Below are 66,320 nucleotides of genomic sequence, written 5' to 3'. Positions count from 1 at the left end.
TCATATGACGTATCGGACTGTAATTGGGCCATGCATCCTTACCTCCCTCCGCTGCTAGCTGTGATTGGTTTAAAGTAATATGACGTGTCCACCCGCGGGAGGGAGGGAGGAAAGACGACGCTTGACCTAGCCGCGGCAGTTTCATTCCTCCAGGCCACACCGTGTATACGTGATTCCATTGTTCTGTAAAATGGCTTCCGCCGGACCACCGCCCCCAGAGAGAAACCTTTCCTTACCTGGACCCAGCCGCCCTAAGCCAAAGAAGAGACGACGTTTCTTAAGCTACGAAATTAAGTATAAGATCATACAAGAGTTGGAGAAAGGAACAAGACAGGTTGATCTTGCACGCCAGCAGCCAAGATAAAGGAGCACATGAACATCACAAAGTCTACAGGTGCTTCTATGATCAAGTATTGCCACAACCAGGTGCTTCTCAAGACAGAAAAATTACTTGTGAGCTACTTGGTGCGTCAGGCGCGACGGAACATGGCGGTGGACACGCACTCAGTTAAGGAGTACGCACGTGAACTGTATGCTGCAGTGTCACGAAAGATGGGAATTACAGAGCCCAAACCCTTTAATGCTTCCTCTGGGTGGTTACAGAGGTTTAAGAAGAGAAACAAGATCACCAATATCAACATTGGTGGTGAAGAAGCTAGTGCTGACCGTGTTGCGGCTAGGGAATTTCCTCCGTTTTTACGTGAGATTATGGAGGAAGGACAGTACACCGACGACCAGGTGTTTAACATGGACGAATCTGGTCTTTTTTGGAAAAAACTACCTTCCAAGACCTTCATTGTGAAGAATGCCAGCAAGTGTCAGGGCCGGAAGTTGCAAAAGGAGCGCATCACCGTCCTGTTTACCACCAATGCCTCCGGTACCTGTAAGCTCAAGTTATCGGTGATCCACACAGCACGTAAGCCGCACGCCTACAAGAGCATGGACATGACCAAGCTAAATGTCCACTGGCTGACCACACGTAAAGCGTGGATGTTCTCTACACTGTCCCTCTCCTGGTTTGATGACTGTTTCGTTCCCGGTGTGAAGAAATTCTGTGAGCAACAGAATGTGCCATTCAAGATTTTGTTGCTGCTGGACAACGCACCAGGACACTCGCCCCTACTGTTAGATCGTCACCCCAACGTAAAAGTGGTCTTCCTTCCTCCCAACACTACGTCTATATTACAGCCCATGGACCAAGAGTTAATCTGTAATGTAAAAGCTGCATTCTCTACTAAAAAATTCAAGCTCCTGAACGACTACACCAACACCAAGGAAGAGTTGCGTAACCTGAGTGACACCAACACCGATAGCAAGAGCGAAGACGACGAGGATCAACAGTTGGCAGAGCAAGAAGTACTTTTAAAACAATTCTGGAGAACATTCAACGTCAAGAAAGCTGTGGACTTCTTGGTGGAGGCATGGGATCAGCTGTCTGTAGCAACTGTTCGTCACGCATGGAGACATGTGTTGCAAGGCATTCCGGGCGTTAGGCAGAGTAAATCTGTGACTGGTGAGGTTCAGACTGTTGCAGTAGCAGTGTACCTTGCCAGAGAAGCTGCGCAGACTGTTACAGCTGCAGGCTTCTCCGAGACCACCAACGACGACATCCTGGAGGTGATAAGGGATCCTGATGTGAATACCGACGACATGGTAGATGATGATGACGTCAGTGAAGAGGCAGGTGGTGCGTCATCCCAAGAAGAACGCCGCTTATCCCATAGTAATGTTAGGGGTGTCATCGAGTGTATCGAGAAAGCCAAGCTCCTCCTTTCCGACGACCCTGACGCAAACAGGTATGAAATCTTCACTACCCAGCTGTTGCAGACTATGGAGCCCTACATCAAGGTTTATCATGACAACATAAACACCAGCAATCAGCAAAGCATAACAGAGTTCTTCGCCCGCAACCCACCACAGCCAGCCCAAGCCAGTGATAGTGACAGAGGTAGAGACAGTGATGATGACTTTGAGGGATTTGTCAGGGAGGCACTAGTAAGTGTGGATGACACCGATGAAGACTCACCTGAGGGCCAGTAGCCTGCCCTCTGCCTCGGAACCAGCCTCCATTCCCCTACGCCAACCCATCTCTTCTACTAACGTAGAGGAAGAGGATAAAAGTAAGTGTTAACCCCAGCCTTGTTTTTTTCTAACCTAACCTTCAGTTTATTCTTCTCTTATTGACTGTTCCCTTCTATATTATGTGTGGGTGAATACCATCATAAAGTTAAGAGGTTATTTTTAGTAAAACGTACGTATTGTGTCGGGAAAAAGTGGAGTTTGGGGGTCGGCCCGGTCTCTATTTCAATTAATCCCATATGTTATGTTGTTCACTTTACGCGGGCCGCCGTGGGTTGAATTAACCGCATAAAGTGAGGGTTCACTGTATTCAATGAAAAAAGCTCCCTGAACAAACTGATAATATGAGTAAGCTAGCATAGCTCATAAGGTATTATTTTGTGGAAAAAATTTTTATTGATTGCCAAACAATACCTCAAGCACAATATCATCATCCATATACCATTTATGTGAAGTTTCAAAAGATTACTGTACACTGAAATATTAAAAAATTACTACAGAAAATATAAACATAAGATACTAGTTCAAAATTGGCTAAACTTTTCCATTAAGAGTTTATTAGAACCTCATTACCTTATGTACTGTATGTTTACTTTATGTACGTGGCAAAAACAACGAAAGTTTAAAGTGATACAATGGAAACGTGTACAGGCAAATCACAGACTTTGTGTGTCAATCAGGACATTATTAAAATGAACTTGGCCTCAAGCAAGATCTTGTCATTACTCCAGAAAGGTTCCATAACCTCAGTGATTACTCAAAGGCAATTCCATACAAATTCTTGCACAGAATAACAAGTGTAATATATAGTGTATTATGTCTTATACTTGCTGACCATCATACTTCATGTATGTTATCACTTGTTAAAAGATAATTCATTAGTATCCAGAGAGTGTGAACGTGTGTGTGTGTGTGTGTGTGCGTGCGTGCCGCCACTAAGCCTATTCTTTACACCCAACCCGCATACTGAACAGTACAGGTAGTTCACACCTTAGCTGATGTAATTACTAATGTTTACATGATGTCACGGGTCTTCATAGAGTTTAGAGAATATCCACTTTATAGAAAACAACACATTGTACACACCTCACATTCCTCATAAGTCCAGAATCCAAAACCATAAATTCTTAGCAGTCTTTTGGACAAAGTGAGACCCAGCTCACTTCAACTACTCTAAGCTTATCTACTCATCAATACCATGTCCCAGGTTTTCCAAGAATCGTAGGTTAATTCTTTCCTCCTTTGAGCTACAATGCACAGATGTCCACCATATATGAATCTTTATTCACATCGAGACTCTTATCAGAACTAAAGTAAAGTAGAAGTGTTGTCTTATTCCAGTTTTGGCATAAAAATAAGAATTTACGAACCAATGAGAATCCCGATATGCCTTTGTGCTATGGAATTTTAAGTCCGAGTTTTGTTTTCATCATATTTGAGTCAATGTTTTGCGTCAAGTCCAAGCCCCTGTATGTTTTGTGTCAAGTCCAAGCCCTGTATGTTTTGTGTCAAGTCCAAGACACTGTATGTTTTGTGTCAAGTCCAAGACACTGTATGTTTTGTGTCAAGTCCAAGCCCCTGTATGTTTTGTGTCAAGTCCAAGACACTGTATGTTTTGTGTCAAGTCCAAGACACTGTATGTTTTGTATCAAATCCAAGACACTGTATGTTTTGTGTCAAGTCCAAGCCCCTGTATGTTTTGTGTCAAGTCCAAGACACTGTATGTTTTGTGTCAAGTCCAAGTCAATATATTTTGTGTCAAGTCCAAGACACTGCATGTTTTGTGTCTGTTAAAGTCCAGGATGTATAATGTCTGATCGAGAGTCATGTCGGTAAAATGTTTAAGTCAAGTCCGTGTTACTAAATGTTTGTCATGTCTACCATGTATGATGTTTGTCTGTCTACCATGTTGAATGTTTGTCTGTCTACCATGTTGAATGTTTGTCCATCTACCATGTTGAATGTTTGTCTGTCTACCATGTTGAATGTTTGTCTGTCTACCATGTTGAATGTTTGTCCATCTACCATGTTGAATGTTTGTCACGTCTGTCATGTTGAATGTGTCACGTCTGTCATGTTGAATGTTTGTGTCACATCTTTCACGTTGAATGTTCATGTCATGTCTGCCAGGTTGAATGTTTGACACAATCTCATGTCACTGTTTCTTTACGTCTAAGTTAAGTTTGTGCCGTTAAATGCTCAAGTCCAGGTTTTTAAATCTTTGATTCAAATCCGTGTTGCTGAATGTTTTAATCAAATCAATTACAGTGAGTTCTGCTATAACGCGTGTTTTGATAACGCGAATTTGCTCTAACGCGATTTATGAATTAGGAACGATATTTGTATAACGCGAACGCTTGTTTGCTATAACGCGATTTTTGCTTACTATTTCTCCAATTTTGTGGTACTGTATTAACTGTGAATATAGTAAAGAAGAATATCAACAAGAAGCGTTCTGGTGATAGAATTCCCGGTGATGATCGTAAAAGAAAGGATATAACACTTGAAGAGAAGCTCGATTTTATCAACCTCAAAATCACCCTACTCCCCCCATCAAGTTATATTAAGTTATATTCATATTTTTTCAAGGTAAAGTGTTACATTTACTGTATGATTTCATTATTAGATATGAATGTAACATTTATTTAGACTGTGCTATCCTTTGTGTTAGGCTAACTACTAAATTTTTCAATTTCGAGTAATCTGCACCTAACCCTATTTTCTCCATAAGCCCTGTTATTTCTATTACGCGATTTTCTATAACACGATATTTTACAAGAACACAATTATCGCGTTATAGCAGAACTACCTGTATAGCTAAACCTTTATGTTGAGTTAAATCCAAGTCTAACTTCATCTAGGTTTGAATATTCCAACTTTGACAAAATGTGCATATTGACCCCACTCCTGCTTCATTATAGACCAATGGAAGGAGCTTCCACTTTTTTTTTTTTTTTTTTATCCTCTTCACCACTGATCGGCTTGTTAACCGCTTGGGCAATCGGTCACGTCTCTGATTACTTTTCCTTTTCATTTATCTTCTTCACCAAAAGATCGGCTCGCTAGCCGCCCGGGCGATCGGTCACGTCTGTCACGCACTGTTGGCAAATACTGGGCATGCACCGGCTCCTGAATGTACCTGAACCCGCTCCAGCGTTGGTCAAGTCTTGTCTTGAAAGAGCTCACACTCGGTGCCATCACAACACTCTCTGGTAGATTGTTCCAAGAGTTTACAACCCTCACTCCGAAAAAGTTTGCCCTCACAGTTTTCTGGACTTGCGGCTTCTTCAATCTTGAGCTGTGACCCCTTGTGGGGCGAGCGTCCGCTAGCTTATACACCTCAACTAGGTCCCCCCTTGCCCGTCTGTAGTATAAGCTAGGCAAGTTCAGGCGCTCCAATCTCTCAGGGTAGCTAAGGTGCCGAAGTGCAGGCACCAGTCTGGTGGCCCTCATTTGAACATTTTCAACCAACTGACAGTCCCTAGCATATCTCGGGGACCAGATGGGCATTCATGAATGATTGTAATGTCAGTTCTTCAAAGTAAGGTCTTCCTTTTTTTAAATAAGTAAAATAGAAATGCCAGACTTGTGATACAACCTTGGAAAAGAATTTAAGACATGAAGGATAGATCCTGTGGCTACTAAATTAGGGTTTTCAGACAATGTTCAGAACGACGTTAAATTTTGCCCCAAAACATCGCCACACCAGACTTTTATAGGGGATTTTTTAAAAGCCACACCGTGATATTTTTGTCTCTCTCCAAAATAGACTTCTGAATTGTTGTTTTTATGAAATATGACGATAATTTTTCTGAGATGTGTCACAAAGAGATTTAGTTAATATGTACTGATATTGTGTATGATCTTATAAACGTATAACAAACAGTCATCTTATGGAGCAAGGCAGTTGATGCAATATTGTAACTGGAAAGTTAAATCAAAGTTTAAACTGTCTAAATTATAAGACATTTGTAAAAAATATCTGGTCAGCTATTAAACCAGAAAATGTAACTCACATAAGAGGAGTCACAGCCCTGGAAGAGCCCACTTGAAGCATTAGTGTTGTGTGTACACAATGAGGACAGATGTCTTAAAGTTATAGATAGCTCACAGGAGTTATCTTGTGAATCCTTTTCAGTTTTAATCAATACAATTCAGCTATGTAAACATGTGAAACTATGGTCAGTTACTGCCTTGTTCAATAAGATGACTGGTTGTTCTTGGATGGAATGATTATACAAAAGCTCAGAATTCATGAAGTCTCATAACAATTCATTAAAAGCTTTTTCCTATAAAGTCATAAGAGACACACATTTTTAAAATTTGTTATTTTAGAAATATAAATATAAAAAAGTCCACCATCATTATACACTGTACTTAGAAGTACTGTGTAAGGCATGATTTGTAAACAAATTAAATAAAAATTACAATCTGAGCCTCACCCCACTAATAAAGAAAGAACTTTCTAGGTGGTGTGTTGCAGTATGTACTGTACCTCGTTAGGAAAGTGGGCTACAACAATACTGTACACAAAAATAAACCAATAGCATGCAGTTAAACAAACATGCATTACTAATATAATAGTACAGTACATAAACATAATGTTGTTGAAAACTACTACGGTACAGGTACTATTTACAATGAGTCACAAGGAAGTAAGATTTTGCCAACTCGAAGAACAATTAAAATTAGACTCCGTATGTACACGTTCAAACAGAACTGAACCCAAGATAAAATAACTGTAGCATGCTCACTATCAAGTAGAACAACATCTTTTGGAAATCAATGTTCTGCCAAGTTCTAACAAGGCCGTCCATCTCTTCAGGTATTATACTGTACAGTAATGTGATAACAGTCCAGGGACTCATACGTTGTTTCACATGCAAAATATCCATTAATATACGAGGAGAATATTGTTCTGTTCATGTTTATCTTTATTTCTGTACTTCAATCCCCCAAATTGGATTACAATTGATTGTCTTTCAATGTACAGAGTATTTTGTTTAATCAGTAATTATTATCACACAGAGATGACCTGAATCCTGATTAGATTTTGGTATGTTTGGTCTTATTTATTTTATTTTGTATCAAAGTACAGTACCATCCCTCATGTGTGAGGGTTGGCGACCATTAATCATCCCAGATTTTGCTTCTCTCTGGGAACTCAGCTTTCAATTTAATTCATGAATCCCAGTCTCTGCCTTCCCATGTCCCTCCTATCCCCAATTTTGTTCATCGTTGACTCTGTCATTAACCCCTTATCTCTGATTATACTGTACGATAAAAATCTAATTTTTCTTATCTATGAATTTCTGGTCCAGTATTTCTCTCCTTACTCTACAAATTGGGTACATCTTTTGTTTTTCTATCAGTATAACTGATCTTTCACATTCTCATAACATCAAAAGCAAGTGGCCTTGCTTTTGGTCCATATAGTGCATAGTACAGAAGTAACCTTTTCCTCTTACTAAATTCAATAGCCCTTTTAACAGACCTGCTATAATCTATCTTTCACATCTACCATCACAACTTAGGTTACTGACCAAATACTGTACACAAAATTTTTCACCCGTTAAAGTTCCCTGATGCCAACCATAATTCCTGCTTTGGGATTTATCTTTTCAGTAATATGGAAACAACCATCTTTACAATGTTAATGATAAATTCATATTATCTGCCTTTTTCCAATAATCTGCTGATCATCTTTGTACAGTAATGCTTTGCTACTGTATCTGTACTGTACTACAATCAGTCTAACCTGCATTCCAAATACAGATACTGTATTATACCTTTAACTTTTATTCCTTCAATACTGTACTACTTACAATTGCTGTACCATGTACTGCATGTCATTGCAACATCATGAAGGACCAAATTTGTATGTATACTTTAGGACTGTACAGTACTGTACTGTATTTGCAACAAAACATTAAGTATCTTTATATGCTGTACAGAATAAAAGCAGATATGTTTCTTAAATAAAAGAAATTACTGTACTTAAATTGAACACAAAAACTTGATGTAGCATGAAGAAAACTTAAGTTTGTATCAAAACATGATTTAAGTATATGTTTCACTTAATACAGTAAGTATGACTCATTATATTTTTCTAGAATTGATCAACAATTAAAGATGAGCTGCATATATGACAACAAAGATTACAGCACTTACTAGATTTGTGATTTTGATTACAAAGTATACATGTACAGTATGTACTGTACAGTATTAATGTTTATGACAGAGGTTCTCAAACTTTTTTCAACCAAGAACCCCTTATATACCATGACGCAGACAAATATTGTCAATAATCAAAGAATAAATCATAGTCCAAAGTATTTGTTCATTTCAACCCAAATCCAAAATATCCTGCGAATTGGAATCGCCAAATCTCTCACAAACGATAAACGCACTAGTTCTCAAAAACTTTTCGCGGACCCCAGTTTGAGAATCACTGGTTTATGACACCAAACAATTAGATCAAAAGTAAAATAAATGAGTCGATTATTATGAAAAAAAAAATTAGATTGTAATCAGCAACTTAATGATGTTACTGTATATGAAAAAAAGTGTCCTGCAGTGTGGGTATGATGAACATCTTGTGTGATTTAAGGCAGCCACTGTAAGTGTATACAACCCAAAATAAAAATATTCATTGAAATGCTCGTGTTTTTTCTTCTGTAACTAACAATGTCACTCACAGATGTCACCAAATTACATTAACTGATTATTATCTTGTATTCTTCAGTAATAAATAATCATCCTATGGGCATCTAATTTACATCTGCTCTTCATCACAACAATCCCACACATAACACACTAGCTACAAAACCTACCATCCAAAATATTTTAAATATTTTTTCACTCTAAACACTCGAGTTGAACCTTACAACACTGCTGATATATTACTGTTAAACTATTGTTCAGTCTCTTATTGATCCTCTACATGTCTGAACTCTGAAGTCATATAAATTGTAACAAAGAGGATAAAAGTAAAATACCATTCAGTTTCTTTTATCCCACTGATCATACTTCATAATATTCATTCTTCATAGTAATCATCCGTCCTAACAAGGAATGTCACTCTGCGTGTGAATTCCATCTGGTAACTGGTGCACCCCGAATCAACATCCATTCTAAAATGGTATTACTTACTTTTGTATATGGACTTCACTCCCAATATCCCATTTATTCATGTTCATATGTAAGTACAGTAGCCTTTCTATCATTCTGTTGCTTGTAAAGTCAACAATACAAAGAAATTTAGTTCAGTACATTAGATTCGTAAATGTTTGTATGTTTCACTCAGTCATATCTTTTTCAAATTATTCATTGATGAAACTCCTCTAACCAGTTTACAGTATTATATTTTCTACTTGAAGCTACTATACTTTTAACTGTTCTGGGTGTACTTCTGACATTTTAATAAAGATTTACAGAACCACTTTCAACTCTGTGCATACTTTGTGAGAAGGTAAATTAAGCAAATAAGCTAGTAGGTCTTATAAGAAGGGCATTTACATACCTAGATGGCCAATGGAACCTGTTACCCAGAGAGACTGGAACTCCTGCAACTACCTAGCTTATACTACAGATGGGCGAGGGGTGACCTAATTGAAGTGTAGAAACATCTCAGTGGGCACTATTCGGTCGATTGTACAAACATGGAGCTGGCGGACGTCCGCCCCACAAGGGGTCACAGCTCAAGGTTGAAGAAGCTACAAGTCCAGAAAGCTGAGAGGACCAATTTTTTAGGAGTGAGAATTGTGAACTCTTGGAACAATCTGGCGGAGAGCGTTGTGATGGCACCAAGTGTGAGTTCATTCAAGACCAGACTTGTCCAACACTGGAGCAGGTTCCGATACATTCAGGAGGCAATGCATGCCCAGTATCTACCAACAGTGTGTATCAGAGACGTGACCGACCACCCAAGTGGCTAACAAGCCGATCAGTGGCAAAGAGGATAAAGTACTGTAAAGTACATTGAGTAAAGAAAGAAGTGGTAAAATGCTGTATTTAAACTGTAACAGGGGGATAAGCCTCGCCCCCTCAGGATCACACTAGTAAGGAGGAGAAATGGGAGGTTATTCGGCAAGCAAAAAACTTAGCAAGGAGCGAGGCATCTCGGAGTGTATTCATTCACCCAGATCGCTCGGTAATGCAGAGGGAGCAGCACAAGAAGCTCCTGCAGGACTTGAAGCAGAAGAGGGAGGAGTCAAGGAGGAACGGGGACGGGTGTACATGGGTAATATTCAGGGGGAGGGTAGTGGAAGCAAGTGTGCCGACACAGGGCCAGGGGGCAGCAGCGCACCCTCTACCCCCCACCCGGGAGGTGGCACCAGCTCCGTCTACCAGAGAGGAGGAGGTATGTGAGTTCAGTATTGCTAGATATGACTCATTTACGAACCTTTCTCAAGAAACTTGCAAGAGGAGTGTGGTTATCTATGCTAGGCAAGACCTTAGAGCCAGCCAGGCGAGGGTACAGGGAGAGGATGTTTTTGAAGAGTCCAAGTGGTGTAAAATTAAACTAAAGGGAAGGGACTTACTTATTGTCAGGTGTATCTACAGATCCCCAAACTGTGGCCCACTAAATCAAAGGAACTTAAGAGCCTTAATAGACAATGCAGCGATGCTCAATCCTAGCCACCTCCTTATTATGGGGGACTTTAACTATGGCGACATCGATTGGAGAAACGAGTTCACCCCAAATGACTTGAATAACCCTGCTACTCTTTTTGTAGAAGCTCTGAGAGGTAATTTTCTGTTCCAACATGTTAGAGACCCGACACATTACAGAGGGGAGCAAACGAGGAGGGTATGGTGGCCAAACTGGAACACCTTGCCCCAGTTGGCACCAGTCACCATATAGTGTTGTCATTCAGATTTAACTGTTACCTAGTTCAAGATAAGGCCAGGCGAAGGTGCAAATATTACAAGGGAAATTACAACGGGATGAGGGAAGAGATGAGGGGTATCCACTGGCCTGAGTCATTAAGGCACATGAAAGCAGACACTACGCTGAATATCATAACTAGTAAAGTGACCCATTTGATTGATAAATATATACCCAAGACCAAACCCAGTGTCTCTAGGAATACGAGGGGATCCCTACACATGAACCATGCGGCAGTTGACAAGGTTAAGAAGAAAACCCAGAAATTCAAGATGTGGGTTGGGTCAAATGATGAGCAGGACAGAAACCAAGCAAAGATAGAATGTAGAAGGGCTGAAAAGGAGTTCAAGAGGCTGGTTGCAAGCAAGGTCAAGTCAAACCCAAAGGCGTTTTACCACTATGCAAAGTCGAATTTTAAAACACGAGTAGGAGTATCAGACCTGAGGCTTGAAGATGGTAGTTATGCAGATTCTGACCAGGATAAAGCTGAGGCATTGAACAGCTTCTTTTCCTCGGTGTTCACAAGAGAAGATGCAATTAACCTTCCTGCGTTTGAGGACAGACGGTTCGACACAGCACTGATCCACATTGTGTTCACAAAAGTGGGTATTAGAAATAAACTGTCAAAGCTAAAGGTCCATAAAAAGAGTCCCAGCCCTGACATGGTGCATCCTAGAGTGCTGAGAGAGTTGTGCAACAAGCTTGCCGAGCCCCTGAAGATCCTGTTTTGTAAATGCCTGGATGAACAAAAGGTCCCCAGTGAATGGAAAGTGGCTTATGTGAGTCCTATCTTCAAGAAGGGTGATCGTCACTCCACGAACAACTATAGACCGGTGAGCCTGACCAGCATAATATGTAAAGTACTTGAGAGTATTATCAGAGATGCCGCAATGGAACATCTACTACGAAACAACCTTGTAAAGGATTGCCAACACGGTTTTATGCCAGGGCGCTCCTGCTTAACACAATTGCCCAAGGTATTGGATATTTGGACCCATATTCTGGAACGGGGTGGTAATATCGACAATATTTACCTAGAATTTGCCAAGGCTTTCGACAGTGTACCCCACGAAAGGCTGAAAATCAAACTGGAAGGGTACGGAATTCGGGGAAATGTCCTAGCGTGGATAGAAAACTTTCTACATGACCGCAAGCAGTGTGTGGTGATTAATGGCACAAAATCATCATCCATACCGGTCACAAGCGGGCTACCACAGGGCAGTGTATTGGGCCCGCTGTTATTTGTTTGTTTCATTAGTGACATGCCTGACGTTGTACACTCCTCCATACAAATGTTTGTCGATGACGCCAAGTTATTTTGGGAAATTAAGAACCAAGCGGACTGTGAAGAGCTGCAGAAGGACCTCTGTGGGCTCCAAGAATGTTCGAAGAAATGGCTGCTGAGATTTAATGTCACGAAGTGTAAGAAGATGCACCTGGGGCGTACCAATGGTAAGGAGGCGTATCATATGTCCCAACAGGATGAAGAAACTGCACATTTGAGACTGAATGTGAGGACCTAGGTGTGTATGTTAATAATGAGCTGAAGTTCTCGGGCCATTGCGAGAAGAAGGTAAATCAGGCAAATAAATTATTGGGTCTTATAAGAAGGTCGTTCAGATATCTAGGCGGTCCGTCCCTCGTAACGATCTACAAGAGTGAAGTGCTTCCCCATCTGGAGTACTGTCACCCCGCCTGGTCCCCGAGATATACTAGGGACTGTCAGTTGGTTGAAAATGTTCAAAGGAGGGCCACCAGACTGGTGCCTGCACTTCGGCACCTCAGCTACCCTGTGAGATTGGAGCGCCTGAACTTGCCTAGCTTATACTACAGACGGGCAAGGGGTGACCTAATTAAGGTGTATAAGCATCTCAAGGGGCACTACTCAGTTGAGTGTCCTTACTTAGAGCTGGCGGACGCTCGCCCCACAAGGGGTCACAGCTTAAGATTGAAGAAGCCGCAAGTCCAGAAAACTGTGAGGGCAATCTTTTTCGGAATGAGAGTTGTGAACTCTTGGAACAATCTACCAGAAAGTATTGTGACGGCACCGAGTGTGTGCTCTTTCAAGACAAGACTTGACCAACACTGGAGCAGGTTCAGGTACATTCAGGAGCCGGTGCATGCCTAGTACTTGCCAACAGTGCGTAACAGAGACGTGACCGATCGCCCAATCGGCTAACGTGCCGATCATTTGGTGAAGAGGATAAATGAAAAGGAAAATTAACAGACGTAGCCGATCACCCAAGCGCCTAACAAGCCAATCAGTGGTGAAGAGGATAAAAGTAAAAGTAATACCTATCAACAGTGACATGTTTATAGGCCTCCTCTTTAGACCTACTTTAACTGCCTAATTATGGCCATTCTAAAGCCAGTATCAGAAAATCCCTTAATCATCCACTTGAGGTAAAAAATCACTTAATACCGGGTAAACTCCAGAAAATTTCAAAACACAGAAAATCTCAACTGAAAACAACTCCAGTCCATGAAGTCCATCTGTTACATTTCAATTATTCAATCCAACAAAATTTCAACATTCCTTCAGATTAGGACCAAGCAACTTTGATGCTTTCTCATTTTCCCCTTCAATCTTTCTGAAACAAATTTACATGCTCTAGAACCCCACTTAAAAATCCTTCAAAACAACTCAATCTGCCACCCACTGGAAGACTCTTATGTTTTCCTTCTTTTACTCCTATAGGAGGATTAAAAGAGGGAACGGTATATACAATACAGTACTTGTTACAATATCAGACACAGTGGCATACCCAGAAATTTACCAAGGGTGGAGGGGGGGAACTTTGAACTAAGCAAACCAAGGTATTGTTGAAATACGAGATAATTAATATTTTTTCTGTATGTTCATGATTATTTTGCCATTTAATTAGTGATGCTGTTATTTTGATTTATTTATTTAATGTTATTTTTTTTCTTTATTGAAATTTAATACCCATTACTCGGGGTGGTGTGAGCCACACACCCCAAATCTAGTTGCACTAAGGCTCAACACTGCTGCTTCACTTGAGGAGATATTGAGTCCCTGAACTCAGTCACATAATGAACAATACAGTACTGTACAACCAAATCTAGCAAATACTGTAGTGTATACCAAATAATATTAAATTCCAAATCTCAAAAGAAAAATATAAACAACAATTTCAAAGATGATTACATTGCAATAGTTGTCAACAAACTAACTGTGACTTAATACATGCAATGATATACTGTATACAGTAAACGATATTCCCATAAAATCCCTTCAGTGGGCAATGCCTAAAATCATAGGAAACCTTTAACTGTCCATAATGTTAGAACATAACAGTGACCAGGTCCTTGCTGCATGACAGGATTTAATGAATCTTCCTTGTACCTGTACCAACATTTTTTAACTGATGTACAGTATACCTGTATAAAAGCCAATTGAACCATACCTGTTTATGCTCAGCAGCAAAACATTCTTCAGCTTTCGTCCTTCCTTTTCAGGATACCTTCATGTCAAGGGTGTCTATTCTTTATTTATTCTACCTTACACTTGCTCTCCATGTAGAGTTCTCAATCCTGGAATCAAGTTTAAATAGTTGATTATGACGAGACTTACAGTAAATGTTGTGGGGTCAATAACCTCATGGATCAACTCAAACATCATATCACATGTTCATGTTTATTCTTCTCACTTTTTAACAAGAACATACAGTACAAATGTAATAATAAAGATGACAAGGAACTTATTGTCACCAACTACCTTTTAGGAAGTAAACAAATTTATCTCTAATTCATTTAATACCTTATCCAGATCGATAAATTGTAGACATTAATACAGTACGTGTTCTGTTCAAGTTTTTCTCCATAAACCAGTCCACAATATGTCCAAGTATGTATTGCTGTTAGTATTGGAGCTGTGCCTCCATGACTACTGCTGCATCCATGTTGTTACAGTACTGTATTTATATCTCCAACTTTATTTTGTTTTGAGAACCTGACCTCTTTATGACTAAAAAACAAACAACCATTCACTCTTTTAACACAATCTATAAACCATAATTACAATCCATTGGGACCTTCATACATTACTGTAAAGTACCAATTGTTTATATACAGTACAGGCACAGTATTCACTTTTCATGGGCCACAGATGATGATGTTTATACTACTCGGAATTGGTTTCAGCTATGGACTGTCTTTCTTGGTTCATACTATTACTTCTATCAATAAGTATACACTATATCCTTTGATGTTTTGTTACCTTGATGAACTCTCCTTCCTTCTATATTTATAACTTGCAAGAGCAAAGATTTTTGAAGGAACACTTTCGGTATTTGCTAATGAATTCTGCATGCCGGTTTCCAACCACATATATCAAACAGTTTCCACTAGTTCACGATAAAGAACGAGGATGTATGGAAATCATGAGGGCTGCCTTAGCAAGTACATACAAGGCAAAGAAAAAAGATAGATGGAGAAAACAGTACAGTACAAGGAACAATAAAAGTAAACTGGAAGAATAAAAGAGACAGCAAGCCATCACTGGAATTGACTATGTTGAAGTTGACAAAATGCAGGAAACAAAAAACTTTCTTCTATTGGTGGACTGAAGAGGAAGGCATGCCTCATCGTAAAGACATGGTTTCTTACAATGGTGGTGGTGGTACAGGGAGAATAAGGCCAAAGCAAAGGCTCATCAATGCTTGCATGGAACAGCCAACCAGTTAATTACTTTATTGGCAAAATACCAGAGCATTTATAGTTTTTTGAGAAGCCATGTTCATGTGGTTTGCAGCTACTTTATAATTTGACATTTCTCCTTCTAAATTACTTAGTTCCAGCCAGAGCATTGCAGTGATCATAAATGCTCAACACCCCAGGCGGCTAGCGAGCCAATCAGTGGGAAAGAGAACAAAAGTAATTAGAATTCAAAGGCCTCTATATTTTACTGTGAAATTCTAATATTTCACATAGGTTTGAAGTGCTATTTCACTTTTAAATAACACAAGTTGTATTATTTGAACTCCCCATTTTTCAAATATGTAATTAACTAAGAATATATCTGGGTGAGCTACATACTGTCACTTATTTTTCATTTACTCTAGGTTTTACGTACAGGTAGTTAAAACACAAAGCTCCTATTCAAGAAGTGTTCATCCTAACATATGCAAATGAATGAAAAACTAATAAATTAGAAATCTAAACTTTTCTCTAAAATCATCATCAACAATATTTCATGGCCATTTTCCACGCTTGTGTGGATTAGCTGAGATTATTTGATGGCAGCTCTCCATGATGCAAAGCATTCATGTCATCTTTTCAAGATAATGTTTATATCTCTGAGAGATTTATTACAAATAAATTAGGTGAGTCTGTTATGAACATTGTAGCTGACATTGTTTACTTCCTCCTTAATCATTTATCCTTACAATCTATAGGGATGGATTAAGTACTGGTACATAATTTCTTAAAAATAAAATACTTTTGGCAATAATATTTAACACATAGCATACGAATAGAAAGATGTATAATAATAAAACAACTAACAAATACCTAACATTAACAACATAGGTTATATGCCTGTGAACAAAGTCAACACCTACATCAATTATTTTTTTCAGTTACAGTGGGGTATGCTATAACGAATGGATCCTACTACGAATATTCCTATAAAGAACGGTTTTACCTATAAAATTGATAATGCTATAACGAACGAAACTCGTACAACGAACATTATATATATATATATATATTTTTTTTTTAACTAATTTATTGTTTCTGTATTACAAGTATTAATGATATTCTTTATTTCAAGGGTTTAGATGCATATTTATGCACTTTTTTACAATTTTTACAATTTAATATTATATTTTTCAGTGTTAAGTGGTTGTATTTGGGGGCCTGGAACGGATTAATCCTATAACGAACGAATGCTATAACGAACAAGGTTCTAGAACCAATTAGATTAGTTATAGCATACCCCACTGTATTTGCATACTCAGCTGTCACCAATAAAGACCTTATCTCTATTAACAGCATTATTCTATTCTTCTGGCAACATCTAGTGATACTCCTTTTGGCCTAGGCAACTCATCCGCTGACTCATCCCACTTTGTGCATATCAGCAACTTATTTTGATGCACAGAACCCACCACACAATGATGGAACAGATGATAGCAATAGTATGTTTCCCTGGCTGGACAAGAGCCACATTCCCAGGCACACCAGCTTACAGTGTCTACTTGTAGAGCTTGTATAACTATAGTGTATTTTGGGCACTATTGGTGACATTACCCACCTCACCAGAACCTCCTAGACAGTTTAATACTACCGAAAGTGCGCACACGTATTTGTCCTAAAAAATAATAATATTTTTCATTCCAATACAGTACAGTATATTTAATAATATAAGACTTAAGAAGGGCAGTAAGTAACAGTCAAAGAGAAATGGATGTGTGAAAGATAAGGAGTATATACAGATAAGGTACAGGTATAAAATAATAATTTTAGAGAATAACATTGAAGTCAGAAAAGGAAATGATAACCACAAATAAATTTTAAAAAAGTGATAATTGCACTCGGAAGATTCCACCTGCAACACTCTGACATGATGTGGGAAGACGTGGATATTTGGTGAAGAGGATAAAAGAAAAGGAAAAGTAACAGAGACATAACCGATCGCCCAAGCGACTAACAAGCCGATCAGTGAAGAGGATAAAAGTAAGTAAAAAAGGTAGAACACATCTGTTGCAGCACTTACAGAGAACGAATGAAATTAAGGGAAAGGGAGTCTAGGTTGTTCATGATTCTGGCTATCCTACCTTCAGTAGCTGTTGGGTTACTCCACCCTCTTGGCAGGATGATAGTCAACCAAAAGGTGGTTCCATCATCAGTAAACACACCTGACAGTGTACCGTACTAATCAGTTCAGTGCACATGAGCTAACATAAAGGGAGGGAACCCAACCCTCCACTCGAGTCAGGAATCAAACTAAAGACCATTTGAGTGAGGATGTATGAGTGGAAGTTAAGAAATCAGAAACAGTGTGATAGCAAGCAATGGTTTGCTGAAAGGTGCTGGGCAATCCACATTCTTGTGTGGTAATAAAATATGGGGCTATAAGAAATGGTTAACAGTTAGAATAGATTATCTGACAGGGGTAAAGTTTAGGGTAGACAAAATAGGAAGAATAAGGTAACAAAAATGATATGGGACTGTGACAAGATGAAGTAAAAGGTGGCACCTTGAAATGGTATTACATAAGAAAGAAGCACTGTCACCAGAATGATCTAAGGAGTGAATAAGTGAGCTGAGTGGACCTAGACACATAAGTTGGTACAAGTCAAAAGTAAGGTGGAGGGGCACAACCAGTGATTTACATGTGTTTATCGACAGAAAAATCTGTGAAAAAAGTTTATGTGCTAATCTTACATTACCCATTCTTTTTTACAGCTGGAAAAGTTCAATGGCCTATTGACTTTTCAAGTTGAACCAGAAACACAAAAATATAAACCGATATACCTGTACAGCAAAATATATATCAACTGAAGTCCAGGTTGAGAAAAAATATTAACCTTCCATAACAATTCAGTTCCCTGTATAAGCAATAACAAAATGTCATTAATGTCACTAGATTAGCAAAATTTAGTAGATGATCTCTCCAGAAACCTCTAAGTCGATATAGGACAGTATCAGCTGATGAATCTATCTCTGACAGCTGTACTTTTAGATTTTTTCTCAGGCAACTGATGTCTACACACAGCAGCTCTTAACTGTTCAGGTTACCCTGGTGCTGTGGGATCTTGAGCAGTTTTGTATATCTTACATGACATATTTCGAAGAGCATATTATGCATGATACTTCTTAGTTTGTCTGATGCAGTATATCTTACGTAATATATCTTATAGAAAATATATACAGCATATATTCTATTGCATATTTCATACATCAAGAATCTAAATAAGATGGTTCCCTGACCAACACCGCAAAATGCATGTTTTTGATTAGGACTGTGATTTCCAATTTAAGTGTAAACTAACTCCACCCTGTGCAGTGTCCCAAAATTCAATATTATACTAATTAATTTTTAATATACTGTATGTACTGTCCAAATAATATACATACAATTAACGCAATGTGCGTCACTATCAAGTATAAAGTTGTGGAACACTCAGGCACCTTTTGTAAATAAAATTTTCATGTCGTATTATTGGAAATCAATTTTCTTCATAGTTTATCTATATTTTAGGAAGTTTATTGGGGGTCACTAAAGGATTGTTAATTTCAATCAAATTACGACCAGCTGTTCTATAGTCAAATGTACAAGAGTGTGTCTCTGCATAACGGTGCTGAGCACAGAATTTACCCCCACAGCGACACTCATAGGTAGTTGCTACACCAATGCGCCGGGAACACTGCTCACACTTTGGCCTCCGTCGGCCCTTTCGCCGTGAGGGTGTAACAGGAGGAAGATGGGTGGGACCAGGTGCTGCCTTTCCACTACCTGGACGCCGGGTGGGGAAGCGTGCATCTTCAGGAGTGGTCCGTCTGGAAGTTCCCCCTTGGCTACGCATCAGTCCTCGCAACACGTCCCGTTGCTCTCGTGATCCTGAGGCCACTAGAGCACCCGGCCCTGGAGATGGAGGTGTCCCACCACGACTTCGTAAGGAGGCTAAAGACACTGATACTGAATTATTCCTGTGACTGTGAGACAAGCCATTACTACCTGATAGACTCGTGGACAAACTAGGTATAGGGTAATTGTTCTCTGGTGGAGAACTCCCCAAATGTTGGGATTGTCGAGAGTTTCCCCTTGATGAACCAAGAATGGTACACAATTCACGAAGACGTTCATCAGGGGCACGTAAATGGATACGCTCACTGACAGTGCTCTGGTCACCTGTCGTCCCCGGCCGCCGTTCTAAAACCTCTGGAGAAGTTTTTGGCCGGTTGTTTGCAGTGTGATGAGCTGCACGCATAAGATCTTGGTTATGGGAGCGATTGAGACGGCCACCATCATAACGGTGAGATCCTGTAAGTGTTCCAGGCGGCATATATAGAGGTTTTGAGACATCTCTTCTTGGCCAAGCCTCAAGAGTGTCCTTATCAGTTTCACCTTTATTTCCATTGTTTCCTGAGTTTATTCCCTTCCCATGTTTTACTATTGATTTGCGATAGGAGCCATCATAGTGATTATTCTGTCCTCTCCCTTTGTCTTCATTTACTGAGGCAAGACGGTTACGATCTCCTTGAGGACGGATGTTCTCCAGAGGCTTCCATCGACTAAAATCATATGGAATAGGGGGGTTAGCAGTTGGCAGTTCTTTCAAGGTTGGTCTGGAAAGGCTAGTACGGAGAATATCTGAGTGTTCCTGTGTAGTTGGGCGTGATCCTCGCCCCCCTCGGCGGCTGACAGTGGTGAGATGCTTATTTCCACTGCGTTGTCGCGTATTAGGACGGGAACCTCCACCACCACGGGGAACTAGACCCTCAGACAAATCTAATCGAGGAGAGGACAAGTCGTCAAGGAACTCAGGCCCTGTTTTGGAGCCACGACTCTGTGATCTTCTTACAGATGAGGACACCTTGCCTTTTTCTTTCTTCATCTGAAAAGAGAGTGATATAGTCACTGTTTGATGTACAGGTATCCCTCATTTAACAATGAGGTTGCATTCCTGAAAACCCAACGTTATGCAAAATTATCGCTAAACGAAGGATAACAGCAAAGCACGGAGGGAGAACAACAGGTTCAAATGGCAGGGTGGTAAATATTTGAGTACAGTACTGTACTCCCTAATAATAATAATAATAATAAACAAGTTTGTTATAAACTGTTTCGAAGTTAACCGATTCGTATATAACACCAAACTTCTACATGCGATGCTGTTACAGCCCTCTGCCATCACAAATAAATTCATTTCATACATATACACACCCATGCTCTTCATTTTTCTTATTGTATAATTTTATATTATATTTTCTTTATTTATATGCCACATTACAGTACTGCAGTGATTTTTCTAAAATTTTTAGTTTCATTACATGTAATAAAGGAAACATGCCATCTCACAGGCCACTTCATCCCCAATTTTTCCCCTTCCTAGTGAGTCAAGCTATCACTAAACAAAATTTTGACCTAACCGTAAGTGAGAAGGGGTGTAAAAATTCTTTAGTACTAAACCAAATTAATGTTTTTAAACTAACGCTAAACGAGGGATACCTGTACAGTACTCTCTTGCATGATTATGATACAAGATAAGGGGAGAAAAAAGCAATTGCTAAGTGCTTAAGTAAATACCATGTATAATGGCATACAAAATGACCTTTGAAGCTTATAAAAATTCCAGTAAAACTAGGAATTGTCATATTTGCTGAGTGCAAAATGTGAACCTTAAATCATGTGACAGCAGGCAGGGTGAGAGCATCACCTGACGCCCACTGTGCACCACCAGTATCTCCCGCCAAAAATATTTTCGACTGTAACTCATGTTTGGTGTAGTACTTAACTAGCACGTCTTAGCTGAAATATATGTGGATCGCACGATAACCAGTAACTCAATATCATGAGGAACTCCACACTACCCACCATTTCCATCAGCTAATGCACAGTCAGATTGGTTCAGTGTTTTTGGAGTACTGTATATCTAGCTGAATGTTTTGACAAGATCTCTTAAAAGTGACCAAAATTAACGTTAAGCATGCAATCCTTCTTTTATCTATGAATAGTACTAGTATGGTGGTAGGGCAGCCCTCACAATTTAGTGAACCTTCCTCCTGCTCACCCCACCCCCGTCTCCTGACATTAAATCGCCTTGCCACCATTATATCTATACATATATATATATACAGTATATATATATATATATATATATATATATATATATATATATATATATATATATATATATATATATATATATATATATATATATATATATATATATATATATATATATATATATATATATATATATATATAGACACACACAGTATACCTTAGTCTGCATTTACGCGGTCAATTGAACCCGTGGAGGTCCACGTAAAATGAGAAACGTGTAAACGAAATAACAGAACATATGGGATTAATTGAAATAGAGACTGGGCCGACTCCCAAACTCCACTTTTTTCTGACACAATACGTACAGTACCTTGTAGTAAAAATAACATCATAATTTTATGATGGTATTGACGCACACACATAATATCTAAATAAAAAACTACACTACTGTACAAATCTAAAGGTGTTTAACACTTACATTAGTAGAAGAGATGGGTCGGCACACGGATGGCGGCTGGTTCCGGAGGCAGAGGGCAGATTATGGCCCTCCGTAAATCACTATCACTATTCACAGAGGTTTGCAGGGCTCCTGACAAACCCTCAAAGTCCATATCCTCACTGTCACTATCACTGACTTGGGCTGGCTGTGGTTGTGGTGGGTTGCGGCTAAGAAGTCCGTAATACTACGCTGACGACTAGCATTGATGTTGTCGTGATACATCTGGACATACGCTCCATAATTTTCGACAGAAGGTTATTAGACACTTCATACCGATGCTTGACTATGTCTTTGTCAAGGATGAGCTTGATTTTCTCCCCAACTCGATGACTTCCTTCACATAACCATGGCTTGGTCCAGGTAGTTCAGGTTGTTTTCGGGTGGTGGGGGTCCAGCGAAGCCATTGTGAGGGGAATAGCGGCACAAGAGAGAACAGTATATACGCCGAGAACTGAGAACAATGAGACTGGCCCGCTAGGTCAGCGACTCTTTCCCTCTGGTGGCAGGGGACGTCATGTTACATTAGACCAATCACAGCTAGCAGCGGAGGGAGGTAAGGATGCGTGGCCCAATCACAGTCCGATACGCCATATGACGTCAGCGATAACGTAAGAGCCGACCTAATGCTCACCTCCAGGCGCAACTTCCGCGTAAATGATGGAATGAACCGATAGCTAAAAATTTTATTCTGGCAAGGTGTCACAGAAATGACCAAACGCCAGAAACCAAATCTGTCAAATGCAGACTATAATGTGTGTATATATATATATATATATATATATATATATATATATATATATATATATATATATATATATATATATATATATATATATATATATATATATATATATATATATATATATATATATATATATATATATATATATATATATATATATATATATATATATATATATATATATATATATATATATATATATATATATATATATATATATATATATATATATATATAAGTATATCACTGTAGGTGTTGGATCCAAGTACTTGTATATGCTGATAACCACAAGGAAACAAGAAACACGAAGTCTTCAAGCGCTGTGTAATTCACATCATCGGTGAGTACAGACTAGGAATAATACCTTGACAAGGCTAATATATACAGCAAGAGGAGAGCGAGATCAAGTCCCTAGGGGACAGACAGGTGTCCACAATGTTCTGGTCACAAGGCAGTGACCCAACCCTTACTAATCTTCTTAATCAAAAAATTGACCATGCCATCTCTAAGCACAGCAGCTGTCCATAGTCAGGTCATAGGGTAAGATGACCCAACCTTCTCACCTGGTTATAAATCTTCTTAATCACAAAATTATTCAGTTTGTACATACCATTACTCAAATTCATGTTGACAGATTCGGTATATTTAATGAGACTGGATTCTATAATGTTCCTACTGACAATTGAATTACAAGGTAATATTGAGGAGGCATTATCCCAGTCAATGCAGTGCTTATTATCTCTCATATGAATAAACAGAGCATTGGATTCCTGGCCTGTCCTAACACAATATTTATGCTGTTTAAGTCTAGTTATAAGATCTTTACCCGTCTGGCCTAAGTAGAACATATTGCATTCCTTGCAAGGAACCTTATAAATGCAGCCGCCTGCATTGTTGGGGGAGTTCTTAATTAACATCTGTTTTACAGTGCATGAGTTTTTAAATGTCACATTAACGTTCCGGGTTTTCAGTTGTATAGGAATTTGAGATAAATTTTTGTTAAATGGTAATACTAAGAGATTCTTATTGTCATGGGTTGGCTTAGGATCAGTTCTATACAAAGATTTCGTAGTAATGTTAAGGCATTTGTCTATAAAAGACCTAGGGTACTTAAGGTTCAAGCCAGTATTATAGATATATTTATCAATGAATTCCGGACCTGCGGCTTATTCAATCTTCAGTCATGACCTTGTGGGGCGAAGGCCCAACAGCTCCAAGTAAGACACTGATGAGTAGTGCCCCTTGAGATGCTTATACACCTCAGTTAGGTCGCCCTTATCCGTCTGTAGTATAAGCTAGGCAAGGTCAGGCGCTCCAATCTCTCAGGGTAGTTGAGGTGCCAAAGTGCAGGCACCAGTCTGGTGGCCCACCTTTGAACATTTTCAACCAATTGACAGTCCCTAGCATATCTCGGGGACCAGACAGGGTGACAGTACTCCAGATGAGGAAGCACTTCACTCTTGAAGATCGTTACGAGGGACGGACTGCCTAGATATCTGAACGACCTTCTTATAAGACCCATAATTTTTTTGCCTGATTTACCCTCTCCTCGCAATGGCCCGAGAACTTCAGCTCATTGTCAACATACAAACCTAGGTCCTTCTCACTTTCAGTCTCAAATAGTGCAGTTTCTTCAACCATTCTTGGAGCTCACAGAAATCCTTCTGCAGCTCTCCACAGTCAGCTTGGTTCTTGATTTCCCAAAAAACCTTGACGTCATCCGCAAACATTTGTATGGAGGAGTGTACAACATCAGGATTGTCAATTATGAAACAAACAAACAACAGAGGGCTCAATACACTACCCTGTGGTATCCCGCTTGGCCAGACAGGTACAGATGATGATTTCATGCCATTAAATACAGTAATGTACTGTACCGTACCTTATTCCTGATCTTCATCTCAGCCATGCGGGCCCTGATCTCTGCCATTCGATCTCTGGTCCTGACTTCCTCCTCAGATATTTGTGCTGCCTGAATCCCCAACTCTTCCGACCGAGCATTGCTGCATTGTGAATACAAAATGAAGATTATATGAAACAATACAGTATCTTCTGGAGAGAAAAACATTGTATAAACACTGAACTAATAATGATGATTGGAAAATAGACATTATCCATTAACAAAAATAATGTATAAAAGGATATTCTATTCAGGTTCATTACTAAAAGAGATCTGTTTGTTATAAGCCGGTCAAGAACATAGAGCTCACAGGATAAGACAGCCAACTTTAACAAATCCTTCATTATTGCCCTTAAATATTGAAATCCCAAAACTAGATACAATTTACTTTGGAGTAAAGACACACATTACACCTCTCTAGTATGAAGAGGGAGTAAATAGTGGGTGGAAATGGAATGAATCACAAATAGAAACACTCAAATTTTCTACAGGATACTAGTACCTGTACAGTGTTTAGGATTAGTCTTTATGAAACACAATTATGGACAAAATTTTTTTTATCTTAAATACAGTATACACACTGTTGTCTTATTGGTATGATATGGTTTCTACTTATAAGTCATATACTGTATGAGATTGGTTTATATATGGTGAATGCTGCTTTTCATTAAAAAATTAGGTAAGAGTTGAAACTTAAAAAAAATACTACAGTACATTTGTAATACAAAAAAATTAACAAATTGATTTTTAAAATCTCAATCCCCTCATATAAGACATTGAAAAATTGCCAAAGGAATTTTGACCACAACTCTAGCTGTCTGCATGATTGCATGGATGTATACAAAGTACAGTACATGTAATGACCTGCCCATGGAGCCCCAGGATTCATTGAGTGGTGAGAAGGATCCATCCTGATTCTCCACATGTAGAGGTTAACATTTTCTCCGTCCCTCAGTACGAGCAGTGTCACTGTGCGGCCACCCACGCCATCCCACAAGTCGTCTCTGTCAGAGCAACAGCCCTAGTTTATTCTCTCAATGGTGTTAAAATTTTATGATACTGGTAATATCTTATCTAATGACTTCAGCATAAATGTTGAAGTTTCAAAGAACTATGATGGGATAATGTGTCTGACTGTATCTTAAATTGTTTTAAGATGCAGTTAAATATTCATACTAGCATAGTTATTTTAAAGACAGAAGAAGAGCCAGGTAATTTTTTGTAAACATAATATTATGGGCCAATAAACCAGTTCACTAACAGGTAGTACTCAGGAAAATCTACAAATATGGTGGAGGTGTGGCAAGGACAATAACTATATTGTTCTGAGCTTTGTGATACTTGAAACTATCTCTCATGGATGGAAGTTTCTTAACACTCACAATTTATTAAGAATACAAACTCAGGAAAGTAAACACAAATTGTTTACTGACAAAAAGAATAATGTAGTTTCATTCAGTGGTTCACATTACAGTAGCTTTTCATTGTTCAATTTTCTAGTTTCCACCAAACACATTAAATCTAACAGTGGCTGTCACTGAACCTTTAGGGAGACCAGTTAAGTTAAAATAGATAAATCATGTACACAAACAATTTTATCAAAAATTCATTTCATTAATAAAGTGCAATACAGTAAGTATACTGTACAGTACAATTTTTCAATTTAAATAATTTCTATATGATTCCAAAAAGCAAATAGAAAATCCTGTCTGTTAATCAAGATAGAGTGAACTATATTGCTTATTTTTATCAATTTTAGTTTCTTGAAAGCAGGGTAAATATCCATACACTGCATAACAGTACACTGTACTGTATTGTACTCGTTTTTCTGCTAACACTTCAAAAAATGCTGTGTATGATAAAGCATTATGAAATAAATTATCAAAAACAACAATGTAAATAAAATTAGAAGTAACCTTCATTAGTGTTCACTTACAAGGAACACAGACACCATTAATACCTACTTACTTGTTAACATCAATATACTCAGTAACTTCACGCCACAGTATATCCTCCTGTGTGGGAAGTCGGCGGGCATTAATAGGTCCACCACGCATGGACAGCACCAGCCTCAGTGTGGACCCATCTACAACACCTTGCTCCAGTAGACACGTCTCATCGAGTAACTCTCTGACCCAAAATTAGGTGCTGGTGGCTGGTCGGGATTCCTGAGTGATCAAGTAAAATAAAATAAAATGTGATTATACTGGGGTAAAAATTCCCCAAACTACATCTATAAGGACTGTTTTTATCTACCTATTATAAATTGCTTGTCTTAACTCATAAGATGTACAGTATACAGTTTTAAATTCTTGTAATATTCAATGACACTTTCTAAATACTGTACAGGTATCATTAAATCAAAATAATAAAAACTACTGTAGCTACTGGGTACATTGCACAGTTTACATGTAATAACAACTCAGCATGATTTTAACTAAAGTACAAAGGTAATAATGTGTCACACTAATATTGATCCACCAAAGGGCTGAATTTATGATTTCTTTGGCATCTTTGCAAATGATCTTATCTATTGGTACAACAAAAGATTATGATTATCTTTGCTTTCTAACTACTGTATTGATAATGATAAATATTAATGAATAACTTGTATGTTCACTCCATGTCTCATTTTTGTACTGAAAGCTTTTGTTAATATAGTTTGTAATCTTTGTCCATTGAGTATTTTCAGCTTTTGGCTGCTATACTTTTCAATACAGTACGTACATCATTAATTATCACGATTACAGTACTGTATGTGCTGTAATATTATTATGATACTGTACCTGCACTGTACTTTCAGTGTCTATATACATGCAGAACCAATTACAGTATAAACTTGTATGAATATTTTACTGAATAAATATCTCTATCTAAGACAAACTACTGTATATCAATGCTGTGTCATACAAACTGAAAAAAAGGAAATTTCAGAGGGCAAGTACTGTATCTTAACCCACAGCAATCGGGCAAACTGGTGAAACTTTGGATTAAACAAAGTTCAGGTAGTCAAGATACAGTGCTGTACTGTACATGGCAGAGCGCACGTGCATTCACATCTGCAAACAAATATCTGTACAGATTTGCACACGTCAAATCATATGAAGGTAGTAGTGGAGGAAACGATTATCACCAAAAGAAGTTCATAGAATTGGTCAATTTTTCCAGAGATGTTCTTTGAATGAAAGTAAGTAATAAAAATGACATGACAACTTTTCTCTTAAATCACCTGCAGTGGGCGGGGCATGAAAGAGGGAAATTACGTGGTAATAAGACAACAAAAAACTGATCATATGATAGTAATAAAACGTCTCTACCTGTTTTGTAAGCAAAGAAATCAACTCTTTACCAGAATATGGTGGCATCAATTCTCCTGTGACAACTGTCGTCCTGGTCCACTCTAAGATCAGCATCATATGGTTAAGATTGAGTTCCATAACAGGTGTTTGGATACCTTACACTTTAATTTGGAGTTGCATTGGATTCGAAATCAACTGTACGCAATTATCGCATCGTCTACTGGAAAATCCATAAGTTATCAGATGCCAGCAGTGTTTCTTGAGGAACAAGATCAAAGACTTAATTCAACCGACATTATTAGTCTCAGAGTAACATGCAACCTCACTATTAAAGAAAGTTCATTCTGCTGTTATGGGATCTGGGGGGGGCTGTTCGTAAACTTAATATGGCTAAACAACTTTATATGGCAGAGGATCCAGAAGACAGAATTCCTGATTCAGAAGTTAGGTAAGGTTAGGTAGGTTTGGTTATGTTAGATCGGGTTCGGTCAGGTTCTGTGTATTGCTGTATCCACTTTCTTATGTAGTACTGTACCATGCAAATACCACCTCTAGAAATTTTGGTGCAATTCCATAAGTTCCTTCAGGTGATAACCATTTCATCTACCTTTACCCATACTGTTTGAATATTAGCCCCCAGCTTATTTCATCTTTTGTGTCAGGTGAAATAAAGTGGGAGGTTAATTTTCATGTGGAAATTTCTTTATTTTGTACTTTTGAAAGCAAGTGTTTGTATGGAAGAGTGTATGTACAGTATGTGTGGCTTCAAGACATACCTTGTGTGCGATAAAGGAGTCCCTTGAGCCCTGCTGCAGTATCCCATTGAGAGACCCTCACACGGTAAGAATCTCCCAGCAGTGTCTCTACCATTACCTCAATGGCATCCTCCTCATCCTCATCACCATAATCTCCTGTCGGGGGGTACGAAGCATCCAGCTCAATTGACTCTTCTGCGTCTGCATCTTCCTGGTGGTGGTGTGGCACTTGACCATGGTCTCCATTATTGACGTCGTCTTCAGAATCAGATGACCCCTGGAAGTCCTTACTGCCAGGGGAAGGATGCTGCCCCTGACCGCCACCCCCACCATGCATTCTGGTCAGGTGGACGTCCAGGGAAGGATCAGAGTGCCACCCATCTTACTGAAGTGGCTAGCAGAGCACGGCGGATCCTAACTTCCATTGTAATTGTCTCCCCTCACGCTCTCCACTCATTAACTGTGTTGCATCACCTCTGCCATGTGTCTGACTTATATATGCTGGATAAAGAAGTGAAGTTTGTGATTTTTACATTTCTGCCTTAGCACCGAGTAATGTTACCAGCTGAGCTATGGCATAATGGAAATCAAAACTTGTTCTCAAGGCAGAAGGAACTGGATAACGAAAATAAACACTTTACTGCAGAAAGAGCAAGAGATGGCTAATGGATAGAGGTTAATATACCTGAGGTGTGATAGTTCCTAAGTGACACCATTTCTTTACAATCGCCATTCTCAATGGTGTCACATCTCCTCTGTAAAAAAAAAATTCAATTGTAATTAACTAACACACACCACTTATACACTGTATCAATTTTCAAAATTGTATTCAGGATCAAACAACTGTGAAATTATAAATGGCATAATAAAGCAACGCTACTATCAGATTTTTAAAAAGGTAAATCTATCTGGTGACAGAGGCTTCTGTGACTGCTTACTTCTTTATTACTGCTGTGTGCTCACTTAAGAAATATATCAACATCAAATTTTAAGAAATGGCTTACAGTCACTAAATGTTCGATGAATGTGATGAGCAAAGTGCTTATGATCTAAAGTTGTCTGTTGAACTGAAATATTCCAGGAGACAGACAACACGGCCATCATAGACAACACTTCAACCAACAATGCATGACCTGTAACCACATGTTTGGAAATTAGTAAATTTGCATAAGAAATTCTACAAATGTAGTGTATGAGTATACACACGCAAAATATTTATTGTATGGTTGAACACTCAGTACAGTATTAGGAAACTGAACTGTGATCATGTTTCATTGCTACATATATATTTAACATCTTCACAGTCTATTCAGTCAGTGTGGTGTGACTTGTGAGTGCAGTATGCGGTACGTAGTACAGGTGAGAGGGGAGGATGTGGCGCGGGAGTGTAGTTTGCAGCAAGGTCTATACAGGGTGATTCAGCAAAGAGTAAATTAAATTAGAGGATGAAATCCTTGGATAATTCTAAACCACAATGTCTCTATGGTAAAATGTCAGATTCTGCACAGTTTCCATGTTACAATACATTTAAGATGTTGTATTAATAAGAGTGAATTTGATGTGAAACTCCCTCCCCCCCTGTAACTGCCTTTATCTCATTCGGTCGTACACGGTCCCTGTCTCATTGCACCTGTGTCTGCCATCTGTATCACGCTGTACTGCTGTACATAAGACATCTGTGAATAAATGATTACAAAAACCTACGGGGGTTTCACATCAAGTTCACTCTCATTAACACAACATCTTTAATATACAAGTGTTGTAACATGGGAACTATGCAGAATCTGACATTTTACCATAGAGACATTGTGGTTTAGAATTATCCAAGGATTTCATCCTCTAATTTAATTTACTCTTTGCTGAATCACCCTGTATAGACCTTGGTATGTAGTATGGCGTGTCAACATTCCTAGGGTGGCGGCGGGTGGTGGTGCTGGCCTGCTGGGCAGGGAGTCATCATGATTAGTCTATGACTACGAGTACTCCTCAGAGTCCTCACCTTTCACGGAAGACGGAAGGTCCCCTAACGTAACCCGTCCCCCTCTCCCACCCTTCACCTATGATGTATAAATAAGGTCTCCTACATTACTCAACACCTAAGATGTATCAAATATGTATTTTCCTCACTGTTCCATAGTTATGATGTATTAAATCCCAATGCGAGTGGAAAAGGGGGCAATTGGTTTTGTTTTTCCGTGAGTATACAGTACAGAGTACGTACTTATATTTTCCCAATCGTATGTCTATATTTATGCATGTCTACGTTTAAGTGCATCTATGTTTATGTTTCTCTTGCGTTTATGTGCGTCCGCATTTATGTGTATGTATGTTTATGTGCATCTGCATTTATGTGAGTCTACATTTATGTGCATCTGCATCTACTATATGTGCATCTGCGTTTAATTGCATCTGTTACGTGCGTCTGCGTTTATGTGCATATGCATTGATGTGCATCTGCATTTATGAACGTGTACAGTTATGTGCATCTGCGTTTAAGTGAGTCTACATTTATGTGCGTCTCCGCTTATGTGCGTCTGCGTTTATGTACGTCTGTGTTTATGCATGTCTGACTGGGGATAAAACTTCAAGAACAGGTTCATTTAAAAGATGAAACTTTCTATAGAGATTTATAATTTAGTCTCGCGAAGGTTTAAGGCGTATACCCCCAACTTAAATAATAACGCAAAACTGCAAGCACACTGATAAGAATAGAGATAACCAAAAGCCTTCCAACCTGTTCTTTGGTTGATTTTTGCTGGTGTGGTATGTGCTGCTGGCTATGAACATGTGATAATATTTTGAAAGAAAAGTTAAGTCATGCACATACGACTCACGAATTGACGCACAACGGTATCGCAAACCTGAGCGCGCGCACACACACACACACAAACTTACATACGGACGACACATTTGCTACAGATCAAGTCGTAAGTATGGTATGAGGCTGCCAATTTATGTTTCCTTTTTCTCTCAGAGCCAAAAACTGCCCGACAGTCATTACATTTACCAGGAGTCCGTGGATACTGTCGTCCGTGCCCTAATTCTACCACCTGCATACGTCAACACACTTCCGCATAGATCCTGTCAAGCCCCTTTAACTAAGCTTACCATCCAGAAGCAAGGGGCCAGCTAAAACACCGGCGTTGACGCCACAAATCACTCAAAACCTAAACTATGTCATAATATTTACGACCCTCAAGTCTTGATGATAATGGGGGAAGGGGGTGGAGGGTTGGCAATGTCCTGCCCCCAGTTATCGTGACAGTGTTACGAGTGTTGGAATGCTAGGAGATCGACCGGGAGGTGGTGGTCCAAGGAAGGTGGTTTAGCAAAGTGCGCTGCTGGTTCTCGGGACTTGTATAAACAGTTCGGCCTGAGGGGAGGAGGGGGGCAGCATGGAACGAAGAAGTACCAGCTTCAGTTACCACGGGACGTTTTCCTAAATAACTTTAATTTCCCTAGTAAATAAATACGATAAGGCAAGACTGGATACCTTAGTCTACACTAATAAATTCTTGTCATAAAATATCTCTCTTTATTAACTGAGTAAAGACAAGACTGGAATCCTGGCGTCGAGTAATGAGTTGTGGCGATTAAAAAACTCCCATTTCAGCAGAGTAAAGGGCAAGACTTGATTCCCAGCGTAGGGGAGCATGGGAATTGTAACAAATTTCCTCCTTTCTAACTCATTAAAGCTTTACTTCGTGTTCCAGCGCCCCAAGGTCGTCCATCGTCTGCTTCAAGACAAGACTGGATTCCTAAGTCTAGTTAGTAAGTCACCGTAATAGACTGAATCATTACTGCACCTGAGTAACGGCAACAAGATCGGCTAGCGTCAGGCAACGACTAGTTACGGTATTATAACTCCAAAGATAAGACAAGATTAGTATATTATATCCATGTAGTGAAATATACAGTCACACATTCATAGGAGCCAACATCACACATTTTAACTGAATACCAGGAGTCGACCTACATCTTCAGACCCACTAGACAGCTGATTCATCCAAAATATTTTTTTTATTCGCTAGTTTTCAATTCCTACATGAAAAAAGAAACATAAAGATTACAATTATTTACAAATACAATCATCTTTTTTTAACGAGTGAATACAGATATTTCGTGACTATGGTTCATTCATTCTCTCTTACTGTAAACAACATTTTAAATTTTCAGTGTACCTGTATATTTCCACAACAGTTACATAAACACTTATGTCCTGTATTTATGGTACTAGATTGCCTGTAATATTACCTCTGTTGATTTCTATTTGTTATTTTTGGCGCTAACAGGTGCAGCACGGCCGTCGTCACCTCACGGAGTGGTTAAACATTGGGAATTTACAATGACTGGCCCAGCGAGCTACACCACTCAATAGCTTCTAACCTAACCTAACTTAACCTTTAGGTCAGATTAGGTTAGGTTTCTGCTCAGACAGGTTATGGCAGGTTTGGCTTAGATTATTAGGCTAGATTTGGTTAGGTTAGGCTAGATTTAGATAAGTCAGGTTAGTGCACACACACACACACACACACACACACACACACACACACACGGGTTTATACGGCATTACATATAATAACCATCAGGCGGCCCATTACACCAACAAGACCAATAACACAAGGGAACATGACATAACACGAAGGTAATGAGAGAGGCAGGTAAGAAGCACCGACACGCCACAGGTAGCTCAGGTGGATGTTAGGAGGTCGCGCAAAATACCTGAGAGGTGCCGATAACACCCACCAACGGCCAGGTGTGTGTGTGTGTCCCTCAGCCGCCCGCCACCACCTGCTCTTTGGTGGTGATGGGATAGAGGGGGAGGGACTGGGGTGAGATGGTGGCGAGGAATAGAGAAAAATAATGAAGGGAAGCGGGCAGCCATAGAGATATATCTCAGTCTCCAATCACGATAGATCAGGTCAGATAAGATCATTCTACACACCTAAGTTTACAGCTATTTGATCATAGTTTTTTTTAATAAACCTAAATAGATGATAGGAACATATTCTTTGTTATTCCTATTTTCTATCATAAATTCAATTAACCTCATAATAACAAGGTCGGCAGTAAAGGTAAGACCCCCCACTGCGCCAAGGTAAAGCCCAGAAGACCATAACTCTGGATAATGGCGGCAGAAAATGCAGATTATTGAACTTGCTCGTCTGAGGTCTTGTTGAGATATACCCAGACATGCCAAGTTGGCTAAAAATTCCCTCGCTACTTGTTGGAGTCATCGCGTTCACACCTCCCAGGCACACCCACTAATGGCGAACACACATAAAAACACCCACTAAAATATAAAATACTTCCTCTTAAATTATTCCCGCGGTCTACATTTCACTTGGCAGTGGAGCGTTTCATTCACAATATCAATATCACGTTTAATATACATCTTTCAGTTACGACACTGACCTAGTTTACTTCCTCCCTCTACGGTGGTCGTCATTCAGCGGTGGACGACCCTGGGTGTTCTGTACTCTACTCTGCTGGGTACACCTTGGTACATAATAAACACGGTGATCCTGGCCTGGTCAAGTCCTCCTTGCTCGACGTCACATTAAATACACAGCCATAATGATACACACACACAGCCATAATGATACACACACACACACACACACACACACACACACACACACACACACACACACACACACACACACACACACACACAAACACCACTGTATTAAACGATGTGTGTGTGTGTGTGTGTAGGTGGGCGTGATTACAACCTTGGTTAATATTGAGCGGTGAGGGACCTCAGTAGTAGTTAGTGCGTGTTTTGCTGAGGAATTAGATGCATGTGTGCGTGTTAGGGGCAACTGCTGCGACACACGTGCTGCACACCCGACAGTATATGTGCATATATGCACATGTGTGTGTGTGTGTTTCAGGAACTGGGTGTACTGATGTTATTGGTAGTCTCCAGCTTTACCTATCAACTACCTACCAACAACGTCCTCCCTCCCTCCCTCCCTATTCACCTTCCTATGTCGACTACGGGAACTCCTTGTCACACTCATATCTTTCCATCGACCTCCACATAACCTACAGCTCTTCAAACGTAGGACACATACACTCACTCACCCATCTCTCTCCCTCTCGTTCAGTCTCACTCTCCCCCTCGCCCCACCCCCCCCCCTCCTCCTTTACCGTGGCCCTGGGCTCGTTCGTCACTAAGTTCCGTCACCATAACAAGAGGGTGAGTCCCAGGAATTCTCACTCACCCCCTTACTGCCTCCCGTCACTCGCCCCATCACTGCCTCCCCTCACTCGCTCCATCACTGCCTCCCCTAACTTGCCCAATCATTGACTCACCTCACAACCTTCCCTCTCAATTTTCCCTTCCTTCCCCTCTTTACCCTCCCTCTCACTTTTCCCTCCCCTGCCTTCCCTTCCCTCTCCCATGCTCGTTTCCTCACTGGCTCCCCTCACACGTCATCTCTCTTTTTCACGCTAATCACCAACCTCTTTCTCTCTCTCTCTCTCTCTCAATCTCTCTCTCTCTCTCTCTCTCTCTCTCTCTCTCTCTCTCTCTCTCTCTCTCATACAACATTTCATACAGCCAGTCACCAGTAACTTCTATGCAACACCCCAAACAAACAGTTATCTCTATACATCACCCTATACATACAGTCAGTCAGCCACCACTTCTCTCTACCACAGGAGCTCCAAACGGTGCTTAGTTATTGTGTCCTGGGGGTAGCAAGAGCCCGTAATTACTGTACTGAACCTAGAGATAATGTGCTCTGAAACCCGTACAGTAATCCAATGTGGTGGCCGTTGACTACAGATGGTCGGAATTATCCTAACATCTTTACAAAAATATTCCCATTGTGGTCATATGTTATTTACCAATACGAACAGATGTTATTGATGGCTAGTAAAATCTCTCAAAAGAAAAAAATCCTATTAAAACACAAGTAATCTAATCCTTTAAGTGCAAATGCCGTAAAAACCTGTCATGATGTAGTGATTTTTAGCTTCGAGATTTACTAAAGAAACTGTGAAACAAGTCAGGCATGGAGACAGTATTGGATGTTGTGAGAGAGGATATAGCGCGCGCACACACACACACACACACACACACACACACACACACACACACACACACACACACACACACACACACACACACACAGGGTAAGAGCAGCAGTGTCGCCACCTCCCCTGTCAGGAATGTGTTGGTGTGAGGTTATGGGTGACAGTGACGACCACTATGCATTCCTCACTGGTCAATATTCTTCACCATGCAACCACACGTCAACCAACATCACACAGTACATGTCTTTTTAGCATACATACACATCTACGAGTATACATACACATGCTCTCTCAGATATACATACACATAAAAACACACACGCACACACACATAGAACACACCCACAACATACACACACAACACACACACACCACACTGAACGTATACATGCATTAGAAATTACAGAGCTGAGTCATCATTACACCATAAATAATACATTCACCCGGAACTATAGGGAATGTAAAACTGGCTTATAATACCACTAACAGCCTCACACCCTTAATATACCCGTCACCACCTGGCTCTATTATCTCCAACGATCGTAAGTTAAAGTTCTCTCCCCCCCCCTCCCCTTCCCTCCTCTCCCCTTCCATCCCCTCCCCTCCTAACCCTTCCCCTCCCGTAATTGGAGACGTGAGAATGCTTTTAAATGGCTCTCTTTAAGCTACGACATGAAGAAATCCAAAATGGCGTCGGAATTGTATTGAGACTGTACCTTATCTACATGTGTTGTTCTTGTATATACAGATTAGGAGTAATTATTTAACGAAAGCTTTTCTAAACGACCTCTTCACCCACCAGTCTTAACCCTTTATGGGAAAAAAGTGGTTTAACCCTTTGACTATGAATGAAACCTTTGATGACTATTGATTAACCCTTTAATGACTATGGATTAACCCTTTAATGACTATGGATTAACCCTTTAATGACTATGGATTAACCCTTTGACGACTATGGATTAACTCTTTGACGACTATAGATTAACCCTTTGATGACTATGGATTAACCCTTTGACGACTAAGGATTAAACCTTTGACGACTATGGATTAACCCTTTGAGGACTATGGATTAACCCTTTGAGGACGATCTTTTTCAATATCCTCAAAGGGTTAAACCACTATCTTCTACAGTTGTTTCATCGTCCTATAAAGTTCAATGGTCGCTAGAAAGACTGCCTACAGTACGTGTACATGGCAAAGTGGTACAAAATTACAACATGAAAGAGAATACAGTACAGTACATACAGTAAGTATGATGAAACGATACTTCAGAACGATACTAATAATACAGTGAAGTGTATATGTGTGTGTATTAGGGAATGACACACACACACACACAAAATACAGCCTTGACCTTGAACACCAAGTCATGCTCTACGGGTGACAAGGCCTTTTAACCTCCCAATACTTATATTTCGTTCTGTCTCATAAGGAAATAAATCATCTTACACAGCCCATCAAGTCATCATCGTAAATAAAGGGAATAAAATAATGGTAAAAAAGGGGGGCTTTAAAAATCACTGTGCACAATGGATTACGTGCGTACGGTACTCGACCACCTGGGGGCTGTTGTTATCGTACACTGAGGACTAAATTATCGTACAAAAAGGAGGTAATTGATTGTACTCGGGTTTTTGATCGTGTACAAAAGTGGTCAGGGAATTGTGCAGAGCTAAGTTTTAAGTCATGGTACTGGGGAAGTTTTAAGTCATGGTACTGGGGAAGTTTTAAGTCATGGTACTGGGGAAGGTTTAAGTCATGGTACTGGGGGAGGTTTAAGTCATGGTACTGGGGGAGGTTTAAGTCATGGTACTGGGGAAGTTTTAAGTCATGGTACTGGGGGAGGTTTAAGTCATGGTACTGGGGAAGTTTTAAGTCATGGTACTGGGGGAGGTTTAAGTCATGGTACTGGGGAAGTTTTAAGTCATGGTACTGGAGATGCCAATATTTGAAATCATTAACAAGTTGAGACAATTTCATAATATATCAATGAGAACTTTCGTCACTTACCATCAACAACACATCCACACAGCAGCCTCCTGGACAGCTCAATCGTGATCTGCCTCTGTGGGATAAGAGACATTACTTAGTTTGCTGTAGAAACCATTAACTTTGTGTTTATACGGCCGACACGCATTGAACAAAGTAGTAGTAATAGTAGTAGTAGTAAGAAGAAGAACAACAACAACTAGAACAAAAATAAGAAGAACAAGAACAATCATAATAATAATAATAATAATTCAAAATACAACGAATGAGAAATAAAAAACAAGAAGATTAATACCCTTATCATTCTTGCTACTATACGATAATAAGAACAAGAGTGTGTAGCAAGACGTCACTATAACAGGAAGAGGTGGGGGAGGGCTAACAGAGAGGGGTGGAGGAGGGCTAACAGAGAGGGGTGGAGGAGGGCTAACAGAGAGGGGTGGAGGAGGGCTAACAGAGGGGTGGGGGGAGGGCTAACAGAGAGGGGTGGGGGAGGGCTAACAGAGAGGGTGGGGAGGGCTAACAGAGAGGGGAGGGGAGGGGCTAACAGAGAGGAGTGGGGGAGGGCTAACAGAGGGAGGAGGGCTAACAGAGAGAGATGGGGTGGGCTAACAGAGAGAGGGGTGGAGAGGGGCTAACAGAGAGGTGGAGGCTAACAGGGGGTGGGGGAGGGCTAACAGAGAGATGGGGGAGGGCTAACAGAGAGGGGTGGGGAGGGCTAACAGAGAGAGGTGGGGGAGGGGCTAACAGAGAGAGATGGGGAGGGCTACAGAGAGGGTGGGGGAGGGCTAACAGAGAGAGATGGGGAGGCTAACAGCTAACAGAGAGGGGTGGGGGAGGGGGGCTAACAGAGAGTGGGGGAGGGCTAACAGAGAGAGGGTGGGAGGGCTAACAGAGAGAGGTGGGGGAGGGCTAACAGAGAGAGATGGGGAGGGCTACCAGAGATGGGTGGGGGGGACAGAGAGGTGGGGGCTAACAGAGAGAGGTGGGGGGGCTAACAGAGAGGGGTGGGGGAGGGCTAACAGAGAGTGGGGAGGGCTAACAGAGAGAGTGGGGAGGGCTACCAGAGATGGGTGGGGGAGGGCTAACAGAGAGAGGGGGTGGAGAAAGGGCTAACAGGGAGAGGAGTGGGGGGGAGGGCTAACAGAGAGAGAGAGGGGAGGGCTAACAGAGAGAGATGGGAGGGAGGGGCTAACAACAGCTCAGGTGCAACACAGGTGGTCCAGCTGGGGTTGGTAGTGGTGGGGCTGATAAATAATAAAATGCCATGCCCTTCACCCTGTGTGTGTGTGTGTGTGTTACGTTTGTGCATGTGCATGTAACCTTTGTGTGGGTGTATATACGTTGCATATGATCCAACGTTCATCAAGAATGCCAACAGGTGTGAGCGTGTGTGTGTGTGTACAGGTGTGGCCCAGTATACGTGCATATACCTGTAATTACTACCAGGTGGCAGCAGGTACGTGTGCATATTACTAAACAACACGCTCCTCCAACGCGTCGCTACGCATGAGTCACACACACACACACACACATTTTTTTACGCATTTGCACGGCGTCAGATGAGCAACTGACACAAATAGACATGGAAGGGTAGGGAGGAAGAAAAGAGGGGGTGGGGGGGGGGCAGGAAGGGAGAGGGGTAGTTGACCTTGAAGTGACAACCGAAAGTCATTACGGCTTACTACCCCAATGAGTTGAGCCTTATGCCCCCCCTTACGCTAAAAGACCACGTGAAGAATAGATAGATAGATAGATCAACAGACATGAGGAACGTCAACTAGTAATAGACAGGAGAGCCTCAAACCGGAACACAAGAGCCCTGTTACTCAGAGGTCAGGAGGCCAAGGGGAAAAAATTAATCTGTTTATTTATAGGACAACATTTTAAAATTCCCCAAACTAAGAAATTAACAAAAGTCAACAGCATTTGTACACGTAAATTGTGTTTTGTTTTTTATCACCAGAGTATTAAAGCAACAAAAAATAACGGATTATGCACACGTTAATTGTTTTTCTTTTACTCTTATCACAGAAGTATTAAAAAAAAGAGTTTAATGGCGAACGTAGGTATGAAGCAACAAACAAACTGACAGTGACGAATAAATCAATATACTCCCCCACCACCCACCCACCCCCAGGTGATATAGGTAGTGCTGGGGGGTGAGAGAGGAAGGAACTGAGGGAGGGAGAGAGGGCGGGAGGGAGGGGAGGGGGAAGGAGAGGTCAAGAACTCCACGGACAATGAGATGATTATTTCACATACATCTTTGATTCAACCTCGTCTTCACAGAGGTTCATAGTGTGTGTGTGTGTGTGTGTGTAAAGAAGACATTTATACAGCTGTAGTGTATCCAGGAGGCTAAAAATCAGTGTCATTCCAATTTCAAACCTCCTAAAAATTATACAAAGATTCAAGTGTGTTGGGGGGATATTCATAAATCTCTCCAACACAATAGATTTTTTTTTTTGTGGGAGGAAAGGGGGAGGAATGAGGGTGATTTGAAGGACCATAAGCACACAATAAATGTCTTCCTAACACACACTCCCACACATGTCCTCCCCCCCCCCCAAAAAAAGTCACTGCACAGGAAACTTGATTTAGATTTACTTTAACAATTAAATACATAAACATTAACAGAAACATTCTACATAAAGGCCTCAAGAATTTTATTATTTCTACTCAAGGGGTTAACACTTACGTCATTGTACTTAAGAGGTTAAACCATCGTACTCAAGGGGTTGTCATCATATTCACACTGTATTCATTGGGTTGACACATCTTACTCATAGGTTCATTCATTCACTCGTGAGGTTAGCCACCGCACTGGGGGGTGACGAACACATTCTCTTCTTAACATATAAAAACAAAGAATAAATTACATACAATGACAACGAGGAGGAAAATAATGTCGACTTAGTTGATTTAATCCTGCAATGTTGATGTTGTTGTTGTTGTTGTTGTTGTTGTGGTGGTGGTGGTGGTGTTTTGATGCATTTGCTGGTGTATTTGAGAGAGAGAGAGAGAGAGAGACTTTAATTAATTCATAAATATTGACCGCATAGGCTAGAGGCGTCACACCCCCCTATTACAAGATGGCAGGTATAACAAGGTCGAGCAATTAGCACCACGCGATCCTGTGATTCGTCGGCCGCTATATATGGATTTGATGACAGCTACACTAAACTACCTAACCTAACCTAAGCTAACCTAAGCTTGCCTACCCTCGGGATCAACCTACAGTACGGCGATACGTGGTGACTTACATGATATATATATATATATATATATATATATATATATATATATATATATATATATATATATATATATATATATATATATATATATATATATATATATATATATATATATATATTAACTCTACGGGGAGAAAGAGTAGGCGTGAATAATCTTTAAAAAATTTCGTTAATCAGAAAATAAAATCAGATCTTTTTTTTCCGCTTCAGAATTTCTCGTTATGAAAAAAACTTACTTCTGGCAGATCTAAATGAATATCAATTGATCTAAAAAAAATCTCTCCATAATGACCTTCTTTCACCTAACAAATAATAGAATCAAATCATCTGTTTACTCCACTACTGTCATCTTTCTCGCTGAGCTTTTGTTTTGTTTTTTGCCTCCAGCGTTCTGTGTGGTCAGTTTGCTTGTCCCTGTGATAACATTTGCGGATAAATAAATAAACGAGGCTGGCACAAGTAGTAGGAGTGTCGCCCCTTCCCTCCTCCCCCAATGCGCCACACCAAAGTCCCCATAAGCCATAACTCTGAACAAGTAATGACAAAATTATTGAGGTCAGTTAAAATCTACCGTCATATGTTCAACGTATCGTGTTCACAACTCCCACACGTTTGTACGCACGGATGCATATAAACAGACGGACGCACGTAGGAACACACGGGCACACAAGTGCATTCAACGACGTAGAACTGGGCCAAACGACGTACATTTCAATCCACATATCAACATGCAGACGCGCAGCTAGACGCAAGGACACACAGACAGAACCAAGGATATGACGATGGACACACGGACGTATAACATCACCTTCCTGGGGCGTCAGAGGACAATAAATAAACATATACCGGTAAGGCGACCAATACTATAGAGTACATAGTGTGTTCCCGTCACCACCTCTTAACCTGTAATTAACGCCAGCATAAATCAAGTCTCACCGGGTGCTCAATGGACGCAAGGAGGTGAAGGGCTAATCCGAGGTCATGATTGGTTGACCTGTGATTTGCTAACCCAGTCTAGAGGGGACATGACTGGTTAAATGTTCTGAGAGGGCTTGGCAAGTGATTAGGCAGTCCTAGACCGTGATTGGTGGACCACAAGGTGATAACGTCCCACGCCATAAAACACGCCAGGAAGGTCAATTAGGCGATACGGACAACAACAGTAAGGGGGAGAAGACAAGGAAGGGGGAGGGGGGGAAGGGGAAGAGGGAGGTGGGAAGGGGAAGAGGGAGGTGGGAAAGGGAAGAGGGAGGGGAGGAGGGGAAGGGGGAGACGGAGGGAATGGGTTAAGCAACAATGGTGGGAATAAATCAAGGCAGAGTGAGGGGAGTGAAAGTGAGAGGGTATGAGAAAAGAGTAAGAGGGGGAGAGAGAAAAGGAAGGGGAGGTAGGAGAGAGAAAGGGAGATAGAAGGAGAGGGGATAAAGATATGAGTGAGAAAGGGGAAAGAGATTGGAAAGGAAGAGGAAGGGGAGATGAGGGAGGTAAGTAGAGAAAGAATGAGGGAATGGGGAGGGGGTGAAGGAGGAAATGAGGGAATAAGAGAGAGAGAGGGCGAGGAAGGAAGGAAATGGGGAGAATGAAAAACAGAGAAGAATGAGACAGAGAGAAGGAAGGAAGGAAGGAAGGAAGTGGAAAAATGAGAGGCATGAGGTAAAAATAAAACCAATGAGAGAAAGAGAAAACAAGTACTGGCTAACAAAAAAACAAAAAGAGAAAGACAAACAAAAGAACACATAAAGAGACAGACAGCTAGACAGAGTATAACCAAAAGAAGGAATTTCCACATTAGAATTCCTTGTTGAGCCTGGACAGAAAACACGCCACTTCCACGCCCTCCCCCCTCCCCATTACTCATACACACCACCCCACCTCCTCCCTCCCAAGAGAAGCATACCACACACACACACACACACACACACACACACACACACACACACACACACACACACACACACACACACATAAGCAGCTAAGCAACAAAATAATTATACATCCTATAATAAATACCAAACAAAAACACAACAAAGTACAAAACAAAAACAAACAAAAAACAAAAATACCTAATACAATAGAACAGTACCCAAACAATACCACAAACAATAGACGACACAAAAACACAAACAAGACAATTACTGAAGCCTCATCATCACCACGAAGCCTTAATTACTGCCTTTGTAAAAATTAAAGCACCATTGAACTCCTAATGAATGCAATTACCAGGCGCTTGTGATTTTTGTTAATGAATCCAAAAGAAGTTGATTATTTCACGAACGCCATCGAATTTTGAAGCATTAGCGATGGCTTTAGAAAACTGAATAACAATCTGATAATATTAATAATAGTGATGGTGATAAAATAACAACAACTACTACTACTACTACTACTACTACTACTACTACTATACTATACTATTACGTTTACTTCTACTGCTGCCGCTACTACTACTAATGCCTCTACTACAACTACTATAATAATAATAATAATAATAATCACTAGCTCTTGCGCCTTGGCCTTGTAATTTACCGACACCAAAACAGCCTTCCTTGCCTATCCTCATCCTTGCCAAACACCCAATCTTTACACACACCCCTTGAACCACCCCCACCACCCCTTCACCTCACACCCACAGGCAGTACTTGAGTATTCATGAAGTTTGAGTGACTCACCAACAAGAGATTAGTACAGGCGGACCTCATGAGTGTCCAGCGGCCTTTAATATCAAGACCCAGCCACGATAACCACCTGAATTAAGTCCGTAATATTGTACGTCCAATCGAGCTGAGTTGGGCGTGAAGGGGAGGAGGGGGGAGGGAGGGAGAGAGAAGGGAGGGAGAATGGGGGAGAAGGGGGCAAAAAAAGTCTCATGGCTAAATTATGAAAGGTGGTGAAGTGTAATCAAGAGTATACCAGGTAAAAGGTGTGGAGGGTTTTTTTCACAGTACAATTCCATAAATATTGATCGACCAGGAACGGATTGGAGTGGGGTAGGTGACGGTTGGAAGGGAGGGGAAGAGAGGGGGGGACGAGGGGAGGGGGTTAATCTTCGAGTGGGATAAGGAAGGAAGGAAGGGAGGAAAGGAAGGAGAGAGAGAGACAATGTGTATGTAGGGACGATAGGCGGAAGGTGAAGGAATTGGGGAAGTAAAGTATAGGTGGGGAGAGGTAGAGGAAGTAGGAGGAAAGGAGAGAGGAAAGGGAGGGCAGGAAGAGTGGCAGTGAGTTAGGGGAAGGTAAAAGGGAGAGGGGGGGAAGGGACGCGGTTAAGGGAAGATATGTGGGGTAGACGGTAGATGTAGGGGAGCTTGGGTAATCTGTGTGGGGGAAGGTAAGAGAGTTGGGGGGAACAGTGGTTGGGAGTAACAAAGAAACGAAGGGAGGTTAACTGTTGTTTATGGGGAGAGGAAGGTAGGGAGGGTATGTGTACAAGATAGGGAGGGTATGTAGAGAGGGAGGTAGGGAGGGCGGGTATGAAAGCATCTAATCGTTTAAATATATATATATATATATATATATATATATATATATATATATATATATATATATATATATATATATATATATATATATATATCCCCAAATAACATCGTAAATTACTACTTGAAACTGTACCCTAATTGCTTTAGAGTACACACAAAAATACACGGGACAAACAAACACAATTTTAACAATGGGGAAGCGCATACAGTACTGAATCCTCGACACAAACGTCAACAGAGGAGTGTACAGTACAAGTAGAAGCATCAACACACACACACAACATTCAAAGATTGTACCAAAATTTACTCCGAAACTCTTAACGTACTCCTGATTACCTATATGGCCATGTTCCTTTGTTGTATGTATGTATGTATGTATGTATGTATGTATGTATTTCTCTTTGTGTTTCTACCGCATGTTGCTATGTGATCGTTTGCGAATCGATCATTCGATATGTATTACCGCATATTCCTTTACCACTGCTCCTCCGTAGACAATTTGTGTTTGTGTGTCCCTGCGCCGACGTGTAGTAATAACCCCTACTGTGAGCTGGTCGTTAATGCGTCATTGAGTGAGTGAGTGAGTGAGTGTGTGTGTGTGTGTGTGTGTGTGTGTGTGTGTGTGTGTGTGTGTGTGTGTGTGTGTGTGTGTGTGTGTGTGTGTGTGTGTGTGTCTATCACTGTTTACGTGTTGGTATTCCCCGTGCGTTTCTCTATTGATGTCTTTCTATTCGAGCATATTTCTATTTACCAATGTTCGTCTTAGTTTTCCCTCCCTCAGTTCATCTATTTTCCCTTTTTTTTCCTTTTCCAATCCTTTATTTATCCACAAGACATACACAGACAGACATCCAAGTGGTTACTCTGTCGTGTAGGTAATGGTGAAGTATATACAACCTGCATCCAGTGATTCGAGGAACACCCAATGACACCCGCTGCACCACCACCACCACGCTGTATACACGTCTGGCTGGAGAACCAAATTATAAAGGGACAGAAATGTGTTCCGGGAAGAGCTATGATTTGCCAGCCAGTTATAACGTTCATACATTAAAACACAAATGACTAAGTTATAAATCACATACACACACACATATTATCTCAAGCTCCACTGACACATTCTCTACCCGGCAGTGAACAGAAACGTGAACATAATAATACACAGTAAACATGTAAGAGAAGTGAACACATAAGTATGAACACCAAACAAAACTCTTTCTCATTATCTCATTGTTCTCAAGTACTTCCACACGTGCCTGGGTTGGGTTGGGTTAGGTTAAAAAATAAGTATATCTTCCAAAAAATTTCTTATATCTTATCATGGTATTGAAATTTAGAATATATAATAAGGCTGAGTAAGAATTGTGTTAAACCCCCCTTTAAAAAAAAATCCCTCACGTGCAAATAACATTAGTCAGTCAGGCCGAGAAAGGTAGACTAAAAAGCTGACTAGACTACACGCAACCCAAAAATGTTTCACCAACCAGTCTGGCCTTAACGACAGCCTTAGAAGTTATGGCTTGCTGTCTCTTTATCTAATATATAAATAAAAATTCCTTCATGCACTTGGCCTCATGACTAAGATCACAATCGTTTGCTCAACCCAAGTAAAGAATGCGACATATTCACATGACGTTAGTGGTTATATAAATCCTACCAAGAAATTAAGATTATGGTAAAACAGAATTTAGCGGTAAAATGTCACCATATCGTGCTTAACTACACAATCTACCAAAACAGTGAGGCTTGGTCATTTACAATAACTGAAAGCGTATAAATGAATTCACCTCCAGAACACAGTTAGACGTCATTCGCAGGTGCTGACACTGTGCACTTATTTCTTCACCCACTTTACTAAACCATAAAATAAAACATAAAATTACAACAATAAAACATAAAATCACCTTGAAACACGACGGCGACCTTCCTCAAACTCACAACACGAACACAACTATATCACAACCTACCAGTGCCCGAGACAGACAAACATACACTCAGTACACTCTTGACAGCTCGAATACTTTACCACCTACAGTACAATATTGAGCGACGACGATACGGGAGTAATGAGTGACCTTAAACTGCGGCCTTGAGCTAGAAAGTGAACAACGAGAATTATGGAGCATGTCTCTCTCTCTCTCTCTCTCTCTCTCTCTCTCTCTCTCTCTCTGTCGGGTAAGTATATCATGTTTTATATATCATGTCAAACGGCCACTAGGGCTATAGTGAGAAAGTTAAACACTAGAATGTGAAGGACAAGTAAGATGATGGATTAAATGAACGGAAGGAGATATGATTATTATCTAGTTGTCTTTGGCAAGGACTGAAAGAGGGGATGTTGATAATAATAATAATAATAATAATAATAATAATAATAATAATAATAATAATAATAATAATAATAATAATAATAATAATAATAATAATAATAATAATAATAATAATAATAACAGCAGAGGGTTAGAATCAAGAGCAATAACAATCATAACGTTGACACTAATGGAGAGAAAACAACTCAGTGCATGGACTATGAACCCTCCTTACCTACTTCATAAAGTGAAGGTGAATGTACATGGTAATTAAGTTAGCTCGTATGTGACCTTGACCTTTGAGTGACCTTTCTATCGACCGAGTTGTAACTAGTTAAGAAGAATATTAGAAAATGAGTAGAAAGATAACATGATACAGTATTATTAAAGTGAAGATACCAGGCGGAAGTTTCTATCCTGTTTTTTGTAATACTTGTTCGTGCTGCACCCGAAAATGCCTTTCTAGTTTAAACTACTAGTTGTTAGGTCTGCTTAAACCCAGTGAAAATTAGCCATTTACATTTAGTGCCGAGAATTCACGAATTGATTACCCACCTTGGCTCAGTTTTATATGTTCTTATTTATTAACAGATATGATAAATTTATTCTGTTTTGGGCTGCCAGAAACAGTAAGAGTTATTCCCCATTACCTGATACTACGTACATGAAACGTTTCTTACTATAAATACAATTAAACAAGCGGGGTTCATGTGCATAAAAAACACCTGGATATTATTTTTTTAACATTCTCAATAAAATATTCAGGTGAGAGTAACTTTCAAATCACGTGGTGGTGAAGGATCAGAAATTGGACATTAAAGATAACTTTTCTACTATGAGCTTTCATCATGTTCTCGGTCATCCTGGAAATATAATATGACTTTACGGTGAGGGAAAGTCTCCAATAAATACCTTGACAGTCTTAAATCAATGAGGTTAAATTTACACACGCTTCTATTTACTGGTAGAATACGGTATCAATTTGTAATAACATCTCTCTTAATGTTAGAAAATCAGTGAGTACTCGTTCTGTTTTAACACAAAGGGAATAACTCTTACTGTTTCTGGCAGCCAAAACCAGAATATATTTATCATATATGTTAATAAATAAGAAAACAATATAAAACTGAGTCAAGGTGGGTAATCAATTCGTGACTTCTCGGCACTAACTGTCAAAGGTGAATTAACAGGTTTTTGTTTACTTAAGCTTCTCCATCTACCTGCATGCTTATCAACTTAAATATATCTAAAAACAATTAAATCCGTTGATCTCTTTCCACCGACTTACAGTTCTCCCTTACTCTCACTCCAACCAGTCCTGAAGACAGTAGCACGCATACGAGTTGTTGTTTTAATCCTGAGCTGTCGATTTTTAAATCATTATTATCAGCGTGTCGTTTGGGGCGAGATTTAACCAAAAAAAATTACATTTTACATTGCATGTAATTACAAACGCTATCTCATATAATATAGGAAAATTACTTAATTATCCTGGGCGAGCTTTTTCATGGATATAAAACGGGAAAAATAAGGTACAAAACAACACATATTACGTCGACTGATAGAAATGAAAAATCTGAAGTATGAAGTGATGATCTTTCACAAATTTACACTGCACGGAGGCATTCGCCCACACCCTAACTTAGCAAGTCAACTGGTCCTCCAACACTGCATAGCTACGGCAATATCCCCCCCCCCCTCCCTCTGTCTACATTTCACACTCGGTGATAATCAACCCCTTGGTTCTGATCTATGACTCAGTGTAAAATTGTGACTCAGCTAAAGAATGCCAAGGTAGATCAATCCACCCACCTCTCTTGACATCGATCAATCCCTCTAGCACAGTTGATCCAACATCAACCACAATATTTAAATAGCTCCTGGTATTAACATGCAGACAGTAATGACAAATGGCTGCTTGTAAGACAACGACTGTAACGAATTCATGGAAGATGACGAACCGAATGAACTTTACCAAATCTACAGATCTTAGGTTATATTTTGGCATAGGTTTGGTCAGTTTGGTTCCAGTCATCTTTCATAAATGGTTTAATGCTGTAGCCTCAACAACAGTCATTTGAAAACAAGAGTTCGTCTCTGTTCTTCGTATGGGAACGTTACTCCTAATTCTGATTAAGATCTTTTTAATAACACCATTACCTACTCCTGCAAAATTAAATACAATACTACCACTCAGTATTATCATAAAAAAGAAGTACACTTAACATAAAGTCTACGCAAGGAAAGTTAAATATTACCTCAATACAGTATCAATTACGTTCATAGTCCTTCGAGACTCGGTAAATCAGTTTGAACAAAGGTGATAATTAGCTTGCACGTGTTAGGATGTTAATGTGTGAAATATGTAAGCTACCACAGTTGAGTATTACGGTGGGCAATAAATATAAGTGAGGGAGGTACCGTAATTACGACAGTTGAGTGAAATCATTAACATAGATGAGTAAGATATGCAACACAGGTGAGGGAGGTAAATTATGCAGGTGGCTAAGCCGCAGGTAATTAACACAGATGAAGGGGCCTAACACAGGTGAGGGAGATGATTAATATTGCCAAGGGGAGTAATTAACGCAGGTGAAGGAAGTCCCTAGCACGACACACTTGAAATAGTTCCCACGAGGCAGATAGGAAGCTAACAAGGGCTACAACGTAAAGTTAAAACACATACGGTAAAGAAAATATGGGACAATGCGGACCCCTAACCACACCAATTAACGGTATTAATTTTTAGAAAAATTTTCGCGTTTCCAATTTACCCAGTTGATGATTACTTTAATTTGATCTGATCCAAATGGTGAGAAATCCAACTTAACACAAGCGATGCGAGTTCTCACTTAATCCAAATGACCCAAATTGTGGTAATTAAAGTTTAATCCAACGTGTGGGGAATTAGAGCCTAATATATTCTATACTGTGGGAAATTTTAACCTGATACAACTTGTAGGGAATTATAACCTAACCTAATTCTGGGAAGACTCTACCCAAACGCAAACTGAGGAGAATTCTATAATGATGCCAGGACACGTTACATCACGTCATTATCACATGTAAAATTTAAATCTATTACATATGCTTTTAATCACAATCACCAAATACCACCCATGCTCTTCATTCACAACAAAGTCTAATACGACTTTCCATGAATAGTTTAATCACCTTTATATCTCATTAGTTATCAGCTATACATCAAGCAGCATTTACCACGTTCACAAGATGTTCGAGGTCATGCCCCTGACAACACACGGTAACATACCACAGCATTTTTTTACAGGTGTAGTTTATATCGTATCCATTAGAAAAAAAATACACTCACGCTATGCAAGGTTTTAACAATTTCCTGTGGTGTCTTATTTCCCGTCGTGTTATAATTCCGCAGAGGCGAAATTAGATCCGTGATGGTAACTGGGAAGCATCAAAATGTCACAAAAGCCGTGTCAAGATCCGCGTGTGTCTTCTCCCTACTGTTTCTCATTTCACTGTGGAATTCGCGGCTACCACGGTCCCGGATGATACCCTGGGTGCCATCTGTGGATATTTACGCATATTTTCTATGAATTGATCGAAATACCATTGGCACATCACCATACATATCATGTTTACTGAAATGTATAATACACACCAAGATGTATTTCAGAATGTACTTTCAATCTTATAAAAGTAATTCCATTTTAAAAATAAATACGATATAATAATATGCCGTTTGGTAGCTCGACGAGCCTGAGCTGAACAGCATGAGTGGCATGTGTTGCGCTGGAATACGATAGGAAAAGTGGTCAATCACATTGTATTGTGTGTAAACTCGGAACGTTCGATGGAAGGCACTAATAGTTTCACTGTAAGTTAGAATACAACGTACTGAGAGACCCAAACCATTGTAGGAAATTTGTCAATGAATTCAATTTGCGCTCTTCCTGGAAACATTGTAGGCGCGCCTCACCATGGTAACTGAAGCGTCAGGAATGCAGCCCCCCACCCCCTAAAAAAAAAAGGATTAATTCGTGGGTCCATAAGGAAGTAAAAAAATCAGTTGTGATTCTAAATGTATGTGTTCTTGTTTTGAATATCTTTACAGTCTCTTCGTGTGATTCTAAATGAGTTAGAAATACTACACAAAGTTGTTAGGACTAGGGAAGGAGATTCACCCCCCTCTCCCTCATCCTGCCTTGCCCGCCCTCATCAAAATTTAAATGGCAGGAAATTATTTTCATGAGAATATGAATGCGTCATATATTCATTCCTTATATAAATTCTACATAGAAATGGAACACAGGCAAGCAGGATTTCAATGTAGTATTACAGATTACATATCGTAATGCTTTCCAGTATCCGAGTATCATCATGAAGGACATTCGCGACTGATGTTTATCTATTAAAGGTTACTTTAAAAGCTAGATTGGTTAGGTCAATTTCAATACAGCTGTAGGTTGTGTGCATTTTCGTTTCCATTTATCTATTTAATAGATTGTAAATAACGTTTTTACAGCTTCGTCCTGGTGTTAGTCTCAAAAAAAACCTAACCGACAACCGGACAAATATCTACAGCCTAAAATAAAATAAAGTACACTAAAGTAAAATGATTGCGTTATCTTACAGCCATAATAAAATTATAAATAGGTCCCCCATATAATCCTCCATTTTCATTTATTGCAACAAAGAAAATGGACGTAAATAAACAGTTTACGAGTGAGTTTAAATGGTATACTTAACAACTTTGAATGAAATTAAATGCGGGAGTTGCATGACTTTGAATGAGTTTAAAGGGGTAGCCGTAGAATTAAAGAGACAAACCAAATATCAAAGTACATATATAATAACAATAATAATAATAATATAGGTCATTTGCGAGGGAAACGTCATAGAAGTCTTAAAATTGTCTGAACTATTGAAGGCTAAGATAAAATTATCGAGTTTCGGTTGACGGCAATAATAATAATAATAATAATAATAATAATGATGATAATAATAATATTATTATTATTATTATTATTATTATTATAATTATTATTATTATTAACTATGCAAAGCATAATTATCATGTAGTTAATTCGCGAGTTATATTAAAGAAATTAACCTCAGCAATAAAAAAATTAATAAAAGTTCAAATAGTAGACCTTCAGTCATTCTTTGCAAAATGTACTTTACGTTACAGACTACTGTATTAACAAACATTTATGAGAATAAATGGATTTCGGGATTGTTAGGAACCTTAGTATATTGGTTGAATTACGTTACGTTAGGATAAGTTAAGATTGGGTTAGGTTGTGTTAGGTTCCACTCCTATTGCACAAGTGATGTGTTTCTATTCCATTAAATTCATTTTTAAGCAAATAAAAACACTTATCACGAGGCTAACGAGCCAATTAGTGGCGAAGGATAAAAAAAAGTAAAAGACAACATACATAACTTATGTTTACGCCTTAATCATATTTGTAAAATAACAGCCTATTTTAATGACTAATTTTAAGCACATCATCAGTTGGATATACAGAACAACTTACACACCTAACCCAGAGAACGCTTACATGACATCTAATATAGTTATCCGTGTCTACCACATTTTCTTAGACGCACGAAACGCCATTTAATCGTTAACTTAAATATTCTGCTGAAAAACTTTCCTGCACTATTGAAATGAATATAAAGCATTAAAAACATTAGCATTCATCAGACGTCAGGCAATCTTTATCTTATTGACTTTGAAGACACAATAAAGGGATCATTGAATACGTGGAGGAATTTGTGAAATCATTTTGATTTATGAAAGTACAATAACTATGCACTGTTAAACCTTCAAAGCATTAATACAAACGAACAATTATCGAGTGATAATAGATATAAAAGATAAATGATGATAACTGTGTGCATAATGGAGATCATCAAGAGAACAGAGACATATAAGCCTTTAGGAAGAGAGAAACTGACGATGAGAGAGAAAGCGTAGAAAGGTATAGAGAAAAAATGTGATGATTATCCGGGTCAATGACATCAAGAGAAAGTCGGGAAAGAGTATAAAGAAAGATAGAGTAGAAACGACACGGTGAGAGACACGAAAAGACAGATTGAGAGATAGAGACAGAAATAGTGAGAAATAAAGCGAGACAGCGTCTATAAGAGATAAAAGAGAAAACGCAATGAGAGAAACTAAGAGAAATTAAAACGAAAGAGAAACATCACGCAAAAACAGAAGAAAGTATAGATGAAATTCTTGGAGGGGAAATAAGTATAAATAAATGTTGGGAAATATATCATGCTTACTGTAGATATATTTGAATATAGGGAGATAAAAGAGAGGCAAAAGAAGAGTCAGACACAGGCAGACAGACATAGAGTGTTTTAAAGGTTAAATTGAAAATAATGATATAAACTGACTTCAAACTATTCACTAGTTAAAATAAGAAGAATGCGAGTCGCGGATATAAAAAGGCCCTTAATAATAATAATAATAATAATAATAATAATAATAATAATAATAATAATAATAATAATAATAATAATAATAATAATAATAATAATAATAATAATAATAATAATACGTCACAAACCCAACTTCTCAGTTATCATTATCATTCGAGCCCCCTCCCCTCTCCTCCGGCACCACAAAAAAATATCAGTAGACAAAATTTAAAAGAAATGTGTCCTTGATGTATAAAAAGATAAAAGATAAAGATAATTCAAATGCGATAAAATTAAGTAAAGCATTATAATATTATAGGGTATAAGTTTGGATATACGGGATTGGTAGAGCCAGATGGTAATTTGGAGAGAAATAATGTTGGTGGTATTATTAGTATTAGTATTTTGTCTGTTTTGACAATTACAACACTAGTACTAAGAAGAAAAAGTTAGTATTTGGTCTGTGTTATGACAATTATAACACGAAGAAATACAAAGACCATTGTATCAAAGACTATAACAAGCAAAACAATATGAAATAGAATACAATAGACGAGGCATTAGTCACAAGGTCTATTATCACACAAGACACGTCATACTGCCTTCCAATAAACAAATGTGAAGAAGACCTTGAAGACACAAGACTGACACTCGTAAACCTCTGAAGTAACTGGTACATCCACGAAATTAAAAAGATACCGGAGGCCCAGGGAGGGACATCTTTATTAGGGCATGTTCCTCAGTAGGAATCGAACAAAATTCTGAAGAAAAGCGTCCGACAGTTTCGTCCGGTAAAAACGAACAAGAAAAATCCGGTTGCATTACTTCAAATTCTGGGCGAGCTGTTCACTCTGCCACGCCGGATTATGACAAACTGCAACGGGTTATTCCTTGTCCTTTTATTTATTTCAGACGAAACTGTCGGACAATTTGCGTCAAGTTAGGTCTGATTCCGAACTCAGTGTGAACGCGCCCTTAGCCTTTATAAGATGATAGCTGGTGTATGTATGGGTAGGCTATATATACTCTTAAAGAACTTATAGGTGTTAAAGTGTAGAAATATATTTGTGACATCAACGGTACGTGAGATTTGATTATATAGAATGATTTGTGTGTGTGTGCCTTACACGATAACCAACATATTACTTTTGTTACAACAAACAGGAAACAACAACACTGGTGGTGGGTTAGGACCAGAATGGCGACGCCCAGCGGTTGTGTATGAGCGGATCCACCATTCTGTAAACAGGAGGAAACAGTATTTATAAACACGTCCATCACCCCGTGGCAGCGTTGTGCCAGGCGACTCTGACGTCACCCCCGCGATCTCAAAAAACGGGGACAAAATAAATGTGTCTGAGAGTTACTGAAAATGAAAATGCTATATTTGTATTCAGTGTTTATCCCTGAAAACGAGGTTACAGCTTACAGGAATCCTATTTTCAAATTACGCGTTTATGGGGACTATATATATGCCAAAAGGAGAGTATAAATTTTCCTGACTACTACTTTACGTTAAATATGTTATTGTGGTTGCATTTGATCCCTCACTAGGGCGTGACCCTTCTGTTCGTCCGCTGTCATTGTCATAAAATGTTACTCATGTCCCGAGATCTATTTCAGTTACGCGGGGGTTTTCTCTTTTTCGTAATTATCGAGGGAAAATGCCCAGGTTTCCTCACACTTGAGAAAGCACACTCGGCTGGCAGCTGCAGACGACGAGATGGGAGGGTGGGGGAGGAGGGGGAGAGTGTCCTGGATCCGCCTTAAGATATGATAAAGACCAAAGTTCAGTGCAGATACCTGGAGCTGATAAAGGCTTTAAGGTCAGGGACGCCGACAACGATTATCAGAAGATAATGAAGTGAACTCATTATGAGACAAGACACTGCAGGAGAAAGTATAGTGGTGCTTCAACCTAATTCTGATAAAACAGTATTTTAGGTGATTTAAATACTTATCAATGACACACCTGCAAAAAATACATTCGCAGACAATTATACAGCAAAGACGAGCAATGTATTATACAACACACACAGCCTATTTTCTAAATTGCTGTAAATTCTATGAAGAACGATTAGATGTATAAGCAGATTTACAAACTACGAAAAGAAATTATATCTTTGACGAACTTTCAACCAATTATTACATAATAACGTAAACCGGTGTGGTGACGGGGTGTGGCAGTGGAGGAGGAACGTGTGGAGGGTGTGCGTGTGGGCCTAACTTGTGCCCCTGACAGCATATCACTATTTGATGGATGTTTTTTTGTCAAGAGACTTAAAAATATAAAATTCCTTGTGATCTTAAGATAATAGATTGTCTTTAATTATACTTATACATTTCTATAATTTTGTATTAATGTTTCTTTTATCTACAGTATGTAGTTTCTCCGTCAGTTAGCTGCTAGGTGTAAGATTACGGTATTGTATCATACACAGTCCTGGAAACAAAAACAGAGGATAAATAGGCGGCTTCAGTGATACAACATGGGTGGAGCTGTGCTTGTGTCGCTTGTGTCAGGTGTGTGTGGGAGGGAGTGAGGGACTTTCTCTCCGCGCATCACCACCATGATCCAGGAAGGTGAGGCGCACCTGAGCGTGCTGGACAACCTGGGTCTAGATTCTTAAAGGTTCGTAAGTCGATTGTTTCCCCCAACTGAAGATGAAACAACACAACAGTTACCGAAGATTCTTAAGAGTAATTTCGAGTCTGTTTCGCCCACTATATTCGTGTTGTAGTGCAGGTTATATGATCTCTGATGTACTCTCATCTCCTGTTTGGGAAAATTTAACGTACGGATTTCTGAGAATGTGTACCCGAGAGACCAACGGTGTTAGTGAGGGCCGCCCTGACAGGTGAAGGGCAACCAGTGTGTCTCTTGTGGGAACAAAGACAGGGAAATATAACGCGTCTCTCCGTTAATTGTGTACAACACCTCCAGTGATCACACAGGGAGTACGGCCACACCAACACGACGCCGGCTTATGACACAGTAAATAAAATAACACGAAATAAAAGGCCCTTAATTGTGTCCGGAATATATGCTTTTGGAGTTTTAAAAAATCACACACACACACATACACACTGGCGTTGGGGGGGATTAATGTTTTATTATGTATACATATTTTGCCCTAATTTCTTGATCTTTTTATAAATCTTTTTTTTTTTTGTCTTCATCTATATTTCCAATGTAGAAAAATCCTTCGTGTCTGGACCACAGCCAAGGGTGGACCCAAGATTCCAAATTTGGGCGGGTTGGGTGAAGGTACAGTCGTTTAAAGTTTCTCGGACCTTTCGCTTAAGATTAGGTGGTGTGAGGGGGCCATCTAACTCCTCACACACACACGCGCGCGCGTAAATTAGAAGATAAATAGAAGCCCAGAGGCACAACACAATGCATTCTGGCCATTTCCATGATAAATTTAATGAGGGGAAATTAAACTTTGATATGAAGTTTGGTAGAGAGATATGTGTTTGCCAAGCCCCCTCGCCCTCGTTTAAATGTGTCTGTCTGTCTGTGTATCTGTATGCGAGATGCGTAGGTGACCTTGGGAGTTGGTGAGGACGTCCAGCTCTTCGCCTTACACAAGGATGTAGGGGAGTGCCCAATAAATATATAAATAAATAAATAAAAATAAAAAAAGTATTACACTATCACGCTCGGCTAATCCAACCAAGGTGATGAATTTAATACATAATCCCAGAATATCATTAGTTGGATTTCATGAAGATTAGGAACCTCCGCAATTTCATCTGATAATTAAACACCCAGACAGTAAATTGGGTGAGTTAGGTTAGGTTTGGTTAGGTTAGGTCAGCACTAAAATTAAATCATCATCATCAACCTTTTGCAGCTATTTTCCATACAACATTGATGATGATGATGATGATGATGATTATTATTAAACACCATAATACCAACCTAACTTAACCTAACCACACCACACCAGAAGAAAATAGCTGGAGTTCCTAACATTCATGAGCTCTATCCAGACTTCTTCATAGAGTTTGGAGGCTGACGACCTATACACTCCTCCTGACGGTGAATAAACCACATAGATTCCTCCTGACAGTGAATAAACTAAAGTGGGTTAATCTGTGGTGTCTCGGAGGACGGGTCACCTGATCAATGTTACGGTTTTTCCAGTTTTATAACACAGTCTTCATATAGAAATTACTCGTTCGGTACTTTATACTTAAATCTGTACATTTACTCAATAATTAAATCTGCAATCATACTGTAAGCTTAAATCTGAACTTGTGCTATATAACTACTGTAAATCTGAACTTGTGCTATATAACTACTGTAAATCTGAACTTGTGCCGTACATGGAAATCTATACTTGTACTCAATGTTTAAATACGTGCTTGTACTCTAAACCTAAACTTTTACCATTATTTGTATATCTGAACATAACTCAAAGCTGTCGTTATAAGAGCAGTGACAAGTAGAGCAGGGACACACACACACACACACACACACACACACACACACACACACACACATCGGCCGGGCGGTTGAGAACACTATTAATACAAACATCACGTGGTTGATAAGTAGTATTTATTACTTAAAAAGTCACGAGTACTGACGACTTTGCGGCGGCGTGAAGTAAGGTCTCTTTTCATCTGTACTCTACTAATTTTTCAATGATAAGAGTAATCTCTCAAAGCCGGATGCTGTAGCAACTGCTCCTGTGGTGGCGTAGTAGTAGTAGTAGTAGTAGTAGTAATAGTAGTAGTAGTAGTTAGTAGTAGTAGTGGTAGTAGTAGTAATGGTGGTGGTGGTAGTAATGATGGTGATGGTAGGTGGTGGTGGTGGTGGTGGTAGTGGTAGTGGTAGTGGTAGTAGTAGTAGTAGTAGTAGTAGTAGTATTAGTAGTAGTAGTAGTAGTAGTAGTAGTAGTAGTAGTAGTAGTTGTGATCATCATATATACCTATGTCTATTACGACTAACTGACCTCCCTTATAGGTCAAGCGAAGGCGATCTTTTTATAAGCCAAATGTTTTTAGTACTGGAGGAAACTGAAATTACCTGGAGAAAATTTGTAATGTTCGGTAAGGTCAAAGTGGACAACACTCTTCTCACATCTGACCTAAGTGGTAATCGAACCCGGATCGCGAAGGTGAGAAACAAGTGAACTACCAAGCCGTATACCCCGATTACTTTTAGCTGTCAGTGGTGGTGGTGGTGGTTGTGATGGTAGCTGGAGTGACAGTGGTGATAGGTGCGGTGGTGTGACGGTGGTTGTAGTGGTGGTGGTGGTGATGGTGATAGTGATGGAGGTGGCGTGAGCTTCTCCTAGCAAGGACACACACACTTATTAGCCTGGGTGAGAGGGAACGAGTTGATCCCCGCCTACGTCATCTCCCCTTAATATTACATAAGGTATATATAGAGACAGCGATACAGTGACGCAGTTATACAACACAATGATACAGCAATACAGCCACACAGTTATACAGCGATACAGTTTGTTCTAAAATTGTACAGTATTTCAGTTGAAAGGAAAGGTACAGTCAGATACAATAAGCTATTAGAACGTCATCACATAAATGTATATCAGCAGGAACTGTAACACTAACCAAGCGTCCCGAAAAAAGGAAGTCCAAGAAAGCGTCGTGGTTGGGTTATTACGAGACAGCGTATATAACGAGAGAACAAACTCCCTTACGTGGATTAAACATTCTTACTCAGTCACTCAAAGCAAGGAGAGATGTAGGCTGACTAATGCAACCAGGAATATAAACATCCTCAGCCCACACGACGAGGCTAAGGTGAGCCCTTCAACTGTATAAACAAGAATTAGGTACAGTACTGCATATCCGGGGACATATGTGAAAGTTAAGTATATACTATAATGAACACTCGCGGAGAAAAGTATTAAACATACATAAATTGATACACATTACTGCTATTTGCTTCAGAACATAATATAGTCGTTACAAAATAAAGAACTTCAAATACATGTTTTGATACTGTATACTGTATGTAAACATTCAAAGAAACAAATGCCTTCACACACACACACACACACACACACACACATGCATGCATATGTGCACAAACTACAAGCACCCAGATACGCATAAGATTGCGAAGCAAAAACTCAGTACGTATCAAGGAGTTGTCCGACCTCACCACAGCTCTCACAGTCGTCCTTGGTCACCCCCAGCCGTCACTCACTTCCTTCATCCTTCTACCGTTACAATTTCTTAAATATAATTAACACAGATACCGTATGAAATTCACCTCCATTTTTAGACTTTAAATTACTAAAAAATAAATAAGTTTTTCCCATTAATAAAACCTTAGTAAAACGATAATGCATTTGTTATCCTATTATCAAGGACTTCCAGAAACTGTCTTGGTATTATGAGTCACAGTCGTAAGTCATCAGAGAAACATGGACACAAGTCTGTTTGGAAGAATCTAATAGGAAGTAAGAAAATAAATCATCATGGGAGATCTTCACCTTAAGCAAGAGACACTGTTGCAAGGGATGAGGAAGTGAAAGGTCATCTTGCAAGGAGAGCGGATCAACATTCAATAGCTGGTGTGAATTAAGTTTCTCGATAGGTTTTAAGAGACAGAAAACAACGAGGGTTACTGTCTACTGTATATGTGTCATTCCACTGAGTGTATTATTTCATGTCATTCCTGAAGGCAGTTTAGTCCGGGTCACTGAGCAGATCAAGTGGAGGGAGGAGGGTGGGGTGGGTGCTAACGAGCCATCAAGAATTAATTACAAAATTTTACCCCATATCAGCGTCAATCAAAGGTGTTGAGGCTGGAGAGGCGGCGAACACATGACACATAGGTTGAGGGTGAACACTTAACACATTGGTTGAGGGTGAACACATAATATATTGGTTGAGGGAGTACACATAACATATTGGTTGAGGGAGTACACATAACACACTGGTTGAGGGTGAACACATAACATATTGGATGAGGGAGTATACATAACACATTGGTTGAGGGTGAACACATAACACATTGGTTGAGGGTGAACACATAACACATTGGTTGAGGGTGAACACATAATATATTGGTTGAGGGAGTACACATAACACATTGGTTGAGGGTGAACACATAATACATTGGTTGAGGGAGTACACATAACACATTGGTTGAGGGTGAACACATAACACATTGGTTGAGGGTGAACACATAATATATTGGTTGAGGGAGTACACATAACACATTGGTTGATTTGGTTGAGAGTGAGCACATAATATATTGGTTGAGGGAGTACACATAACATATTGGTTGAGGGAGTACACATAACATATTGGTTGAGGGAGTACACATAACACATTGGTTGAGGGAGTACACATAACACATAGGTTGAGGGTGAACACATAACATATTGGTTGAGGGTGAACACATAACACATTGGTTGAGGGTGAACACATAACACATTGGTTGAGGGTGAACACATAACATATTGGTTGAGGGGGTACACATAACATATTGGTTGAGGGAGTACACATAACACATTGGTTGAGGGAGTACACATAACACATTGGTTGAGGGAGAACACATAACACATTGGTTGAGGGTGAACACATAACATATTGGTTGAGGGTGAACACATAACACATTGGTTGAGGGTGAACACATAACACATTGGTTGAGGGTGAACACATAACATATTGGTTGAGGGAGTACACATAACACATTGGTTGAGGGTGAACACATAACACATTGGTTGAGGGTGAACACATAACATATTGGTTGAGGGAGTACACATAACACATTGGTTGAGGGAGTACACATAACACATTGGTTGAGGGAGTACACATAACACATAGGTTGAGGGTGATCACAGAATACATAGGTTGAAGGTGAACACATAACACTTAGGTTGAGGGTGAACACATAACACTTAGGTTGAGGGTGATCACAGAATACATAGGTTGAAGGTGAACACATAACACATAGGTTGAGGGTGAACACAGAATACATAGGTTGAGGGTGAACACATAACACTTAGGTTGAGGGTGAACACACAACACATAGGTTGAGGGTGAACACAGAATACATAGGTTGAGGGTGATCACAGAATACGTGAACTGAGTACAGTGTTCTTCCCCTAAACTCCAGCAAGTGTTCGGTGCACACAGATGAACACCCAACGAAGAAACACCAGGACCAAGATGTCCGTGAAGGCATCGCCGGCAGTTCAACACGGAGCCCGGAAGTTCAGCTGAACGGAGTCATGATGTGAGAGCGGCTCCGTGACGCTGCTGGGCGGAGCAAAGATTCATGAGCGAAAAAAAAAAGATTGTCTCAAAAACCTTGGCTCAGCGAGGAAGGGAAGGGAGAAAGGGAAGGACGGATGGAGGTGAGGGGAAATGAAGGGGACATAGAAGGGGAGGAAAGGGGAGAGAAAAAGAAGTTAGAGGAGGGAGAGGAAGGAAAGGGAAAAGGGAGGGAAGGGGAAGGTGAAATGGAGGGAAATATAAGGATGGGGGGAAATAAGGAGTGGGGAAAGAAGGAAGGGAGAATGAACGGGAGAGGAGAAAGAGGAGGGAGGGGAGGGAGGAATGGAGGAAGAAAAATAGGGGAGAGTAACAAGAAAAAAGTCAAGAGGAAAAAATCCATTATGTGTGTGTGTGTGTGAGAGAGAATGTTACTTCATGTGCGTAGTCAGCGTGTGCATTTGTATATACGCCATTAAGGCACGGGAATAAACATAATTTTGCAACGTTGACAAACCGGAAGTTCATGTGACTATGAATGTACTTATGTAGCAAATCCTTCGTCTGTTATGTCATATTGTCTCACAAAATGGTTTAGGATACATTCTGGAGAGAGTATACGTATGTGTTAGCGTGTGTATGTAAAGCTGAAAGCGGGATATAAACAAACATATCACCAAAGCTCCCGACAAGAACTAATGGTCCAACTTTAGTGAAACTTACTCCCAGAGAGACAACTACTTCATGCCCAGGGTACCTCTAGTCGACCTAAGTCTGAAGACGTATACCCTACTTACATGCCAGTATACTGTATCCGCACAGCACCTAACGGGATGTCAGACCTATGAGACCCACTTTCATTTTCGTAAGTATCACCGTACCTTATATGTAAACAAGAAAAGTGCAGTCGTTGATACCTGTATAAAAAAAATAAAGTCAAGGACAAAAAATAGGTGAAATTTTGTTTACCTCTACTTTCTGCAGGTGTTTACGACTCGTCCACAGCGATAAGTTACGCCATGATGCCATTCGCTGAAGTCGTTTGTTGGAATGTCCTCAGCGCTCCATATAATAAAACCAATCACTGAAATATAAGTCCGAGTTTAACAAGAATGAACTACTGACCAATGTCATCCGAGCCTAAACTTCATTATGACCAGTATATATCGCAGTGGTTGTTTTGCTAAAATCAGTGCTGGTTGCAGTTTTGGTATTTTAGTTTCGGTCATCTGGGAAATCTTAGGAATTTAACCCCCAACAGAAAGGGAGGGTCGAGGGGCCAAGCCCCCTCTGTTCGGTTAGATATAATTCTTGGGTTAAGTGACTAGGTTAGGTTGGTTTGGTTGGATATCTAAATACAGTGATGATCAAAACTGAAATTTTACCGCAATTTTCACCAAAGCTACGAAACCAGTGCCTTCTTGCCGTGACCTTAGTAAATTCAAGGGTAATCTTTTCAAATTTCTAACACGATCATGGAAAAGACTCGTAGTTGTTAAGGCTAAAAACACGTATTAGTTTAAGCTAAGAAGAAAGACAAAAGAGACATTTAGAATAGTTTTAAAAATAAGAATACAGCATCAGAAAAAAAATTAAAGCTAGCAGAGTTAAAATTAGTAATAGCGGTTAATAATACGGGACACTATACTCATTTGTTTTCTAAATTTAACTAATCCGCTCCTACCAAAAAAAATGAAATTGTCGGTCAATACAATATCCGTTATGCATTGTGAATCTGTAAGACAAAATACGACGTAATAGAACGCGAATCTTTAAGCACCACAGAAGACGGTTACTTAACATAAATCACCTAATAGTCAAATATTCCTGAGTCAAACTGCCCTTTCTAGCCAGTAGCCACTAGCCAGTCGGGAATTGGGATCACACCACTGCCCTGTACCTTGGGTCGCTGTTCTGCTCAGTTGTAGCCAGTGGTTCAACAGAGTGCATGCATGAGCGATGAACCAAACGGTACTGGAATCGCTTATTTTTGGCAGAAACAAACTTAATATTGGTATAAGTAAGAGGTTTCTACTGAAATTCACGTTTCCAATGAGGTATGTGTTATACTCTATTATTCTTTGTCGTATTTAGAGGCTGCTATTCATTTTTTGTTCATGTGATGATCGTCTGTAAACGTATGATTCACTTAATCTGTATAGTTGCATGCCTTGAGTTAGGACGGAAGCTCATATACACAAACTATTTCGCCATTGTATTCCATTAAGGTGTACAATACCGTTCTGTGTTGATGTTAATCCTGTACTCTAGTGGTCAGCCCATTGTACTCCAAGGCTTGCAGTACTGCGCTCAGAAACTTCAGGTCCGCTTTAATAAGGAAATATATGAATGGCCAAGAGGCATAATTTTAAACATTACATTATCCTACGCCAGGAGTTAAATGAATCTATTGCAAGGAGTTACTGTTTCGTCTCGAGGAGTTACTGTGTCGTCTCAATGAGTTAATGTGTCGTCTCGAGGAGTTACTGTGTCGTCTCAAGGAGTTACGGTATTGTATTCACAGAGGTAAAACATTGCTCCCAGTCACATTTACATACCTAATGACGGAGCTTCGTACTCATAGGGTACAGAGATAATGTTTTAGAACAATCGTAGAGAACATTGTATTTTCCTAAGGATTTTCACTAAAATATTTTTGATTCATTGACCTATTCTAAGTAGATTAATTTAATAGCAAGCTGAAATTTACTAAATTTACTAATCCCTTTACTTTCAATTTATTCATAGGAAGCTGTAAGTATAGGCCATAATGGTCTCCACACCTTTGATGAGTCTGTAAACTGAAAATCACTGAGGTTTTCGTGTCAACAGGAACGAACCACCGAATATTGCCCCACACACCTGTATTTATTCGGATAAAATTAAATAGTTCAATGATGGAGTTTGCCAATTCACCGAAGCATCGAACCTGTAGAGTAAAATCGAAAAGTTAATAAGAAAAAAATCGAAAAAAAAAGTCCGACGGAAACGCTACATTTTTTCTCTCTCCCTATTTAAGAATTAATATAAAGTTCCGTGATGGCAACTACGGAATATTTACCGTGATCGCAACTAAACTTTAACTTAACCGAAAACTAATTTGGAGAACCACCGAATCATCACATATTTTCGAACAAGGAATCTATTTCTCTCCAGTTATATCTAAGACGGGTTTGGTTTTATAATAATTTCAGTTAGATTTTGTTATTCTCCTTAAACTGACTTTTTTAATCAGTATAAACGTTTTGGTGACTATTCTGGAGCCTCGAAGTATCACCGTACCTTATATGGAAACAAGAAAAGTGCAGTCGTTGATACCTGTATAAAAATAAATAAAAAGTCAAGGACAAAAAATAGGTTAAATTTTGTTTACTTCTACTTTCTGCAGGTGTTTACGACTCGTCCACAGCGATAAGTAACGCCATGATGCCATTCGCTGAAGTCGTTTGTTGGAATGTCCTCAGCGCTCCATATAATAAAACTAATTACTGAAATATAAGTCCGAGTTTAACAAGAATGAACTACTGACCAGTGTCATCCGAGCCTAAACTTCATTATGACCAGTATATATTGCAGTGGTTGTTTTGCTAAAATCAGTGCTGGTTGCAGTTTTGGTATTTTAGTTTCGATCATCTGGGGAATCTTAGGAATTTAACCCCCAACAGAGAGGGAGGGTCGAGGGGCCAACCCCCCCTCTGTTCGGTTAGATATAGTTCTTGGGTTAAGTGACTAGGTTAGGTTGGTTTGGTTGGATATCTAAATACAGTGATGATCAAAACTGAAATTTTACAGCAATTTTCACCAAAGGTACGATACCAGTGCCTTCTTGCCGTGACCTTAGTAAATTCAAGGTAATCTTTTCAAAATTCTAACACCAGATTCGTTAACTAGAAGTAAATTCAAGTAATATGTTTCATAAACAAAACGATTGCAGTATCTTACTGTGGTGAATCAAACAGTGACTCGCTTAAAAGGTAAAATATGTGATGGTTTAACAATAACGTACACGAGGTAAAATTGTAAGCAAGGGAAAAACAGAGCAGTGGTTTGTCCTAGATGTGGAATTATCGATCAAAGATGATTAAACATCGACGTGTTCAAGGGGTAGAATTGTCGTACACATGAGATTGAAAAGCACAACTCGCTCTAAGAGGTACACTTATCGTACACATGAGATCAAACAAAACGTGATCTAAAAGATACCGTGATTGTACATAAGAGATTAAACAATGGCACGTCCAAATGAATAAAATAATCGTACGCAGGGCGGTAGAAGTGAGGAGTTCGAATGGTACAATTATTCCACAAAAAGAAGTCATCGTACTCTAGAAATTAAAGTGACGAGTTCAAAGGGCAGAATTATCGTTCAAATGGTAGAATCATCGTACAAGAGGTAGAATTATCGTACATATTTCTAATAGGGGCGTGTTCAAAGGACAGAATCATCGTACTCAGGGGATTAAGCAATGACATGTTTTCGCCATGTGACGTGTCAGCGGAACCATGTGTGCTAAAATTTTGCTTCTCATGAATGTTGGCGGCAGTCATGTGAGATGGGATGAGTGCGCGTGTGTAGTGCTCTGGGACACACCTGTATTGATCATCTCCGCCTGGCATGATGGGCAGGTAGTCAGCATATATTGGTCGTAATCCAAACGAGGGAGTGTGTATAGCTTCTGTATCCGTTTTAATGT

At 39.6% G+C, this 66,320-nt stretch overlaps 1 protein-coding gene across 2 annotated transcripts; it reads right to left on the bottom strand.

The window, feature by feature from the left end:
- Positions 1 to 16,832: 16,832 nt before the first annotated feature.
- On the bottom strand, positions 16,833 to 62,849 carry LOC121865414. Of its 2 annotated transcripts, XM_042364796.1 has the most exons (9): positions 50,336 to 50,487; positions 37,978 to 38,032; positions 29,925 to 30,053; positions 29,606 to 29,675; positions 28,942 to 29,421; positions 26,835 to 27,034; positions 25,731 to 25,870; positions 24,849 to 24,969; positions 16,833 to 20,553 (listed from the first exon to the last, which is right to left on the bottom strand). In XM_042364796.1, exons 7-9 carry the CDS (start codon positions 25,736 to 25,738, stop codon positions 19,186 to 19,188), a joined length of 1,497 nt encoding a protein of 498 aa, XP_042220730.1. In that variant the 5' UTR covers positions 25,739 to 25,870; positions 26,835 to 27,034; positions 28,942 to 29,421; positions 29,606 to 29,675; positions 29,925 to 30,053; positions 37,978 to 38,032; positions 50,336 to 50,487; the 3' UTR covers positions 16,833 to 19,185. The 2 variants fall into 2 exon arrangements, with proteins under 2 accessions (XP_042220730.1, XP_042220731.1); XM_042364797.1 differs by lacking the exon at positions 50,336 to 50,487 and adding an exon at positions 62,596 to 62,849 and having other exon boundaries at positions 28,942 to 29,675.
- Positions 62,850 to 66,320: the final 3,471 nt, after the last annotated feature.

This window comes from Homarus americanus, unplaced genomic scaffold (genome assembly GCF_018991925.1).
Source record: "Homarus americanus isolate GMGI-L3 unplaced genomic scaffold, GMGI_Hamer_2.0 scaffold25483, whole genome shotgun sequence".
NCBI classification, from domain to species: Eukaryota; Metazoa; Arthropoda; class Malacostraca; order Decapoda; family Nephropidae; genus Homarus; species Homarus americanus.
Note: the sequence above shows the minus strand (reverse complement) of the source record. Positions and strands in the feature narration are given on the sequence as shown.

Coding starts and splice junctions, on each gene's coding strand:
- LOC121865414 (XM_042364797.1), bottom strand. Junction 20,554..24,848: donor AGATGAAGATCAGGAATAAG/GTACGGTACAGT, acceptor CTCTCTTTTCAG/ATGAAGAAAGAAAAAGGCAA.